The 63,598-nt window shown below is 49.5% G+C and overlaps 1 protein-coding gene across 1 annotated transcript; it reads left to right on the top strand.

Annotated features, from left to right (window-relative positions):
* The first annotated feature begins 14,405 nt into the window (after nt 1–14,405).
* On the top strand, nt 14,406–55,690 carry EFHD1 (EF-hand domain family member D1). The gene is made up of 4 exons (XM_032857511.1): nt 14,406–14,707; nt 37,544–37,691; nt 44,424–44,558; nt 54,380–55,690. Exons 1-4 carry the CDS (start codon nt 14,406–14,408, stop codon nt 54,512–54,514), a joined length of 720 nt encoding a protein of 239 aa, XP_032713402.1. The 3' UTR covers nt 54,515–55,690.
* Nucleotides 55,691–63,598: the final 7,908 nt, after the last annotated feature.

A 63,598-nucleotide genomic window follows, 5' to 3' on the forward strand; every position in this document is an offset into this window, starting at 1 on the left:
AACATCTGCCTTTGGCTCAGGTCATGATCCCAGGGTCCTGGGATCAAGCTCCGCATCAGGCTCCTTGTTCAGCGGGGAGTCTGCTTCTCCCTTTGCCTCTGCTTCTCTCCCCTGCTCATTCTCTTGTTCACTCTCTCAAATAAATTAAAAAAAAAAGAAAGAAAGAAAGAAACTCTCAGTGCAAGGATGTGGAGCAATTGGAAACCCCTTATGTTGCTGGGAGGACGGTCGAAGATGGTGCCACTACAAAAGATACTCGGGCTGCTTCTCAAAATGTTATGCAGAATTATCATATGGTCCAGCAATTCCAGTCCTAAGGTGCATGGTACCTGCGTGCTCCCAGCAGCATTAGCCCTGATAACTAGGGAAAGGGAACAACTCAAATGGATGGAGACAGAGACACAAACAGGGGTTCCTCCACACAGAGGGATATTATTCAGCCATAAAAAGGAATAAAGTGCTGACACCTGCTGCAATTTGAATGAGCCTGGGGAAAGTGATGGAAAGTGAAAGAAGCCAGACACAAAGAGGCCTAATAGTGTATGCTTGTTTTTATGTGAAATACTCAGAACAGGCAAATCCATGGAGACAGAAAGCAGATGGTATTACCAGGGGCTGGGAGGAGGGGGCTATAGGGAGTGATGACTTAATGGGCACAAGGTGTTCCTAAATGTTGCCTTAATCTTTAAAAACCACATAGTTCAGAAGTATCCACCAATATGATAACAAAAGGGTCTCTGTCCCGATGTGGCTAATACAAGTCTTTTCTGTTACTTGTATCTTGATCAATAACCAAAGATTGACTTAGGGACAACCTGTATCTGGAGTGTGACGTTAATTCAATACCCACTAAGGGCTTTATGTGCAATCAGTCTTCACAACATCCTCGTGTGTCTGGTGGGTAGTAATACCTCTGCTGTACATGTGAGAAAACAGAATCTCAGAAAGGTTAAGTAACTTACCCATAGCCACACAGCCTCTTAGTGACAGAGCCAGGGCTTATACCACTGCCTTCCCCCTCCCACTTCTGTCCTGGTGAGTGTCGGCTCCTGGTTCTGTGTCTAAAGGGAAGAGCCAGAAATAGTTTAGTCCGTCTTACTCTGTAAAGACTGAGAACTTGGGGGGATTAAGGAAGTATAATGTCCTCAAACTTCTTACGTTTTGTTTATTTATTTGGGGAGGGGAAGAGGCAGAAGGAGAAGCTCTCTCATCTTTTCTTCAAGATTTATTTATTTGTTTTTGGAGAGAAAGAGCCAGCATGTGAGGGGTGGGGCAGAAGGAGAGGGAGAGAGCCCCAACAGACTCCCCGCTGATCTTGGAGCCTGACTTGGGGCTTGAGCCCATGACCCTGAGATCATGACCTGAGCTGAAACTAAGAGTCAGGTGCCCAATGAACTGAGCCTCCCAGGCGCCCCAATATCCTTAAACTTCTTAAGAAATGGTCCCATCAGCAGGTTCTGGCAACGAGGCAAACCTCTGAATCTCAGGAGTGTCCCCCCTTCCTGGGGGAGCGGCTACACCCACAACCACGAGCTTCCTGCAGCCGCTGCTAGGCTTCCAGACTGAAGCCAGTAAAGACACCCGGGAACTGGGGCCGGTGGCACACGTTGGTCTTTATTTTTGGATCTCATCCCAGAAAAGGTCTAGGATCCATGGGGCACTGGGTCAGATTTGGGTAGATCCGGGTACCTTGTGTTTTGAGGAACAGTCAAATGGCAGGGGTTCAGACCAGAGGGCTAGAGGCCAGAGACGAGGCCAGACAGGAATGTCCCAGCAGCAGAACTTCTCCCCGAGTCAAGGGTCAGAGCCTGGGAGCAGACTGTTCCGACCTCTCAGTCCCGAGTTATCCCAGACAGTAGCTGGCAACCACAGCTGCTACTGAGCGCTGGAAACGTGGCAGGAGGGACTGAGAGGAGCTAGAAGCATAAGACGAATTCTGAAGCCGTGCGTGTTACAAAATAAAATAATGTAAAATATCTCATTACTGTCTTTTATATTGACTACATGGGTTTTGTTTTGTTTTGATTTTATTTGTTTGAGAGAGAGAGAGACAGAGCGAGAGAAGGAACACAAGCAGGGGAGTGGGAGAGGGAGAAGCAGCTTCTTGCTGAGCAGGGAGCCCGATGCGGGGCTCGATCCCAAGACCTGGGACCATGACCTGAGCCGAAGGCAGATACCTAACGACTGAGCCACCCAGGAGCCCCTACATAGACTACATGCTAAGAAGATAATATTTGGCAGGTATAGGGTTAAATAAAACATTGTGAAAGTTAATTGCACGTTTTCTTAGATTTCTTAGAATGCAGCTACTAGAAAATTTAAAATACAAACTATGCATTCTTTTTTTTTTCTTTTTTTAAGGTTTTACTTATTTATTTGTCAGAGAGAGAGCGCACACAAGCAGGGGGAGTGGGGATTGAGGTAGGGTAGAGGGAGAAGCAGGGAGCCCGATGTGAGACTCTATCCCCCTTGGATCATGACCTGAGCCCAAGGCAGACGCTTAACTGACTGAGCCACCCAGACGTCCCCAAAATACATACTCTAAAATAAAAAGTATGCACCGTTTCTCTTGGACAGCACTGATTTGGACCAATCCCTCTGGCCTGGGCAAGGCCCCATAAGGGAAGGCCTTGCCACACATTCCCCTTCCTGGCAAGCCCTGGGTTGGTCTGAGGCGGGGGGAGGGGAGAGAATCGGGAAGTCTCAGGGAATGGGACCAACAGTGGACTGACTGGGGGGGGTTTGGGAGGAAAAGGCTCCCTGTGGTGGCACCAACCCTGAAGGGCTTGGATGGGGAGAAGATGGGGTGGGGGGTGGCACGGGGATTATCTTCTGACAGCCCCTGCCAGGAATCCCTAGGCCAGTGGGGGAGGGCCCAACCTTGTAGGATTCATTTTCACCCACTCTTAGTTCTTTGTTGCTTCTATCAGGTGAGAAATAGGGAAGTGAACATTTTCTCTGTTAGCAGCTTTCACCATCTGGAGTCTCTTTGTCCTCTGAACAGAATGCTGGGGCTACCCAGGGAACCTGAGTCTGAGCTCATTGCCCCCTGAGGGGCTTCCTGATGAATCCCCAAGGCCACAGCCTTGGATGCCTGGAGCCTAAGGGGCCTAGGGACCAGGCATCATGTGGGGTTGGGGCCTCTGGGTCTGGCCTGGGCTTGGAGTCAGATTTTAAAAGCTCTCCAGATTTAAAAGCTCCCTAGTTCTCTGCTAGGAATTCCTTTTGCCACCGTGCCAGTCAGTGGTCTTCCAGGGCCTGGCCAGGGGGTGCTATGGAGGTGAGGTGTGGTTAGGGATTCTAAGAGAAAGGGGAGAAAACCCATTTAGGTAGTGCCTGTGGGCTTTCCACAGGGGACAATGCAGCCAGCCTAGGGACGGAGTCACTTTCAGCATTTCCCAAACAAAAACAAAGATCTGAAACTTGCTCTTGGCTTGATGTCCCTGGAGAAAAGGCAGAAGTAATTGAGAGTCTTTGGGAAACCTCTGTAAGGTAAGAGTTAGAAGAAAGAAGTTGGGATGCTGACATCCAGGGAGAACTTCCTCTAGCCCGAGTTGTTTATGTTCTTTTTTTTTTTAATGTTACGTTAGTCACCATACAGTGCATCATTAGTTTTTGATGTAGTGTTCCATGACTCATTGTTTGCGTAACACCCAGTCCATGCAATCTGTGCCCTCCTTAATACCCATCACCAGGCTAACCCATTCCCCCACTCCCTCCCCTCTAAAACCCTCAGTTTGTTTCTCCAAGTCTGTAGTCTCTCATGATTCATCTCCCCCTCGATTTCCACCACTTCATTTTGCCTTCCTTCTCCTAATGTCCTCCATGCTATTCCTTATGCTCCACAAGTAAATGAAACCATATGATAATTGACTTTCTCTTCTTGACTTATTTCACTCAGCATAATCTCCTCCAGTTCCATCCATGTCAATGCAAAAGTTGGGTATTCATCCTTTTTGATGGCTGAGTAATATTCCACTGTGTGTATGGACCACATCTTTATCCATTTGTCTGTCAAAGGGCATCTCGGCTCTTTCCACAGTTTTGCTATTGTGGACATTGCTGCTATGAACATTGGGGTACAGGTGCCCCTTCTTTTTACTACATCTGTATCTTTGGAGTAAATACCCAGTACTATAATTTCAGGGTCGTAGGGTATCTCTATTTTTACTTTTTGAGGAATCTCCACACTGTTTTCCAAAGTGGCTGCACCAGATTGAATTCCCACCAACAGTGTAATAGGGTTCCCCCTTCTCCACATCCTCACCAACATTTGCTGTTTCTTGCCTTGTCAATTTTGGCCATTCTAACTGGTGTAAGGTAGATCTCAACGTAGTTTTGATTTGAATCTTCCTGATGGCTAATGATGATGAACACTGTTTCATGTGTCTGTTAGCTATTTATATGTCTTCTGTGGAGAAGTGTCTGTTCATGTCTACTGCCCATTTTTTGATGTGATTATGTTTTTTGAGTGTTGAGTTTGAGAAGTTCTTTATAGATCTTGGATATCAGCCCTTTGTCTGTAGAGTCATTTGTGAATATCTTCTCCCATTCTGTGGGTTGCCTCTTTGTTTTGTTGATTGCTTCTTTTGCTGTGCAGAAGCTTTTGATCTTGATGAAGTCCTAAAAATTCATTTTTGCTTTTGTTTCTCTTGCCTTTGGAGCCGTGTCTGGAAAGAATTTACTGTGTCCAAGGTCGAAGAGGTTACTGCCTTTGTTCTCCTCTAGGATTTTGATGGATTCCTGCCTCACATTGAGGTCTTTCGTCCATTTTGAGTTTATCTTCACCTTCCCGTGCACCTGTGTGGCTCAGTGGGTTAAAGCCTCTGCCTTCGGTTCAGGTCGTGATCCCAGGGTCCTGTGATCGAGCCCCAAGTCGGGTGCTCTGCTCACCAGGGAGCCTGCTTCCTCCTCTCTCTCTGCCTGTCTCTCTGCCTATTGGTGATCTCTGTCTGTCAAATAAATAAATAAATCTTTATCTTCACCCCCCCTATCATTTGTTTGTTTGTTTGTTTACATTCTGAGCACTCTACACACTTTCTGCAGGCCCATATTTCCCATATTTCCATGTAGCTCCTAGAAGAGACTCCTCCTGGCCATTTTGTAGCGGGGGAACAGGAGGGCAAGAGCACCTGACTCCAGGGGTCCTAAAACACCAGGTTCAGCCACTCGCCGCTGAGAAAATCCAAAGGCAGAGGGACAGGCATTGGAGAAGCAAGAAAGGAATTATTTCAGTGAGGCCAACACCAGCAAGACATCAGTCTAGCGGCTCAAAGACGGTCTCTGAAGTAGCGAAAATAATTCCAGGTTTATATGAGGAAAATGTGGGCCAGAGGTCAGAGGGTACGTGCAGGTGGGCAGAGAAGGGCAAATCCATCATCGTCTTGGGGTCAGTCCTGCAGGGTCTTCCTGGGCCAGGGAAGTCCTTATTGCCTGTGGGGGTAGCTTTGGTGCCCATCAGGGGACCCTTTGCCTGCAGAGTCTTTTGCCTGAGTTAAGAGAGAAGCTGGAAAGAAGGATTCTCAATTAGAAAGTTTGAAATCGGGATAGCTGGATGGATGGGTTAAGCCTCTGCTTTCGGCTCAGGTCATATCTCAGGGTCCTGGGATCAAGTCCCGTATCAGGTATCTCTGCTCAGCAGGGAAACTGCTTCCCCCCTCTCTCTCTGCCTGTCTCTCTGCCTACTTGTGATCTCTGTCTGTCAAATAAATAAATAAATAAATAAACAAATAAATAAATAAATAAATATTTTTTAAAAAGAAGGAAGGAAAGAAAGTTTGAGATCAAAATTTCTTTCAATTTTACCTAAAGTTGCAACCTATTTCCCACCTATATCTTACACTTGGCTCTGTTTTATTTCTGCCTCTGTTCTTATCATCATCTAATACACCATTTGCTTTCATTTATTTTGTTGACTGTTCCCCCCACCCCCATGTAGGCCCTGAGGGCAGGGACCTTGCTATCTTTTGGGTGTTGAAGGATTTCTTTTCCTTCCTTCCTGGTCACGCCTCTTGGAAGAATGATGAGGTCGACCAGATAGATGAAGAGTGGTGTAGCAAAGCAAGGCTTATGGAGAGTTTAGTAAGGCTTATTGAGCAGTCGTACCAAGCTCCTGAACAGGGAGGGACCTGAGAGGCGCTGCGGGGCAGCCACTGGAGTTTCTAAGTCTAGGGGCTTGGGGTTTTTATGGGCTTGTTGCCGGACTGTTTTAATCTGATTAACCCTCCATATGCCGGTCATCCAATAAGGTTTTTGTCATCAACCTATCGTGTGGGGAAGGGTGGAGGGCACCTTCCAGGGCAGAGGCAGGCAGGGCTTATCCCTGCCGGCCTTTCTCCCAGATGTGCTTCGTCATGGGGAATAGCCCCAAACACCTCCTTTGGGACCTGGCCCTGAGTTCAGATTAGTTGAATGAATGAGGTTTTTTCATTTTAACCCAGATGCTGCAAAGGAGGTGAATCCACACCCCGCTCACTGCGTTAGTGTGTGGACAGCGGAGGGCAGAATCACCCCCCCATGCCCATCAACAGGGGGCGAGTTGAATGCTTTCTGCTTACACACACAGAGTAGAATACTTGGCCGCCATTAAAAGAAATAAGGTAGATTAATACTTCTCAAAATGCTGTCCACAGACCTCTGAGAGCTATTTTGGGATACTAAGACCTCATTTGCCTTTTCCAGTATGTTGACATTTGCACCAATGGCACAAAAGCAGAGGTGGGTAAAACTGATGTCACCTTAGCTTACATCAAAGCGGTGGCCCCAAACCCTGCTAAGATTCTCCTATCCTTCACCTTCAGGCCCTCCTGTTTCTTATTTTGTTTTCCTTTCTTTTGTTTTGTTAATGTAGTTTTGAAAAAGGACTTGAACTACCTTCATTTTGACCTCAAGCATTCTTTCTATTTTTAAGATTTTGCTTTTTTATTTGACAGAGAGAGAGAGAGACTGTGACAGAGGGAACACGTGCAGAGGGAGTGGGATCCCAGGATCATGACCCCAGCCGACCAACTAGAACCAAAGGCAGACGCTTAATGATGAAGGAGAATTTTTAATATTTAATTTTATTAGATTCTGATCCTTCAGTATATTTCTCTTTTTTGGGGGGGGACAATAATTAACATGCAGTGTTCATTAGTTTCAGATGTACAATATGATTCAACATTTCTATACATTTCTCAGTACTCATCAAGGTAAGTATAACCTTGGGGTTCCTGGCTGGCTTAGTGGGGGAAGCATGAGACTTTTGATCTCAGGGTCATGAATTTGAGCCCCACATTGGATATAGGAATTAATTTTTTTTTACATATTTTATTTATTTGAGAGAGAGGGGCCAAGGGCATGTAAGAGCATGCATAGCAGTGGGGATGGGCAGAGGGACAGGGAGAAGCAGACTCCCCCCTAGCAGGGATTTGGGGTTTGATCCCATGACCCCGGGATCATGACCTGAGCCGATGGCAGCCGCTTAATCGACTAAGCCACCCAGGTGCCCCAATTAATTAATTCTTAAAAATGGCTGTAAGATAAGTATACTTTTTTTTTTTTTTAAAGACATTATTTATTTGAGAGAGCAAGCACAAGGAGAGATCATGAGCAGGAGGGAGGGGCAGAGGGAGAAGTAGACTCCTTGCTAAGCAGGAAGCCCCACATGGGACTCGATCCCTAGACACTGCAATGACAACCTGAGCCCACGGCAGATGCTGACTGACTGAGCCACCTCGGTGTCCTGGTAAGCATTTTCTTAATACCCTTTATCTGTTTCAACCCCCCCCCCCCACTTCCTCTCGGGCAACCACCAGTTTGTCCTCTTAGTTAAGAGCCTAATTTTTTTAAATAAAATCTTTAAAAAAAAAAAAAAAAAAAAAGGAGGGGCATGCCTGGGTGGCTCAGTAGGTTAAAGCTTCTGCCTTCGGCTCAGGTCATGATCCCAGAGTCCTGGGATTGAGTCCTGCATCGGGCTCTCTGCTCAGCGGGGAGCCTGCTTCCTTCTCTCTCTCTCTGCCTGCCTCTCTGCCTACTTGTGATCTGTCTCTCTGTTAAATAAATACAATCTTAAAAAAAAAAAAAAGAAAGAAGAAGAGCCTGATTTTTTGGTCTCTTTTTTCCCTTGTTTGCCCTTTGTTTCTTAAATTCCACATGAGTGAAATCACTTTCTTCTGGCTACTTTATTTCACTTAGTGTTGTAACTTCTAGATCCACGTTGTTGCAAATGGCAAGTTTTCATTCCTTTCTTTGGCTGAATAATATTCCATTGTATATACACACCACATCTTCTTTATCCATTTGTCTTTTGATGGACACTTGGGTTGCTTCCATATTTTGGCTATTGTATACGATGCTGCAATAAACATAGGGTGCAGGGGCACCTGGCTGGCTCAGTGGAGCATGCAACTCTTGGTCTTGGCATTATAAATTCGAGCCCCACGTGGAGTATAGAGATTATTTAAAAATAAAGTCTTTTTTTGAAAGATTTTATTTATTTATTTATTTGATAGAGACACAGCAAGAGAGGGAACACAAGCAGGGGGAGTGGGAGAGGGAGAAGCAGGCTTCCCGCCAAGCAGGGATCCCAATGTGGAGCTCAATCACAGGACCCCGGGATCATGACCTGAGCGGAAGGCAGATGCTTAACGACTGAGCCACAAAAACAAAAACAAAATCAACCAAACAAAAAACATAGGGCTACTTATATCTTTTTGAATCAGACTTTTCATTTTCTTTGGGTAAATACTCAGTAGTAGAATTACTGAATCATATGGTATTTCTGTTTTTAATTATTTTTTTAGGATTTTTGTTTTTTAGTAATCTTTACCCCCAACGTGGGGCTTGAACCTATAGCCCTGAGATCAAGAGTCACATACTGTAACAACTAAGCCAGGCCAGGTGCCCCCGTTTTTATTTTATTTTTTTAAAGATTTTATTTATTTATTTATTTATTTATTTGAGATCGAGAGAGAGCAAACATGCGGAGCAGCAGGCAGAGGGAAAAGCAGGCTCCCTGTGTGGGGCTCGATCCCAGGACGCTGGGATCATGACCTGAGCCGAAGACAGACGCTTAACCCACTGAGTCACTCAGGCGCCCTGAGTTGTATAAATTCTTTATGTACTTTGGATACTAACCCCTTTTCAGATAGATAATTTCCAAATGTCTTTTCCCGTTCAGTAGGTTGCCTTTTTGTTTTGCTGATGGTTTCCTTCACTGTAGAAGCCTTTTATTTTGGTATAGTCTCAATAGTTTAATTTTGCTTTTGTTTCCCTTGCCTAAGGAGACACATCTAGAAAAATGTTTCTTTTCTTTGTAAGAAGAGTCTATTTATCTATTTGAGAGAGAGAGTGCATGCACGTGAATTGGGGAGGAGCAAAGAGAGAGGGAGAGAAAGAAGAGGGAGTGTTTCAGCACTCTGCTGAGCCTGGAGCGGAAGGGGCGGGGTAGGGGGGTGGTGGTCTCGATTCCAGGACCCTGAGGTTATGACCTGAGCCAGAACCAAGAGTCAGGTGCGTAACCGACCCTGCCACCCAGGCACCCCTAGAAAAAGGTTTCTATGACTGATGTCAAAGAAATTACTGCCTATATGTTATTTTAGGGATTTTGTGGTTTCAGGTCCCACGTTTAGGTCTTTAATCCATTTTGAGTTTATTTTTACGTATGGTGTGAGAAAGTGGTCCAGTTTCATTATTTCACGTGTAGCTGTCCAGGTTTCCCAACACCATCTGATGGAGACTGTCTTTTTTCCATTGTCAGTGAACCCTTTCACTCAACGATAGACCCCAACAGTTACTTCTCATCCCACTTTCCTGAGGTTTTGTCAGTGACAGAACATTCTAAGGGCCTGGCCAAAAAGCCCTGATAGCAATGGAACGCCGGGAGGACCACACCCCACAGTCCCCTTCCCCGCCCAAGATCAAGGGCTGAACATTTACCCGCCTTCACCCGTGACACGCACTCTTCCTGCCCTCTTGTACCCCCCTGAACCTCTCCTACAAAACGGTCGGTGTCCCTCTTGCTGTCAGAGAGGCTGCTTGTTAAAGCCTGAGTCGGCTTCCTCCCCTGGCTTCCAGCACCTGAAACGAAGCTCTCCTTTGCTCTTTTCCAAAACCTCCTCTCTTGAGTTACTTGTGTCTGTCGCAATGAGTTTCGATGAGTTTATCTGAGCTTGCTCAGCAACAGTGTTGCAAACCCAGTCATCTACCCTTTCCATTTGTCCAGTTCCCTCTGGATTCCCAGCCACCAAGCCTCTGGCCTTGGCAGCTCCAGGGTTCACCCACCGGCTTCCCGAGTTAGTGGTGCTGACAGGTCCTTTCCTAACATCACTGTATGTTCTTGCCTCCTTTGTCATAGATTAATTGACCATAGGAGTGTGGCTTTATTTGGGGGCTTTCTTTTCTGTTCATTGATCTCAGTCCATGTCTTTTTTTTTTTTTAAGATTTATTTTATTTGAGAGACGGAGAGTGAGCGAGAGAGAGAGAGAGAGAGAGAGAGAAAGAGACAGGGCATGCACCAGCAGGAAAGGGAGAGGGAGAGGGAGAAGGAGGCTTCCCGCTGAGCAGGGAGCCCATTGTGGGACTCGATCCCAGGACCCAAGCCAAAGGCAGACGCTTAATGGACTGAGCCACCCAGGCGTCCCAGTACATGTCTTTTAAATTAATATTTGGCGTGATGAAATGGGATGTACACATAAAACTCTTCTGCTAAAGACCAAAGTGTGGTGGTCGTCTGTAGAAGAGCATTTACACTATTGATTGAGCTATGAGCTGAACTAGCCGCCTTTCCCAGGGAACATTACTTCTTACCAGAAAGAAGTGATGAACTATGAGGCACCCAGGCATCCCAAAAATGACTTAATACTTAAAAGGTATATATATATATATATATACATATGGACATTGGGGAGGGTATGTGCTATGGTGAGTGCTGTGAAGTGTGTAAACCTGGCGATTTACAGACCTGTACCCCTGGAGATAAAAATACATTATATGTTTATAAAAAATTTTTAAAAATTTAATAAAAAAAGAAAAAGCTGGAAAAAAAATATATTTTTTAAGTAGGCTCTGCCCCACATGGAGCCCAATTCAGGGCTTGATCTCTTGACCCTGAGATCAAGCCCTGAGCGGAGATCAAGAGTCAGATGCCTAACTGATTAAGCCACTTAGGTACTCCCAAACATATTCCTCTAAAACAAATCAAAGCCCTGAGATTTTGACCTGTTAAGGAAGTTGATAATGCAAGCACAAGCAGGAGGCAGAATGCCTCCAGGGATGGAAGTGTCCCCAGTTTTCTGCTCTCTTGGAAAGGTTTTTCCCTTCCAGGAAGTTAGTTCATTCCCTCTTCTTCTTCTTCTTTTTTTTTTTTTTTAAGATTTTATTTATTTATTTGACAGAGAGAGATCACAAGTAGACAGAGAGGCAGGCAGAGAGAGAGAGAATCAGGCTCCCTGCTGAGCAGAGAGCCCGATGTGGGACTCGATCCCAGGACCCTGAGATCATGACCTGAGCCGAAGGCAGCGGCTTAACCCACTGAGCCACCCAGGCGCCCCATTCCCTCTTCTTTGTAACTTGCAGGTCAGCCCTTCCCAGAGGGCCTGGAGACCCCTGCCAACCCATCCGCCTGAAAGACATATCTGTTCTTGTCCACATGCCACAGAACTGGGATAGGACTTAGTCCTGCAGGGATCTGCAGAGCGAGAACTGGCAAATTCTATTTCCCAAAGATGGCCACAATGGTATGTATCCCATCTCACTTGCTATTCTTAGATGTGATGTTGTCACTCCTCCACTGAGAGGTGGAGACTTATATTCCCTCTCTTGTGACTGCCTTGACCAATAGAGTTCAGTTTTGTGATTCCTGAGCCTACCTGCATCATAAAAGGCAACTCCCTTGGGGTGCCTTGGTGGCTCAGCTGGTTAAGCATCTGATTGTTGATATCAGCTTTGGTCATGATCTCAGGGTCCTGGGATCAAGCCCCGCATTGGGCTCTCTGCTCAGTGGGGAGCCTCCTTCTCTCTCTCCTTCTGCCTCAGCTCCCCCTGCTTGTGCTCCCTCTGTGTCTAATAAATATATACATACATAAATACATACATACAGAGAGATCACAAGTAGGGAGAGAGGCAGGCAGAGAGAGGGGGAAGCAGGCTCCCTGCCAAGCAGAGAGTCCGATGTGGGGCTTGATCCCAGGACCCTGAGATCATGACCAGAGCTGAAGAAAGAGGCTCAACCCACTGAGTCACCCAGGCACCCCTAAATACATAAAATTTAAAAAAAAAATTTATCTTACAAAACGTGGGTCCTATTTGCATGGTAAATGTTGATTTACCATGATTCAGCAATCATGTTTTGTTTTTGTCAGGCACCCAGCTAGACTCTGAAGGGGAGCAGGGCTTCTCCAAGCCACGGCAGCGATCATGACTCACCTCGGGTCACTAGTGAGACACTGAGACTTCACTCTTCAGCACAGCTACGTGTTGGCCAGGGATCATCACAGGTATCGGCCGCTTTGCTGCCACAGGTGGGCACAGCCTAGGAAGTGTTCCATCCTTTTCTACTACCTCAGTGGCAAGGAAGCTTGGGGGTGCCTCGTGGGCATAGCCCCAAACTGTCCCTTGCAGGTGATATGCCTTTTTTGAAAAAATATTTTATTTATTTATTTGAGAGAGAGAGAGAGAGAGAGACAGATCACAAGCAGAGGGAGGGGTAAGGAGAAGCAGACTGCCCGCTGAGCAGGGAGCCTGATGCGGGACTCAATTCCAGGACCCTGGAATCATGGCCTGAGCCAAGAGCAGACTCTTAATTGACTGAGCCACCCAGTGCCCGATTATAATGCCTTTTAAGTGGCACCCAGATGATACTATCCAGAAGTACTTCCTTAGAGATCCACTGTCTAACAGAGCAGGTAGTAACAGATGGATTTTAAAATCTCAGAGGGTAAATCCCACATTCAATGTTCTTACCAAAAAACAAAACCAAAACCAAACAAAACAAAAACCAGAGGGATACAAGGACACTTTTGGAGGTGATGGATATGTTTATGACCTCAATCGCAGTGACAGTATTCCAGGTGTTTGCCCACGTCCAAACATTAAATAAAGCTGTAAGAAAGAGTGCTTCCTCCTTTAGCAACATTTAGACGACAAAGTTGAATTGCATTCAAAATCCACTCTAAGTAACGTGAGAATTTTCAATAGTATGTTCTATTCATAAGTGAAAGAAAAGGCAAAGCTATTAGGTTTTTTGTTTGTTTGTTTTTTAGATTTTATTTTACTTTTGAGTCCTCTACACCCAGCATGTGGTTGGAGTTCACAACTCCATGATGATGATGGGGAGGCTCTTCCCACTGAAACAGCCAGGCGCCCCTAAATAACTTTTTTTTTTCATGCATCCTCTATAGATGACCCGCCCCCCCCCACCCCCACACCTCAGCTGGGGCCACAGACTCGCCCAGGCCAACCAGGTGGCCAGAGCAGACATAGCCCAGGCTGGGGCCGACCGGTGTTTGCAGGCTTGGCTGATGTCATAGCCCCCTGTATTAGCATTCCTTAGGGAGAACGACGACTGTGCTTGTTTTACCCGCTTGTCAAAAATGCTGCTTTGTTTATTTATTTTTGAGCTTCCGTTTCTCTCTTGTGTGTTTCACAGAGAAAGCTGGAGCCCCTGAAGCCACGCGGGTATCTTGCCTCTTGGGGAGCCAGAGTTTTGTCACCCTTGCTCGCTCTCTTTTCTGTTTGCTTATTCGTTTTTAGTATTTTTTAGTATGTTTTAGCAACATTTATTTTCAATGAATGTCAGAAACTCAGCCCCCTCCCCCAAAAGAAAGAAACTAAGCTCCCCACTCCCTGAGGGCACCTCGCACTCCCGGACCTCGCGACCCGTGGGTGCCACCTCCAGCCATGGGAGCGCGCGGGTGTCACTCGGGGGCACTCGGTTTTTCCCACCTCCAGCCTGTCCTGGGCCGCGAGCACCTCCAGTCGGGGTACATCTGTGGAACGAGAGAGGAACCGCCGGAACGGTCGTGAAACTTTCCTGCGGCCGTTTCTCCAAGGAACTCAGGGTCCCCCGGATCCCGCCGAGCGGGCGCAGGCCGCAAGGTCGGAGCTGATCAGTGGGTCAACTTCTCGTTCCGAGGCGCGGTCAGCCTCCAGTCCGGAGTCCGGGGGAGCAGGCAACCTGGTGGGCGTCCGGTGAACGCGAGGACACCCGCGGCCTCTGGCCGGGAGGGCGGGTCCAGGAGCCGCCGCGCCTCCTTAAAGCCACGGCTCCGCCCGGCCCGCCCCCCTCTCGCGCCCGCGGTTCCACCCAACCGCCGGATTCCGGCCGCCTGGGCAGAACGTCGCAGAGCCGCGAGCCCGCTCGGAGCGCGCGGTCCGAAAGTCCCCACGTCTGGTTCTGCGTCCCCGGCTCCCCAGATCCGTCGCCATGGCCAGCCAGGAGCTGGCGCGCAAGCTGCAGCGGCGACTACAGTGGGAGGAGGCGGAGGAGGGCCGCCCCCAGCCCGCGTCCTGTGCTTTCGCCGCGCGGGAGCCGGAACCCGAGTGCGAGCCCCCAGCCTGGGCGCCCACCGCCAGCGCGGACGCCGAGCTGAGTGCGCAGCTGACCCGACGGCTGGACATCAACGAGGGCACCGCGCGGCCTCGCCGCTGCAAGGTCTTCAACCCCTACACCGAGTTCCCAGAGTTCAGCCGCCGCCTCATCAAGGACCTGGAGAGCAAGTTCAAACTGTGAGCGCCCGCGACGCCCTGCGCAGTGCGCCCGGGAGGACCCTGCGCCCTGGGACCCGAGAGGGAGGATCGGGGAGGTGGCGATGGGCGGGTCTTTCTGGCCCCTGCTATGATGGGACAGGGTCGATAATTTAGGAGACCCGGGGTGCCCTTAGCATTTAACCCACGCCTCAGATCCTGCGCGCCGGGAGCCCGTGCGGGTGCGGCGGTGGTGGGGTTGGGAGGGGAACCTGGCCTAGCCAGGACCCCGACAGCAGTGGCCGCAGCTCTCCCCGACTGAGCTCTTAAGTTCCCCTGAGCCCCAGGCTCCCGGGTCCCGACGGCCGGTACCGCTCCCTCCGCCCCTAGCGGCCAGAGGTGCCCGCCGCGCAACTTCTAGGAAACCGAGTCGCTCGGCGCCTCACCTGGCAGCATTAACTTTACCGCCCAAGGGAGAAATTAGCCCCATTGTTTATCTTTTCAAACAAAGGAGGAAAGTTAACCTTGGCTGCCTCGCAGGGTCTGATGTACCCACAGAGGCTGAGAACTGAGAGTTGGTCAAACTAGTTGCAAAAGATCAGGACGTTCCTGAAGCGCCTGTGTCCCGGGAGCCTCCTGGCGGCGTCGCGGTATCTATTTTACCCCTTGCGTTTTGGGTAGGAGGCGCCCGTCGGAACCCCGACGTAGCCCCTGGCAGCCGGTCGGACCGGGTCTCTCGTGTCCCGCGGTGAAAGCCCCGCCGAGCCCGGGAGCTGCTGGGCGTTGGAGGTAGCGTAGAGAGCTTCCAGTATTCGGCCTTGCATTCTGGGAGGTCCCTGGACCTCAGTTTCCAAATCTGTAGAGTGAGGGCGGTAATCGTCCCTGCCTTTTAAGGCCATACGGTATTTTGTACACCCTAAGCTCCTAACGGAGCTATTAATATTATTTCCAGAATTGGGCCAAGACCGGAAAAATGCCTGGGGGAGCAGAGGCCTCCGGCCAGGTCATGCTTGGGGTGTTTTTTAAAAGCTCTTGGAATGTGTTTGTCCTCCCGCGTGGAGGTTCTATTTAAAGGCTCTGTGGCCGGCACTGTGTGGCCAGAACCTTGGCCCCTTCTTGAGGCTGGGCTCCAGTCCAGCCCCGGCCTCTGTGGAGGTCAGCGGAGGCTGGCTCCCAGAGCCTCCCTGCCTCCTCGACACCCTGATTTCCCTGGCTTCCAGGCACTGTTCTGTGGTGTTCACACCTGGTGGGTCTAGTTTGGGTAATTAAGGAAGGCTGAGTTTTGGCAAATGAAAAAAAATAAAAATTGGTCTGGGGTGGAGATGGAAAAGCAGTGGGTGAATGGTTTGTGGGTCCCCTTTGATTTCTTTCTCGGCTGGGCTCCTCTGGCTCCTTTGCTCCCATGTCCCAGCAGTTCCTCACAGTCCAGCTGGACTGGGGGGAGGGGGATTCGTCTTGGGGACCTCTGTCCTCAGGTTGCTTTGAGGTGACTTGGGCTGCTTTATTTACGCTATTGCTTTTTTTTCCGCAGAACATCTTGGAAAGGGTAAGTTTATTTGCGCACTGCCTAAGGGTAACACAGGGAGTCCACACAGGGTCTTTAGGCAAGGTGGCATCCGTGAGGAAACAGGGTCAAGCTAAAGGGACAGCAGTGTGTGGTCCAGGGTCCCAGCCTGTGTGTGGCACTACATGTTAGCTCTCTGGACCTGTGGTATAAGGCAGAATTTGAGGTTGCGTTTTTGTTTTTGTTTTTTTAAAGATTTTATTTATTTGACAAAGAGAGACACAGGGCGAGAGATGGAACACACGCAGTGGGAGAGGGAGAAGCAGGCTTCTGGACCAGCAGGGACCCTGATGTGGAGCTCGATCCCAGAACCCCGGGATCATGACCCGAGCCGAAGGCAGATGCTTAACCGACTGAGCCACCCAGGCACCCCTCGAAATTGCGGGTTTTTTGTCACCTTTAACCAAAATCAGAGTAAACAAAAAAGGAGGTTAATTGGCTCGCAGTTGGTGTCAGGTATGGTTGGACCTAGGTGCTCAGATGATGCTATCAGTGCTGTTTCTCATTTTTTTTTTCTTTTCTTTTCTTTTTTTTTTTTTAAGATTTCATTTATTTATTTGTCAGAGAGAGAGAGAGTATGCACAAGCAGGCAGAGGCAGAGAGAGAAGCAGGCTCCCTGCTGAGCAAGGAGCCCAATGTGGGACTCGATCCCAGGACGCTGGGATCATGTCCTGAGCCAAAGCAGCGGCTTAACCGACTGAGCCACCCAGGTGTCCCTGGTTCTCATTTTCTTAAGCCAGCTTCATCTCTGTGTTGTCCCCATTCTCAGGTGGCTTATTATCCCAGGTGGTGGCAGGCTGGCCACAGCAGCTCCAGTAAGTCCAGAGGGCAAGAGTGACCACAGCAAAGGGTTTATTGTGTGTGTGTCTCTCTTTTTAGCTTTACTATTGTTTCTTATTGGCTCTGAACCAATTGCTGTGGCCCGGGGAATTTGTGGCTGCCATTGGCCAGGCCTGAGCCACGTGCCCCACCCTTAGCCACAGGGGCTTGGAGGTGGGGAAGACTGGCTTTCACAGGCTCCCTCGGGGCTCTTGCTGAGGGAGGATGGTCAAGTGCTGGTTTGCTGTGAATGACCTTCATAGGTCATCTTGAACCCAGAGTGTGGGCAGGTTCAGGCCTGCTGCTTTGTTCCCCTCCGGCCATGACTGTGCTGTGCCCAGATGGGCAGCTCCTGTCATCAGGGAGTGAGGTCTGAGGCCCAAGCTGGTGCCCAGAAGCCTTCCTAGGAATCACCCCCCTGTGTCCGGAAAGCTGGAGAGGCAGAGCAGCCCCTCTGGTTAGAGTCGGCTGAGCCATAGACAGAGACACCAGCGAGGCAGGGGAAATAGTGTCACATTTGGATTCTGACAGACATAGGGCTGCCGGGGCCTAGGCTCTGTGACCCTGGGCGAGCCTCATAACCCCTCTAAGTCTTGGTTCTGCTACTGGTAAGATGGGCACAATGGCCTCCCGTGAGGGGCAGGTAGCTGCTGTGTGGGGCCCCTGGAAAGTGGTGCCATTCTTTCCCCACTGTGTTTGGAAAAGGCCCCCTGAACCTGGTGTCAAGACCCAGTTATGCGTCATGAGTGCAGGCAGGGTGGGGACATAGACCCCATATTCCAGGGTCCTTAGCTGTGACTGTTGGCCGTGGGGAAGTTGTTTAACCACTTGTATCCTGTCATCAGAATGGGGGCAGTTGTTCCTTTCGGTGGGTTTTGGGGAGATGAATGGGTGACCTTCTGAGATGGCATGTGATCTAGAAGGGGAGAGCCCTTTGCTGCAGACCGGGCCTTCACATTGGTTCCAGCCCTGTGTCCCTGTGCCTGGCCCCTGCTTCAGGCCCCCCATGCTCCCCAGAGACATGGATTGCATGGCCCCAAACCCCCTGAGCTTCCACAAACTCAGCAGCCACTCTCTGAGCTCCTTGGTTTTCCCTCTGCGAGTGTCTGCCTGTTTCTCCCACCACGGAGGCAGCCGGGACACGGCCGTCCCTACCCAGCCAGAGTCAGCGGGCCGTAGGTTGGGAGATTTGTTACCTGGCTCCTTCCAACCTGGCTCAGCATGTGGCAGTGACTCTAGGCTATGGACCAACCTCATGGCCCAGCCCTGATACCCTGCTGGCCCTCTTTCAAGGGTGCTTCTCCCTGCTGTCCTGAATGACTTAAAAAAACAAAACAAAAAACGAAAAACCCCCCAGCAACTTTTCAGCTATGCATAGGGAGGTCCTCTGACCCCAAGCCCACTCCTGCATGGACCCCTAGCTGCAGCTGCCTTGGCCCCTCCCTGAGGGCAGGGTCAGGAAACCCCTTACTGGGGTCTCCCAGGCTCCTATGCTGCCGGGAGGAGCCCTGCCCATCTGACCCGTCCCTGACTCTCCTCCCTGCCCTGTGAGGGTGTCAGCTCTGCATCCATCCTGCTGGTGCTGGTCATTTCCGTGCTTTGCCCCCAGTCAAAGCATGGCCTCTTCATCCCTTTCCCCTTTTTGCTTCGCTTTTCTTTGCATAAATAAATAAAAGCATAAGTGTGTTAAAAATCCCAGCGTGCTTTCCAAACTTCACCCACTGTAGGAGCAGTACCGAGGCTGGGAAGAGCAGGGACACAGAGCCAGACTTCCTGGGTTTAGACCCGGACTCTTACCACTTGCCACCAGGAAGGTGACTTAAAAGCTCTATGCCTCAGTTTCCCCTCCTGTCAAGTGAGGGTGAAATAGTACGGGCCTCGTGGGGTTACTGTGGGGATTAAATAAGCTAATGCATGTGAAGCAGTTAGCTTGATTCCAGGCCCATGGTGAGGGCCCCGGAGGTTTATGTCACTCAGTTTATGAGGGTCACACCCCTGTCATTCTGGTAGATGTGCAAATTTTGTGTTGTCCTCTTTTGCTTAATAATTCAAAACCAGGGGCGCCTGGGTGGCTCAGTCTGTTAAGCATCTGCCTTTGGCTCAGGTTGTGATCTCAGGGTCCTGGGATTGAGCCCCCCGTTGGGCTCCTTGCTCAGCGGGGAGTCTGTTTCTCCCTCTCCCTCTGGACAACCCCCCCACTTGTGCTCTCTCTCAGACACATAAATATATACAATCTTTTTTTTTTTTTTCTGAATATTTTATTTATTTATTTGAGACGGAGAACACAGGTGTTGGGGGGGGCGGTGGCGGGGCAGACGGAGAAGGAGAAGCAGGCTCTCCGCTGAGCGGGGAGCCCTATGTGGGACTCCATCCCAGGACGCTGGGATCATGACCTGAGGTGAAGGCAGAGGCCTAACCAACTGAGCCACCCAGGCACCCCTAAATATATAAAATCTTAAAAAAAAAATTCAAAACCACTTTGCAATGTCTGAATTATCGTCTGAAGTTGATTTCCCCTGCAGTTGGAGCTGGAGTGCAGCAGCCTGGCCGCCTGCCAAGTGAGTGGTCCTGTGGGGGGCTGTGCCCTCCCTTACTGCCTTTCCAGGCTCTGTGGGTGGGGGTTACTCACCCACTGCTGTGGGAGTGGAGGAGTGTCCTAGGGCTGCTGGGACCAGATCACCGTAACTCAGTGGCTTTAAATAGTGCGAACATATTCTCCCACCTCCTGGAAGTTGGAACCTGAGCGCAGAGTATCAGCAGGGCTCGGCTAGCTATGGAGCTTTGGAGAAGAATCCTTCTGTGCCTCTTGTAGCTTGTGGTGGTCACCGCAGGCCTTGGCAGCCCTTGGCTTTACAGGCGCCTGGACAACTCCACCTTGCTAGTGTCTGCTCAAGTGTTCTTGATCTTGATGATGTCAGGACACTAGCCAGTGGATTTAGGGCCCACCCTGATCTAGGATGACTTCATCTGCATTTAATTTATTACATCTGTGATGATCCTATTTCCAGATAAGATCACAGTCTGAGGGGCTGGTTGGCGGTAAATTGGTGGTGGTGGTGGGGTTCAACCTGTTACTACAATTGAGCAGAGTTCCCCAGTCCATGTGGCCCCAAGAGTGGCTCGTCCTGGCCTCCTGAGTGGAGGGAGTAGGGGGCAGGAGGGAGAGGCCCCCACATTTGGGCATGTCAGAGCATTAAAGCCAGCATGATTCCCAACCCCCAGCAGAAGGAGGGTCTGTGTTCCCAAAGCCCCATCCCGGTGACATGGAGTGGCCATCCAACTACAAACACAAAACTAGTGGAAAAACCCCGACCGCCGAATTCCTGTTTAATCTGAGTTTCTAGATCCAGGCTCTGATGTTGCCTTAGTTCACTCAGAACCTGACTTGATGGGCAGAAAGTATGCCCATTCTTTTTGTTCAGGGTGAGAGAGAGAGAGAAAGAGAGTGGGATTCACGTAGATACTGCAGAATGGGCTTTGATCTTCTACATTTGATTTTCCTATTTGAACATGTTTCGCTAAAATAAAAAAGAGAAGGAAAGGAAAGGAAGAAAGGTAAGAAAGAAAGGAAAGAAAAAGGAAGGGAGGGATGAAGGGAAAAGAAAGAAAGGCAAAAGAAAAGAAGAGAAGAGAAAGTGTTGCTTAGGGATTCTTACATTGTCAAGGCTTGGGGAAAAAACTGGATCCTCCAAGGCTGTGAGCATGTTGGGGTCTTGGGCTGGGGGGTCACTTGTCTTCGTATCCTTAGGGCCTCCTGCGCACCTGAGCCTGGCTCCCAAATGGTGTGTTGTAGGAGGAAGAGAATTTTCGAGTGGGTGTGGGAAGCCAGAGCCATCATCCACCTGGCCAGAGAAAGTTCCCTCTTCATATCCAAGTGTGTTACTGGATAGCCTGAGCCAAGAGAACAATGGCCTGATTTTAAATGAACAGCGAGAAGGCCCAGAAGAAACTGACTCTGTGTGTGTGTCTAGGGCTGTAAGGCGAGCTGGTGGAGGTTAAGGCTAGATAGGAAACTTTAATTACCCACCAGGCTTCTCCAGGGGCCTCTCGCAGAGGGAGGTACGGGCATGGGGGGAGCAGCCACTTAAGGGCAGGACCCAAATGCAGCAATCTGGAAATGTGCCTGTGCTGTCTTTGTAGCTATTCTCTAATCTCCAGTTCCCCAAAGAGAGGGTAGAAGAAGAGCATTTGGCTCTGAGAGAGTTGCTCTTTTATGGAGAATCCGAGCTGGTGATGTCATAGCTGCCCTCCAACACCACATCACCGCTGAGCCCATCACCGCTGAGCCCATCACGGCTGAGCCCATCATGGCTGAGCCTGGGAAAGGGCAAGGATGTTATGGAACTAGGGAGGGAGAAAGGGGTGTAGACTTGAAGGGGAGGCATTTGCTGTAGAGATGAAGTTGAGGAGGTTTACTGGAGAAGAGGAAGAGGGGGAAGAGGAAGGGGAGGAAGGGGAGAGACCGCGGACCCACCCTCAGGTGCATCTTTTGAGTGAATTGACTTCGAAGATGGGGAAGGTGCACGAAAATAAAGGAATCTCGGTGCTTTTCTCCCCTTTTAGAGAAAGGCAAGAGCTTTCATCTCCTGATTGCTGCTTCGGTCCATGGTGACCCGCCTTCGATTTGACATTCCCTCACCTCCACTGGGTTTTGCAGCCTTACACTCTGGCTGCCTGAGGGTGAGGCGCAAGAACCCTGGGCTCTTCGGAATTCCTGGGGAGCATGCAGCCAGAACTCTGGCTGGTTTCTGCTTTGAGGCCTCGGCTTCCGGCACAAAAGGCACCTTGACTGGGAACTAGAAGTGTTTCTCAGATCCCTTCAAGTACGGTTGTTTCCCTGGGCTTGCCTTGGATGGGGGGCTGGAAGGGCGTGCCCAGTTCTGGCTATGAGACATCTGTGGGGAGTTTCTTCCTCCTTCCCTGCTCCCCATGTCTCTCTCTGGGAAGGCTCCTTCACCATCCTTTTTTGTTTGTTTTTGTTTTTTTTTGTTGTTGTTTAAAGATTTTATTTATTTACTTGACAGAGATCACAAGTAGGCAGGGGCAGGCAGAGAGAGAGAGGGAAGCAGGCTCTCCACTGAGCAGAGAGCCCAATGCGGGGCTCGATCCCAGACCCTGAGATCATGACCTGGGCCGAAGGCAGAGGCTTAACTCACTGAGCCACCCAGGTGCCCCTCCTTCACCGTCCTTAAGGAGCCTTGCCATGCAATGAGAATTTGAATAAGAGGAATTTGAAACAGGAGCGATCGAAGTTGAAATTCAGTGAGTTATTAAAATCTTGCATTATGCAAAAAACATCCTTTCCCCTTTCTGCCTCGCACGCTCAGGTTACAGGTGCCTCCTTTCAAAGCTGTGAGGTCTAGGGGACTCCAACTTCATGTATATTCTAGCCCTGTTGGGCCCCGAGTCCAGCAGGTAAATAGAAATCCCTTTTTCGGGGCGCCTGGGTGGCTCAGTGGTTTAGGCCACTGCCTTTGGCTAGGGTCATGGTCTCAGGGTCCTGGGATCGAGCCCCACATCGGGCTCTCTGCTCAGCGTGGAACCTGCTTCCCTTCCTCTCTCTCTGCCTGACTCTCTGCCTACTTGTGATCTCTCTCTGTCAAAGAAATAAATAAAATCTTTTAAAAATTAAAAAAAAAAAAAAGAAATCCCTTTTTCTGTGGGGTTGAAGGAGGGTCCGATTTCCCCTGGGCTACGCTGCCTCTGCTTCAGGATGTTCCCGAGCCAGTGGGTCCCTAAACGTGCGCTGAGCTGCTGGGGTCTTGGGAGCTGTGGCAGCTGGACCAGTCAGCGACCTGAGGGGTAGATGCTCTGTGGAGGAGCCCAGCGCCTGCTCTAGGTTTGGCACACGTCTGCCTTCAGTTTCCTGCTTCGTGAAGATCTATGCCTCGTGTGCACCCTTGCACGTGCGTTTGCACGTGCGGACACGCATGCTCACGTTCACGCTCCCCCTCGCACGCTCAGTGCTCGTGTCCCCTGCGTGATGTAGTCCGGCCTCTTTCGGTTCCTGTGTCCCTCAATGTTGGTGATCAAAGAGCGCTGTTGGTCCCAAGTCCCAGGTGCTCCTTGGAAGGCCCATGGGCAGGGGCCTCTGAGCCATTGAGGCAAAGACTACACCGTCCTGAAGGATGGAACCTGACTTGTGGTTAGCGACCTGCCAAGAAAACGGACCCCAGGCATGAATTCATTTGTTCCGAGGCTGTGTGACCTTTTGTGATGCCTTCCCCTGTGTTCCCAGCTCTGGTCTCCCATGGTCTATACATTCATTCACTGTAATCCATGGTGGTATTGGGACGATGGTGACAATAGTGATGGTGAGCCTCCTTCTTATCTACTGTGGCTGAGCTCGTCACCATTCATTCAGAGAAGCACCTGCCGGGGACAGGTTATACAGATCGATCCCGAAGAGTCACTGCCCTTGAGAAGCTCAAATAAACTTAACAGGGAGCCTGATTTCAGTGATGCCACTTGACAGGGAGGAATGCAGGTCCTGGAGAAGTCATCCACCACGCCTGTGCAAGATACTTCGCGGGGCCTAGCAGCCGCCCGTGAAGATGCTGGGGGGCGCTGGGCTGCTGTGTTCAGGGTAGGAGGTCTTTGTCTTTCTGGACACATAGCCAGGGAAGTGCAGCCAGCCAGGTCTGGGAGGGGATCCAGGTCCTTGACAGAGAAGCACTGAAGGCCCAGGCATTGAGGGTCCTCGAGAAGGAGGGTGGCGGCCGACAGCTTGGAGCGCGGTGGGGACCCACTCGACCATGGCGGGCACGGGGAGAAGAGACTCCAGCTTCGGTTCATTGTAGAGAAAAAAGTTTTCTCATGGTTGGAGTTGCTGAGAAATGGAAAGAATTGTCTGGAAGGTGTTCAGCCCTTTTCTCTGGGGCTTCAGTGGGATGCAGGTGGTCTGACTTCTTGGGCCGGGACTTTGGGAGGCTGGGGGATGGACTGTATGACCTTCTAGTTTCCTTCAAGGCCCCTGGTGGGCAGACTCCTTCAGGAAGGGGTCAGACAGTAAATGTGTTTGGCCTGTGGGTCCTCGGGTCCCTGCTGCCACTGTGAGGCAGAAGCAGCCGTTCACAATACCCACCAGCAAGCCCTGCTCCAGTCAGACTTGGGCAACGGGATCGCCCGTTGCAGGCTGTAGTTCACCAGGCCCTGTTCTAGGCGTTTAAGTCCCTCCGGAGTCCTCTGAATCCCAAGCCCTGGGAATCTGGACTGGTCTCTCTCATCCCCTTCCTGGGTTTCGCTTCCTGAAGCAGGCCTCAGGGCCTGAGGGAAAAAGAGGCAGAAGCCGAAGGGGATGGAGGAGAGAGCCCAGAGCCCTCCCTGGCCACAAATGGCCACCCTGTTCTTTGCCAGCAGAGGGGTCCGGCAGCTGGCACCCCCGCAGCTGGGGTCCCCGGTGCGACACTGTGTCCGGGGAAGGGCTGCCTGGGTGTTAATTCCCCTGAGAGGTGGTCCAAGGTGTTTGGGCTAGGCTGTGGACAAGCCCTGGAAAGACTTAAAAACTCCAGATGAAAAGGAAAAGCCAAAGCTAACTGGGTAGCAGAGACTTTGGCCTTGGGCGTCTGCCCTTCCTGAGCCCCGTGGCTGGAGCAGGAGGAGCTCTTCACCTCAGATCTTCGGGCCCCCTGAGATCATGTCTCCTGGTGCAGGTACCGCTTTGCTGAGGGGATCCGGCTTCTCCATGGGGTTTAAGGCCCATTTCCCCAAAGCTGAGACCCACTGGTCTCGAGGGAACAGACCAGAATCTCACAAGTACAGGGAAAAACTTTTGTTGTAGACGTAGGATGTCCCTGTTCAGAATCTCTTGTAATATATTGAAAATACTGTAACTTGGAGAGTGGAAGCCTGATGCTGTTCTCTTCTAAGGGGTCCCCCCCATCAGATTAGGTACCAAATCCTGAACGCACGTGCTGAGACTATCTGTGCCCTTCTCCTCATGTGAGTCGGGAGGCCTTTTGCTCAAGTGATGGAAAACCCTGCCCCGAGCTCATCGGTGAAGAATCATCTCGTATAACGGGGAGTCCAGAAGACAAGGGTGGCCCTTGGGCGTGCTTGGCTTCTACTGTCCGAGCCATAGGTCCAGCCTGCTGCACCCCTCCAGTCCCGGTGTTGCCTTCATCAGGGGGCCGGTGGCAAGATGAGAGCTCCCCAGGTCCCACATAGCTGTGACAAAATCAGGGGCAGGAAAGACCTATGGGTCTTCCAAACAACGAGGAGGTCTTTCCCAGACGGATCCTGTAAGCCAGCCCCTGGCATCCCCTTGGCTGGCACTGGGTCATGGGCCCACCCAGGCCAGTCAGTGACTGCCCTTCCTTGAGGGGCAGGCACCTGGCTAAAGTGGGGGTTCTGGAAGGGAGGAGTGGGGCCCAACAGTGCTCCTTTTGGGCCTTTCCCTGACCATGGCTCTCTTGTGTCTGTCTTTGTTTTTGTATGTGCGGGAGGGGCTTTCAGAAGCAGGCTTGGGTTCTAGAGACCAGACAGGAAGCAATCCATTACTAGGGGCTCTGGGCGTGAATGTAGAGGTCTTTGCTCTGGGACATTTGCTGTTGCCATTTTAATCAAGAGCCCCTTTGATCTGTCTCTTTGCCTGTGGTTGTAGATCTCTGGCAGTTAAGAATATTATGTATTTGGGGTTGGGGAGGGGGATGTGTCTGTGTCAGCTGTCCTCTAGGCCAGCTTTCAGTAAAGCTCCTACTTTTGCTCCAGGTCACCCTTCCAACTGACAAAGAGCTTGGCTGAGCATGGCCACCTTGCCTCTGGGTTTGGAGGGCCCAGCTGGCTTCCTTGGGCAGAATCGCCCATTACATTCTTAGTCTGCTTTTTGTCTTTGAGAACTGTTTGCTGACACCTCCCTTATCCCAAGCCCCCTCCCCAGGCTCCCTGTATTCTTTTTATCATCATGACTGTTATATCTCTGATTTCTTCTCCTTTTAGAAGGGTCTCCAGGTGGAGAGACAGTGAATGCATGGGGCCAGCCGCCATCTTGGTTGGGAGTCATAGGTATTGACATGTCTCCTTTCTTTAAGCGGCTCCTAGTATTATGTTGCTAAGGGCCCCGCTCTTGTGCGAGAGGTGGATGAGTATGTAGAAGGGGATCCAGGCCTTGTTATATGGTCTTTCAGTGTTATCCTGGCTGTCCCCCTGTGTTGCAGGATGGAGGTAAATTCTTTGGTTTTGGAGGTAAAGGCTGGGTTGCCAGTGCCAGCGGCAGCCTCCTTGCGCCAGTTCCTGGTTCCAGGCCAGGCAGAGCCTTGGGAGCGGGGTGGGGGAACAGGGCCAGGAGTGGTGGACTCCTTCCGGTCGCACTGGGGTCTGATTCTGAAATGAAGAGTGGTGTCATTGCTATCTGATTCTAAAATGAAGAGTGGTCTGTCCCTCTGCATGGCTGCCTCTGGGTGGGCAGTCCATGCTTTGCCTTCTGCCAGCTTGGATCATATTTGCAGGAAGTAGGAGTACATTGTCCAGGACCTACAATCTGTGTCCCTGGGGCTGGCCCCTCTGCTCCTTCCCAGTTGGAAGGATGGGCCGAGGCTGAAGCTGATGCCAGCTCTGGGGTTAGACATCTCAGAGGTGGGCCCTAGGCACCCGATACTGCTCAGGGAACACTGCTGGGCCTGGGACAACAGGCCTGGCATCAACCCTCTACTGACAAGATGCGGCTGCTGACCGTCCCAGCTCTATGCCCAGGGGAACCTGGTGAGCTCTGCTTGGCCTTGGAGAAACACTGGACCCCAATCCTCCCCAGCCCTGCCCTTCTTGGCCTCCATGACAGGGTCTCTGTCCCCTCCCTAAAGGTCTCATGCTTCCTCCACCCCACCCTATAATGGTCAGCTTTATTGATCACCAGCCTCCCCCAAAACACTGAATGGCCCCCACTTGTCGAGTACCTATGGTGTGCATGCAGGCACTTCTCTTAGCATTTACATAACATAACACTGTGAAGTCGGTACACTTATCATCCCCCATTTCACAGATGGGGACACTGAGGCAGAGAGAAACTAGGTCACTTGCCCGGCATCACACATCATGTAAGTGGTGGAACTGGGCTTCGAACCCAGAAGGGCTATACTCTTGTTCCCTGTGCCACTAGCCTCTCAGTGTCATTACCACTTCCCTCTCCCACCCCCAGCCATCATCTCAGGCTCCAAACCTCAGCCATCCTTGACGCCCTCCCTTGCATAACCAGGCCGGGCTGGGGGTGGCACAGCCTTTGTTGGCTTCCTGACCACCTGGCCTGGGGCAGCTGGCCTACCCCGTCCCTCTTCCATGTTGTAACCTTTTGCCAGAGCCCAAATCTCATTACCTTGCTTCCCTCTGTGCGTGGGGGACAACATACAACATTCAGTAGCTCCCAGTTGCTCAAGGGATAAGGTTCAGGCTCCTCATGATACTGCAAGGCTGGCCCCAGCTGGCTCCACTCTTACTGGTCTGTTGCCTGTCCCTTCCCCGTGACTCTCCCATACCCCCCAATTTCTAGCCGATTGTACTTAATCATGGTTGATTCTCGTGACGTTCCCCTTCCTTTCATGGTGTTTGCCCTGGGAAAGCAGAGACCAGTCCTTGAATGTGGCTAACTACTTCTAATCCCGGTGCCCACCGCAGGGCCAGCCCAGGGCCAGAGCCAGGGTAGGGTTGCCTTGACCTCTGAAGAGGGGTCTGAGCTCTGCCTTGAGCTGCTGCGCTGTGGCCCTAAGTGCTGCCTCTGGGGTGCTTCGCAGCCCTCAGCCGTGGTGGTGGTGGGGCATTCCTTCTAACAGTGCCACTGACCACGAGCCACACAGACGCAGGCGTCTGTAAGTGAGATATGGAAACAGGTAAGTGACCACATTCTCAGGTTGCCCCCAAGATCGTGTGACCACTCAGCATGCAGGCAGAGCCTGAATTAGGTCCCGCTGGTACCAGCCCCATGTTTTTTCCACTGAGGGCCTGTAGGTCCCTTGGACCCTAGAAGGGCTGCTGGATTTAAGGTGGTTCCAGCCCAGCAGAGGGACACAGGGAAAGGACTGGCTGGCAAGGAAGTAGTGCAGTGGAGATGGGAGACCCTGGGGTCCAGAGGCTACCAGCCCTGGTGTTTTTCCTTCCTGTTTGGAGGGACAACTGAGTCCCCCATCGTCCACTTGGGTTGGGCCTGGGGCCTCGGGCCTCCACTTCCCTCAGGGCCTCCCCCTGCCATCTGTCTGTCTGACTCCTGGGTTTGAGGGTGGAGGAGGGGTGGGGCACTGCCGGGGCTGCCCCAGGCCTGACTGAGTTGGTGTGAAAACCTCGGGTCATTTGGGGGAAACGTCCCCCAAGATCCACAACGCTCTTGGGAATTCCCAGGAGAATTAGGTTTCCAGGGGCATGTCTGGCCTTGTTCCCAGCCGCTCAGAATTTTTATAGGAAGTGTTGGGAACTGAGGGGAGGCACCCCATGACGGTACCCTTGCAGCAAAGAACTAACCCTTGGTCATTTTGACATTCCTGCTCAAAAGAACCGTTTTGGCCTCCCTGCTGCTCTACTGGGGATTGCTCAGGGCAGGCTTCCCACGGGACGCCAAATGCCACTTGGGACGTCCTGTGGGACGCCAGAGCCCTGCCCTCACCACACTGCTCCTCTTCCCTCTCCTTTCTGGATGGATTGCCCGGAACTTTAAATTCCCAGATCCACTCACTCCACTCCCTGTTCCCAAACTGAGTCCCCAGCCACCTGCCCTTAACCCAAGCCCAGCAAGGGTGCCCCCGTTTTTGAAGAACCAAGAGGAGACCCCCAGGATTAGGGTCTTTTACTTAACGAGATAATATCAGCCAAAAACAAGTGAGCCCAGAGAGTTAGAGTAACTCACCCAGAGACACACAGCACACAGTGTCACCAGGGCTTTGCACCAGGGGACCGTGACCTGGGGAACATGCTCCTGGCCACTGCTGTCCTTCGCTGTCCTTGGGAGGAGCCCCCGAGCTCTAATGTGCCTGTTACATTGGTGTTGCTGAGTCAGACTTTCCGAGGCCAAGCCCTCACCAGCTCAGAGGGTTCTTGGCATCGGTGCCTTCAGTGTGGCCAGAGGACTTTGCACTGCTGACCTATTGTCTCTCTGTCACTGGCATGTTCCCTTGAGGATGGTCATGGGATTCCGGTTGCTTTGTTTCCACGCTGGGCTTCTGGCATCAGCGGAAGAATTTGCATGTAGCTGAAACCTCCCTGTGTGCCCCTCACTGGGTGGGGAGGACCTAGGTAGAGTGAGCAGCCCTCCTCTGAGGTCATTACCTGCCCTCTCTTCCTGAATCCACAGGGCGGTCCCTGGCAGGGGCCGTGTACTCCCCTGCCATCCATCTGGGACAAACTAGATGTCCTGGGTCCTCTTGAAGGCACTGACTCCCCTCTGCTGTCTTATGAGGTGCTGAGCACACAGTGGGTGGCCCAATGCCTCTCTGTCCTGCCTCCCCACCTTCCTTTATGAACTGCCGGACACTGTCCAAACCGAGGCTGCAGGGTGCTATCGCTGATGGGTGGGAGGGACCCAGCCTCCACTGGCCTCCTACTGCCCACAGAGAGGTTGGCCTCTACCAGAAAAGGAAGGATATTTGCTAAAAGTGAGCCCCTATGACACAGCTTGCACTCACCGCCCCCCTCCCACCACACTGCCACCATTCCTGCATCCCTCCATAGCTAGGACCAGCGTGTGCTCCCCAGCTGGGAAAAGTCCATCCCACACCCTGAGCTGAGAGGTCTTTTTTTCCCCTGGGAAAAGTCCATCCCACACCCTGAGCTGAGAGGTCTTTCTGAAGAAGCAGCCTTCTGATGTCGCTTCTCTGGTTCCAATTCTTTGGAGGTTGCTCCCATCCCCCCCACCCCCACTGCCCTTAGGAAGACACAGAACTCCCAGAATGCCCCCTGGGAGTTGGTTCCACGCCCCCCACCCCCCTTCTGGGACATCCTAGCACCTCTGGACTGGTGACAGTGGCTCCCTCTCTTGGCTCTGCACTCGGTTTCCTGTTAGTTCCTGCTCCTCTGTGCGGACGGCCTCCCTCCACTCCAGCTCTGCCCAAATTCCAGCCAGATCAGTGCTCAACAGCCTCTTTGTACATCTGCCTGCCCGCTGGGACTGGTCTTTGTGCTCTTATGCTCTGGAGAGGCCCCACGTAGACGGGAGCCAGGTGGTGAGGGAGGGCAGATGAATGGAATGGGGAGCCGGGAACTGATTGGAAATCAAAGACTCTGGGCTCAAGCTTTTATGCAGACTTAACCCTCAGAGTCCCCATGTCGTCGTTGTACCTGCTCCCCCAGCCTTCCTGGGGCCTGCTTACTCTTACTTTGCATATACTTGTAACACTTGGAGATGTGGTTTCTGGGCCTGCTCCCAGCCTATAGCAAATTGGAGGGAAGGAAGGAAGGAGGGTAGGAAAGAAGGAAGGAAGGAAGGGAGGAGCCCATGACTTGACAGCCAGAGAGGATCCTCCAAGGATAGGAAACCAGAACCTCAGAGAACAGAGCAATGAGGGAGATTTGGAAAAGAAATGACAGTCCTGTGACGTTGGGGCATCCTGAGACTCCTCTAGAAAGGCACAGTTCGAGACACCCAACCCGGAGAACCAGAGCACCCCGGAAAGGCCCCTGGCTTTGGGAATAGTCTGACACTGTGTCTTTCTCTGCCTTGAAAGTGCCTGGGCACCACAGGGTCATGTGAAAATGTATGTTTTTAATTCAGCCTGGCTGGGGCGGGCCGGGATTCTACATTTCTAACAATCCTGGGTGACCTTGAGGCCCTGGTCTGGGGACCACACCCAGAGTCGCCGGTGCCTGCCTGCTGGAAAAGGCAGTGTTCAATTTCCATTCAAGGCCTTTCTATGTAAAAGAAAAGCAGGGGAGTTCCAGTATACTGGAACAGAGGCGAGCCTCTCAGCACTGAGACATTTTCTGGGGCACTGCCATCCTCCTGCGAACCAACCCCCCCCCCCCCCCCACACACACACTGCTCCCGGCTGGGATCCCTGGGGAGTTTCTGATGGCTGAGCCTCTAGCAGACAAAGGTGGCTGGCTTCTTTTTTCCTTATTGACAGGATTATTCTGGTGAGGGGAAAACCAAGAAAACCCAGGGGCTCTGCCCAGTGGAAGCTGAGAGAGCAAGTGATTCATGGAACCCGGAGGGGCCAAGTGCCCGGTGGACACGGGACACCGGCCCCTGTCCCCTTGTCCCCTTTACTAATGGACCTTTGCTGGGGCCAGTCCAGGCACCTTCCCACGGCCTGGGTAACCACAGAGGTGGGCATGCTGTGAGGGGTCTCAGCCCATTCCCCTCCACCCACTCCCCCATCAAGGGACGGCAGTTAGTACAGAGCCGTTCGGAGTAAGCCCTGGCAAGAGACCGGGCCTCACACAGCCTGGGCTGGGCTGGCACTGTGCACGGGCTTCCTGGAGATGCTGCATAAGGGCCTCGGCAGGCTGTGCATTTGGGTTTCGCCCAGAATGCTGAAGACGTTGACAGCTGTGGGAGGCCCACTCGAGAGAGGGCCGCTGTTCAGAGCTGGGGCCCTGCAAGCCGTCTCCCTCTTCATGGCTGCAGACAGGTAGTCCTTTTTAAAAATAGCTCCCTCTCCTTGGCTGCCCATGGGGAGCCCGGGGGGCGGGGGGAGTGTGGGTGTGTTATCTCCCTGCCAAGTATCTCCCCAAGCAGGTGGCAGGCCTGGGTGTCAATGCCCGCCATGTCTGCAGGGCTATCCCCAGGGCTGATGGGACTAGAGTCCCTCCCTAGCAGATGCTGGAGAGTATAAAGATGACAGGGACTGAAGATCTGTTAAGGCAAAAAACATGGGAGAAGTTTACCAATTCAGAGGACGGCTAGAAGGAAACCCCAGGAGGCAAACAAGGGTGCAGGGGCTCGAGTTTTTGGATGGTTATTCTTTACTATCCTGGCTTGTCTTCAATAAGAAAAATCTGGGTTAAAATTTAAATTATTGCAAAAAACTGGTATTAAGAGCTAAGATGTTGGTAGGGGAGGAGCCAAGGGCTTAAGGGGACTCCAGCAGCCTGCAGGCATTTGAAAGACCGAAACTGTGGGGAGGGAAAGGGAATATTTTGATGGTTTGAAAGAGAGGGAAGGGAATGCAGTTTAGGCCAGGCTTGTAGGGAGAAAGCAAGCCCCAGATGGGCCTGCAGTTTCCCCTGAAGCCTGGTCCCACACCCCATTGTGTCAAAGGCTTTCTGTCCCCAGTAGCAGGGGGTTGGGGACCTGGGGGAGGTGTCTTGGTGGGTGGGTCTGGCCTGGGCAGGCTGTTCTGGGTGCCATTCCCTTTCCATGGGGCTGGGTTCCAAATCAAAAGGAAGGTGATTTTCTTGAGGGCAGGGGAGGAGGCAAAGGAGGTTTCCAGAATGCAGGACACGAATCCAAATGCATTCACCTTTCCCACCGGCATGAAAGTGGGATAAGTTAGGCAGTTTGCACATGGCCTTGTCTAATGGGACTTCCATGCTGGACTGCTTGTGGCAAGGGCTCTGAGCTGGCTTCAGATGGCTGTTTTGCTCCCTGGCCTCACCTCCAGCTTCCTGCAGCCACCCCCACCCTGAGATGTGATAATGAAGTCCTATAGGCTTCAGAAAGCCCTTTGTCTTTTTAATACCATACTTTCCCAGGAATCTTCTCTCTGCTTTCGCTTTGAGGGGCAACCTTGCCATTCTGTTAGGACTGCCTGAATATCAAGTCTTCTCTCCCCCCTCCCTTGCCCCAAAGTAATTCTCGTGACTGGGTTGCTTGGCCCAGGGCACGGGCTGTGGGCTCAGGCATCAGGCGAGGGGTCCTAGTGAATTGGGCTGGTTGATCTTGATGGGCCCCAGGGTCTTCTCAAGCTGGACAGTCCTTCATCCCTCAGAGCAGTGCTGGAAGGTTAAATCAGAGGAAACTTATGTGAAGGGCTTGCCTGGTGGGACTGTTTCTGCAGATGTTTGTAAGATGGCAACCTTGGTATTCTTTTGGTCCGAAATGAATGTCTGTCCATGCGGGAGGGGTCGCCTGCACCATGCTTTGAGACCAAAATCCATGCACGTTCAGGACTCAGCAACGTGGCTCCTATCATTTCTGCCAGAGTCTTGAGGTATAAATTATAAAAGGTGTAAATCGGACAGTCCCACGAGTGGTCTGTTTGTTGGGGACACTGCATGTGCGCTCTGCCCAGGGCCCCCACCCCACCCCACCCCCGCCGAGTTGTGGGGCAGGTAGTGGAGACTCAGTCCGTGACCAGTCCTGCAAAGCAGGGCGCCTGCTGGGAAGTCCCAGGTTCGTTCTCACCCGCAAGAAGTGGCTTTCATGGCACACTTCTGCTTTTTACCATCTATCCAGGGGGGTGAGTAATGACCACTTCACAGAGCTATCGGATTAAACGAGGTGATTTGCACACGGCCTAATGCTGAGTAAGAGCTTGATAAACCAGAAACACAGGCGGCTACTGTTAATTCTTCATAGGGCTGGTGTAAAGATGAAAGGATGGGCATGTGAGACAACGCTGTGAACCGCAGAGCTGACCAGTCGGAGCTGTTAGCTTGAGCTTGACCTTGAGCCCCGCGGTGCTGTGAGAGGAACAGAAACAACAGAAAAGATGACGAAAGGGCCCTGGGAGGCTTTTCCTGCCTGTCTTGCAAAGCCAGGCCCTGAAGGAAATGACCATGGACCACCCCTTGTAAAGAGGGTCTCTGTGAAGAGGGAAGGATGCCCTTCTCGGTTATAAATCCCAGCTCCACAGGGAGGGGTGAGGACGCCACTCATATGTCACTTCATGATCCCACCAGGACTTATCCCTGTTGGGCCAGGGAGTGAACCCCGCTCTTCCCGGCCCTGCTCAGCTTTGGAGATGACCTTTCCACATCTACACGCCGGCTTTCTTCCTGTGCCAGGCGGATGGCCCACTGTACCAGCCAGATAGGCCTGCCTGGCGGTAGCTGGAGCCCTTCCCTCTCCCGGGGACTTGCCCGCTGGGGTCCTGGGCTTCTGCTTCCAGGTCCTGACTCAACCACAGTTGTCACACTGAAAGATTTCTGCCCATTGAAAGATTTCTTTAGACTCCCTTAACCTGTTTCCAGACTTTGCTGAGGCCCTCTCTGAAGTACTTGTCCTTTTTCGTAGGCCTGGAGAATGTTTCGGGCTTGTGGGCCTAAAAGAAAGTTTTTCCAAAACTTATTTTTTATTTTTTAATCTTTTTAAAAGATTTTATTTATTTATTTGAGAGAGAGTGTATGTGAGAGAGAGCACAGGGGGAGGGATAGTTGTGGGGGAGGAGAAGCAGACTCCCCACATCTGAGTAAGGAGCCAAGATAGGAGACTCCTCCATGTGGGGCTTGATCCCAAGACCCTGGGACCATGACCGGAGCGGAAGGCAGAAGCTTAACCGACTGAGCTACCCAGGCATCCCTTTTCCAAATCTTGACTCATGTGGGTCAGAACCCCAGAAGAGAAGGAGAAGGCTGACTTCTCAGCCTGCGCATGACCCCACAGTGACAGCCCCACTGTGCTGGGGGAGGCCTTACTTGCTGGAGGTTATGTGAGCAGCAAACCCCGCTCCGTTCTTCCCCTGCTAGGTGAGGACCAATTCCTATGTGTTACCTGACCTGTTCTTCTCTCCTCCTTTCCAGCTTCTCTCTGGTTCTGGGACCCTCCCCGCCCTCACATACCTAGGTTTTTCGCTGCTCCCCTTTCTCTTCCTGTTGAGACCTTACCCCTTTTTGCTTTTGCCCCCAGCGAGTCCCATCTTAGATGCATGCCCTTCTGCACGCTGGTGCTCCTCCTCTCTGCAAACTTGACTGAGACACGCACTGGGGAGAGGACATTTATTCAGAATCCCAGCATAGTTGGTACCATCGTGGTAGTTTAACTGACTGTCCTTCTAACCTTGAATTGTTTCGAGAGGCATTTCCCAAAGCATTTTCCTTGGAACACCAGGTTGCCAAGATGTGCCTTCTTCTAGCGGAAAGTTCCCGAACACAGAGGATTGTGTGATCAGATGAGTCTGTGTTCTCTGTTTCCCTGCGGTAGGTTTCAGATGACCATATGAAGGCTCTGGAAAGTTCCACACTAAAGAAGCCTGTTTATTTTGACTAGAACTCCTTGTAGCAGAGGCTGTCCCTCCAGCCTGTTCGTAAGGGCTCTTCTTACCTCAGGTCTTACTCTAGTTGGCTCTTTTTCGCAGAAAGCTCTTCCCTGTGTTGGTTCATATCCTTCTCTGTCATGTCCACACACACAGCCCAGCTCTTTCTGCTCTTTGGACACGTTTCTGGGAAGTTGAAATGCATCATGGGAGGACAGTGGCCTGTTTCCCAGGGCCAGATACTGCTGGTTCCTTTCACTCCCATCCTTGCATGAGGTCTTAAGTCCATTAACCTTCTTGGGTGCCCCCCACTGACGGGGCCCATATCCCGCAATGTGTGGGGCCGGCCTGGAGTGGAGAAGACTGTCACAGGGTGGGGAGGACTGTGGCTCCCTTCCTTCAGGATTTGGGATCTTGGGAACACAGCTGCTACATTAGGAAATACCCAGCAGGGGGAGGCGGCATCTACTGAGTGCTAGATGACTGACAATGGGGCTATTGGCTCTCAGAGAAGGAAGGGGGCAGCTCCCTGAGCTTGGGGTACAGAAAGGCCACTGAGGACCGCCGGGTGGTGGGATGTCCATTCAGGGTGGGAGGAATGGCATGAGTAGGCTGCTGAGGCTGGAACAGAGCACGCTGGGGAGTTCTGGGCCTCATCCTCGGCATGACCATGTGGGCCTCAAAATTCCACCAGCCCTCCAGCTTCGATTTCTGATTGCCCACAGGCTGCATTCCTTGGTGGGTGGTGGTGTGGCTGCCAACAATGGTGGGCTTTTGTTGTTGGGAGGGTGGGGTGGGGGATATAGATAGTGAAGGAGCTGGATTGGTTTCTCTCTTTTTACTGTGGGGAAAATACATGTAAAATTTGCTGCCTTGACTGTGTAGGTGGGCCGTTTGGTATACATTCACCCCCTTGTTTGACCATCACTGCATCTTTCTCTGAACCTTTTTCTCATCCCACACTGAAATTCTAACCCACGAAACAGTCACTCCCCCAGGTCCGGATAGCCACGGTTTTCTACCTTTTGTCTCTGCTTTGACTTTCTGCTTTGACTAACCCTCACGGTTACAGAGTATTTATCCTTTTCTGTCTGGCTTATCTCAGGCCTGCCTTATTGTTGCCAGGGTTCCTCCCCGAGGTAGTGTGTGTCAGATTTTCCCTCCTTTTTATCATGAATAATATCCTCTTGTAAAAATATACCACATTATGGATATACTGCATTTTGTTTATCCGTTCATCAAAAATGGACGCCTGGGTTGTTTCCCCCTTTTGGCTACTATGAACTGATTTTGCTTTTTAATGCAAGGTGTTCTTACCTGGAGAGCAAGGGATCCCTGAGGAGCAGAAAATGGGAAGGACTTGAAGGGAGAAGGGGAAGGAGGTTCTGTGAGAAAACCTTGTCACAGCCCAGGTGTGTGGAGAAGTAGGGGGTGGACAGTTTGGCAGAAAGCAGAGAAGAGAAGGCTGAAGAAGGTTCCCCTCAGCTCAGGCACCAAGGGGTAGAGGGCAGGGCCAGGATTCCCCCACTGTGGGGAGACTGGGTTTGTTTCCGGGCGGGGGGCACTAGAGGGACACGCAACAGAGATGCTGGCTTTGTGGTAAAATCCAGGCAACAGGGCAGAGCCTGGTCCCCTCTTGGAAGTCACTTGCACAGATGTGACCGTTTGGACCTGGAGGCTAGATGAGCGTGATGGGGTCAAGCATAAAACCGGAGAGCTGGAGCCAGGATAGCCACGTGCAAGGGTGGGGACCAGCTTCCACAGGCAGGAGACTAGAAGGATGAACGGAGAAGGGCGTCTGTGTGGCTCAGTTGGGTGGGTGTCTTACTCCATTTCGGTTCAGGTCATGATCTAGGGGTCCTGGGATCGAGCCCCGGGGGGGGGGGTCCCTGCTCAACATGGAGTCCGCTTCTCTGACTCCTTGTGCTCCTCCCCCTGCTCCCTCCTGTGCTTGCTCTCTTTCTCGCTCTCAAATAAATAAATAAATAAATGGGACCCAACAGGCAGCTTTTGGAATTGCCCTCTGGGAGAATGTCGGGGATACCCAGGCTCGCTCTGCGACTTGTTGCCCAGCCTCGGGAGGTTTGGTCAGTGTTTGCTGACCAAAACTGGGGGTAATAAAGGTAAGTGGGCATGTTTTTCATCCTCAAGAAACTTACAGCCTCATTGAGGGGATAAAGGACATAACGACAACCGTGTGGAACAAGATCCCCTTTGAATCATGTTGTGCAGTGCCCAAAGGCGTTTCAAGAAGGGGGTCCCTTCTGATCCTGTGACCTGGGTGGGCACGGCCAAGCAGCAGGTGACTGCATTATTTTCCAGTAATTGAGGCCAAAAGAATTAGGTGTCCTATGACCAAGTGTCCTGTCATCCTGTGTCCTATGATCAAGTGTCCCATGATCCTAGCCATGGTGGTCCCTTGTTAGCATCCTTCCTTTGCCCCTGCAGGTATGATGCTGGACGGGATGGCTTCATTGACCTGATGGAGCTGAAGCTGATGATGGAGAAGCTGGGTGCCCCCCAGACCCACCTGGGCCTGAAAAACATGATCAAGGAGGTGGACGAGGACTTCGATGGCCAGCTCAGCTTCCGCGAGGTACCCTTTGGCCCTGAGCCCCTGTGCGGAGGGCCCCTGAGAGGAGCCCCACAGTTAGGGGCCACTGGAGCACAAGTAGCTTTAGCCTCTCCAGAGTACTGATTGGACAGTCAACCTAGCGTACTTTTAAAGATCTCTTTAAGAAGATCGTGAAGCGTGATTCGTGGGGAGAATGGTTGGTGAGCAAATAGAAAGTCACTGTGCGTAGGACAACCTCCTTTGGGCGAATGTTTGGGTGTTGAGAAATTCTAGAAGGATGTTTACCAAATAGTGGATATGTGTGCAAAGTTTTGGTAGATTTATAATTTCATACTTTCTTAGATATTAAAACTTTAAATATTTACAATAAGCTACTTAAAGATGATCAAAAAGCAATTAAACGAAGGCTCTTACTCCATGCTCCTGGAGCTCCCTGTGTCCCCATAACAATCCAAGAATGGGCTTTTTGGCCTTAGAATCCTGAAATTGCAGGCAAAATTTCCACGTACAGATCTCTCTGGAAGAGTACAAGTAGATTCAAAGTCTGATCTCTAAATGTGTGAGAACTTTGGTGATAAGGCTGTTTCTGGCTGCGGGGAGAGTCTCAAGGACACTGGGTTTCTTCCAAGGCAGGGATGCAGCCCCTCAAGGAAGGGTTCCATGTCTTATGTGCTTGAGTCTTACTGTGAAGCCTCCAGTCGTGTCTGTGTGCGCTGGTGTCAGAACAGGTTTGGGGACAACATCCGGGCTCGAAGCTCCGAGCATTAGCAGTCCCATTCTGTCCTATCTCAGCAGGGCCCTCCGGGTCTGGGACTAGAGAGCGCTGTCCTTGCTTCCCGGTGTGTGACCTTGGTTACTCCAGAAACACTGGAGTTCCAGCATCCTGGTTCCTGATGGTGAGAGCTTTGCCCAAGTACAGGTCTTCTCTCCAGGCTCACTAGGGCCCATGGACGTTCTTCCTAAGGTCCCCGGGGCTGAACCAGGAGCAGTGAGTCCCCTCCCCAGCTATGGTGAAACCAGCCTGGCCTTTCTCTGCCCACAGATCAGCTCCAGATCCGCCCCTTCTCTTCCTTTCCTGAACTGGCAGATGCAGAAATAGAAGATCCCAGAAAACCTGTGTTGGGCATAACCCTCAGGATATTCTAGGCCAGGCTTCTCGTTCCATAGCTAAGGAGCTAGAGGGCCAACACAGTCAGGACTTAGCATGAAATCACGTTCCAGCTCAAGGCTGGACCTGGGCGGCAGGCTCGGTGCCCACGGCCTCCCCTCGTCAGCTGCCGTTCTCGCCTCCACAGCTGTCCCTCTGGCTCCCCCGCCTCTCATTCGTGCTGGGCACTGGCTCCTTCAGCCCAGCTGTCCCCGGGGTAGAGAAGGTAAAAGCTATCCCGTGGGTGAAGCTTTGGAGGCAACACCAGGGAAAGAGCGTCTGTGGCACATTGTGACCTGGGGGGAACAGAAATCGAGAAGGTATTGAGAGGGCTGTGCAGGTCACCGGCCAAGCAAAGACACAGTCCCAGGAGCCACCCAGACATGCTCCCTGCCAAATCCAAGATGCTTGGTTTGCTTTTCTTAGCTGCATGTTTGGCCATTTCCCACAGAAATGCCCACAGGTGGACATCAGAGGTTTGGAAATCTCCGAAATATTCCTGTTACCCGCATTTCAAAGCCTCAGTGACATTCCTGTCAGTCCTTTGTTGCTCTGAGTCCCCTTGTGGTCCCATCTCTAGCAGTTGTGCCCGGAGGGGCAGGATTTGGAGGTGGGGATATGTTTGCTGTAAATACTCACAGCCCAACCTCCTGGTTTTTTGGTGTTTTTTTTTCTTTTCTTTTCTTTTTTTTTTTTTTTTTTCAGATTTTATTTTTAAGTAATTTCTACACCCAACGTTGGGCCTGAACTTACAACTCCAAGATCAAGAGTTGTACACTCTTACCAGTGGAGCCAACCAGGCGGCCCATTCTGCTGATTCCCACCAGTACTGGGAGCCACTGGCGTGCTGGTACTTTGGTTATGTAATGACAAGAGGCTTCTAGTCAGAGCTCGATCTCCACACAGAGCTACATACCTTGAGCAAGTTATTTTACTTCTGGGCCTCCATTTTTCTGCTTTTAAAATAGGGGTGTTGGGATACATGGGTGGCTCCGTCTTAAGCGTCTGCCTTAAGCTCAGATCTTGATCCCAGGGTCCTGGGATTGAGCCCCGTGTCAGGCTTCCTGCTCAGCAGGGAGTCTGCTCCATCTGTCTGCTGCTCCCCTTGCTTGTGTGCTCTCGCGCACTCTCTCGCTCTCTCTTTCTCTGACAAATAAATAAAATCTTAAAAAAAAAATGCGAGTGTTAAAGGGCATCTGGATGGTTCAGTCGATTAAGCTTCCAACTCTTGATTTCAGCCCAGGTCATGATCTCAGGGTCATGGGATGGAGCCCCATGTCTGGCTCTGTACTCAGTGGGCAGTCTGCTTGAGATTCTCTCTCTCCCTCTCCCTCTGCCCCTCCCTCTGCTCCCACTGTCTGTCCGTCTCTCTCTAAATAAATAAACTCTAAAAAAATATAGCCATGTTAATAGCTTTCCCTCAGGACTGTTGTGAGAACAGAGTTCTCTCTCCATGCTGGAATCAGTTGGAACTCCTGATGACCAGTGACAGAGAATGCCAGCTCATTTACACAGGAAAAGAACAAACAAAAACTCTCAGCTCCCGTAGACGGGAAATGAAGTGGAGGTGCGTTGGGCACAGTAGTGCAGCATATTTCTCTGGTCAGAGCTCAACCATGCTTTCTTCTGTGTCCACCTCACCTTGTCTTTCCACATCGCATGTTCTCCCTAATGCCTGCCAAGATGGCTGCCAGCAGCTCCAGGTTCCATTGTCCCAGGTTAGCAGCCGTGGGGGCCTGAACCGGCCTCAGCGGGCCTCTGAATGCTGCTACTGGGGACGTGTCCCCACCTCCTGGACCAGTCATTGCAATCAGGGGACTGTGATTGGCTGGGTCCCTGTCATGCCCCACAGGGCATCATAGCCAACGGTCCCACCATCAACATCATGTGGGGGTCAGGTTGCCAGATAGACAAAATTGCTTACTTCTATAGTTCTTTCCTCACAACCTGGCATTTAGTAGGTCCTTAATGAATGCTTCTGTTCTCTTTATTTCTCTTTGGATTAACTTGACCAAAGCAAGTCACATCCACATCCCCGCTAAGCAGGGAGCCCGATTTGAGGCTTGATGCCAGGACCCTGGGATCATGACCCGAGCTGAAGGCAGATGCTTAACTGACTGAGCTACACAGGTGTCCCTCCATTATATCTCTCTTAAAGAAAAATTGCTCCAGGGCATCTGGGTGGCCTAGTAGGTTAAGCAAGCCTCTGCCTTCGACTCAGGTCACAGTATCAGGGTTCTGGGATTGAGCCCCACATGGGGCTCTCTGCTCAGCAGGGAGCCTGCTTTCCCCCTCTCTCTCTGCCTGCCTCTCTGCCTACTTGTGATCTCTCTGTCAAATAAATAAATAAAATCTTAAAAAAAAAAAGAAAGAAAGAAAAATTGCTCCAAGGCCAGATGTGTGGTAGTTTTGTACAAAGGTTGGGTGATGGGTTTACTGGATACCTGTCTGTACTGGGAATTATGGGTTCCAGTCTCTCCTTCTACCCTACCTTCCTTTGGGTGGGGCCCTGGCTGGTGTTAGGTTGCTCATCAGTGTCATTGTTGATTGGACCATGGATGGACCCCTGGCGGGACTAGGTCCACTAGATTCCCTGTCCTGGGAATTTGAAATTGGGGTGAAGTACTGCAAATTGGTTCTGCAGCTGGCTGTTCCTGCAAGAATAAGTCAACATTTTTATATAACAAAATCCTCCTCTTTGCTTACGCCAACAAGTTTGTTTCTGTCACTTGTGATCTTAGAGTGCTGATTCAGGGCAAATGTTTGCATTACCGGTCAGGGCCATGAAATTACGTTTTTCTTTTTTTTTAATTTAGGGGTGCCTGCATGCGACTCTTGATCTTGGGGTCATGAATTTGAACCCCATGTTAAGAATAGCACTTACTTAAAAAAGAAATTAAATTTAGACATTCTTTAAATTTATCAGATGTGTTTGTTAGCTTGTGCCTGAAATTACTGTTTTAGCCTTGTTAGTTCTCTCTCTCTGTTTCTTTGTTTTCTGCTTCTTCTCTCCCCCCTCCCTGCTTTGCTCATAGTCACAACTAGGACACTTTCCAATCCCCCACAACATACCAGTCTTTGTAGACTATAAATAGGAAGACAAACAAGGCTGGGCAGTCAGAGAAATTGTCATTCAGGAGTTGGTGATTACAATAAAATCAAATGGGAATGCTTGGCATGCTTTTCTGGAAGGCTGAACATGTACAGGTTGAGCTGGATTTTTCTTTTTTTTACTTTCTTTAACTGGCTGGCGTCAGGACCCCTAAATTAAGACAGGGCTGCTTTGGTCCTCCGTGAGCTGGCAGAGTGAAAGTGAGCACACGTGGAGAAAAAGATCCATGAGGAATACTTAAGCTGCCTGTAAATACCACATACACTGTAGATGTGAGAAAAATGAATCTCAGGGATAAGGACACACTGCCCCGCCCCCCACCAAGGTCACTTGGATTTTTGCTAAGCTGGGGCCATTCTCCCATCTTTTTTTTTTAAAAAGATTTCATTTATTTGATAGAGGGAGAGACAGCAAGAGCGGGAACACAAGCAGGGGGAGAAGCAGGCTTCCCACAGAGCAGGGAGCCTGAGGCGGGGCTTGGTCCGAGGATCCTGGGATCATGACCTGAATCAAAGGCAGATACTTAATGACTGAGTAATGACTGAGCCACCTAGGGACCCCCATTCTCCATCTTTCTAGAGCTGCCTTCCCAGTGTGGAGGGGCTGCCTGTTTTGTATTTGCCTTATGGAGCAAGGGAGGGATGGGGGAGATGTTTCTGTAAACTGTAAATATTTTAAGGGTGGGCAGGGTCCCAAGGGACAGGTTTTCACTCCTTCCCTCTGCAGATGGCTCACATTTCCATTGCTGACATTTTGGCTACTGCCTTCTCTTCATGAGAGCCCGACTACAACCGTCCCCCTGTAGCCCTCTTGCCCTCCATCCTGTTCTTGGGAGTCTCCCCTCTGAAGGGCTTGTTTCCCAACACTTAAGAGCCCATATTCTGGCTCCCGATAGTCTGCAGCAAACTGATTCTTTGCCGGCCTCTAGTGAGGAAGTTTGAAGCTGCAGGTGGACAAACCCGTGGCATTTCTGTGGAGCCAAGTGGCCCACAGCAGCCTTCGCAAAGCTACATATTGGAGAATCCTGCTTCATCCCTTGCTTCGCAAGAATTACAAAGACAGGCTTATCTGCATGACATTTCAGGGTTAGTGGTGGTAGAGGCTGAGACTTCCATTTAATGAAACACACTTCCCTCTAGGGACTAAGAGTCTTGGCAGGAAAACACACCGAAGCTGGAATTTGGAAAGCCCGTTGGAGTTGTTTGCCCCCTCAGTCTACTTTAGGTAATGTCCTTTTCCCTTAGGGAAACCAGTTTTTAGAGGGGATGGTCATGGAGGGGAAAAAAAAAAACAAAAACTCCTGAAACCTCAAAACTCCCCTGGAGACCCATGTGTTTTACATAGCACCGAAAACCTGGAAAGGCCTCTTTCAGTGCTGACTTGGAAAAAAACAATTATAGAAGTTTGGACAATGGTTATTTGACAAATAAATTCACCAAAATTCTTTAGAGAAGTAAAAGTCTAAAATCATCTTGGGGAAGGGCTGGAAGATGGGAGACTTGCCTTTTCAGCCTCGCTTATTTATTTAAAAATGTGTCCTGTGGCAGGGGTAGGGGGATATATCCTGGGTAGGCTTTTTAGAACAAATTGGCTTTAAAGATGAATGCATTCAGGTCACAATTTGGAATCTGGAGGAAGAGGATGGATTATTCCATAAATGGTGTGGAGATCGCTAACTAACCATTTGGAAGAAAATAGGGTTAATGATCAACCTTCCAGGATAGATCAGAATAAATTTCAAAGATTAAATATTTACATGTTTAACAAAAAAAGGAGTCATAACAGCAAGAGACAAAAACATAGGTGATTGTTTCTGTAACCTTGGTGGCAAGAAAGGTTGTTCTCAGCATAACACTGGTATGCCTGTGAGAGAGAAAAAAAAGACTGATAAATTATATAAAATTTTTAGAAGTCAAAAATGATCATAAACACAATGAAAAGGTAAGCGGTAGCTCAAGTATTTGAAACATACCAGTTTCTGTAAAGATCTCTTAGAAAACACTTGGGAGGGGCGCCTGGCTGCCTTAGTCGGTGGAGCATATGACTCTTGATCTCAGGGTGGTGAGTTCGAACCCCACACTGGATGTAGACATTACTTACAAAATAAAATCTTGAAAAGAAAAAAAAAAAAATAGGGACACCTGGGTGGCTCCGTGGGTTAAAGCCTCTGCCTTCGGCTCAGGTCATGACCTCAGGGTCCTGGGATTGAGCCCCACATCAGGCTCTCTGCTCTTGGGGGAGCCTGCTTCCTCCTCTCTCTCTGCCTGCCTCTCTGCCTACTTGTGATCTATGTCTGTCAAGTAAATAAATAAAATCTTTTAAAAAGAGAAAAAAAGAAATAGAGAACACTAGCAAAAGCAAACAATCTAATTGGTCCCACGCACGTATTGACACCCTTTCTCGTAGGCTTGGCAATCATGCCTTTCCCCTGGGCTGGAGGGGATCACTGTAAGTCTTCGTGAGGTTGACCTGGCTGATCAACCCTTTCCTGCAGTTCCTGCTCGTATTCCACAAGGCTGCGGCGGGGGAGCTGGAGGAGGACAGCGGGCTGATGGCACTGGCCAAGCTCTCCGAGATCGATGTGGCCCAGGAGGGCGTCAAAGGTGCCAAGCACTTCTTTGAAGCCAAGGTGGGTGTTTCCTTCTTGTGCAGGATGGTCCTCCGTCCCTTCACCCTGCCCAACCCGAGCTCCCAGTCAGTGATTGCTTCATTCACTCGCCCAGGACAAGCAGAACAGCAGTAGCTTAAGTGTGTATCGTGTGTGATTGAAGGGGAACGAGTGTGTCTGCGTGCAGTCTGAAAATGAAAAGCAAAATGGAAAAACAATCAGATGGCACATGTGTTCCATTCTGGTTTCTGATTCAAATGGGTTTGCTGATACGAGGTTCCCGATCGAGTCTGGATCCAGACCTCCCAGAAGAACTCCTGTCTGCCCCAAGCTGCAGTTGAATTACTGGAGCAATTTCCTGAACCTTTACGTGTTAAGTGCGTGTGTGTGAACGAGCAAACAGTGGGGCCAGAGGAGGGAGCCCCGGTGGCCTGCCCCCTGCCCCTGTTTGAACCAGTATTTGCTCCACTGACAGTGATATAGGGGGCTGGGAAGCAGTCTCCAGTGCATGGCTCCAGAGCCTTTTTGGCTGCTTCCATTCATTCACACGTTCATCCTGTCATCAGACACTTACAGAGAGCCTACCCCTGGCTGGGCGCTGTCATTTTCATTTCCCCAGAGCACACCTGCAGAAAGAGAAATCAGAGAGCCTTCCAAATCTCCGGTCAGCCAGAATGGTGCAGTGGGGAGGGCTGCCTGGGGTCAGGTCCTGCCTCCTCCACTGACCCTTTTACCACTCTGTGTCTCAGTTTTCTCATCTGTACAGTGGAGGCGATAACAGCATGACCACGAGGATTAAATGAGCTCACATTTAGAAAGTGTTTAGGGGCACCTGGGTGGCTCAGTCGGTTAGGCATCTGCCTTTGTCTGGGATCGAGCCCCAGGTCAGGCTCTCTGCTCAGTGGGAAGTCTGCTTCTCCCTCTCCTTTTTTAACTCTCCGTGTTCACGCTCACATTCTCCCTCAAATAAATCAAATCTTTAAAAAAAAAAAAAAAGTGTTTAGCGAGTGCCTGGCTCACTGAGAGCACTGGGTACGTGATAGGAGCTGTTGGGACTCCCTCCCATCCCAGATGGAAGCCAGCCTCTTGGGGAGTAATGGCTTATTTCAGGAGCTTGCCCAGAAACGCAGTGTGCCTGGCAACCATCCTGGCCGTGCTCAACCCTGAGTAGGACTGGCTCCTTGCATCCCGTGATGCTGCTTGGAGACAGGGTCAGTCATCATTCTGCCAGTATGCAGACTGTGAGTCATGGTGAACCCCTGACACCCGAGTTCCTCCTGCTATCATCTGAGGACTTGGGATAGGCCAGCCACTCATGGCATCTTCAATGCCAGCATTCTGTGTCCAATCCTGAAACTGGTTTGGCCCTTCCTTCATAACTTAGCATTGATTCAACACAGCCCTGGGGATGCCAGGCACAGTAAACTCTGGAAATACAGCTCCTTCACAAGGAGCTAGTAGACAGAACTTTTTGCCTTCCCCAAGACGGCGCACATAGTCTCATGAGGAAAACAAACTCTCAGCCTTGAAAGAGAGGGAATAGAGAGGAGGGATAGATGGGTTCTGGAAGGATGGGTCCTCTCTAGTCATCGCCCGATAAGCCAACACTTAGAGATCTTTGGGTGATGGCCATGGGCAGGGGCCTGACATTGAGACCCAAGTTTAGCATGACACTTTTTGGGCCACTGCTGCAGCTCAGCAAACTGTGCTCTTGTTAAAAGTCTGCACAAAGTCTCTGGAAACCATGAAGGATCTTATGACCCGACTCTGATCCTTGTTCTGGCCTTCCTCGCCGCCCAAGCACATTTCTTCAGTGCTACCATGCCTTTTCACCCCTGGGGCCTAGTACCTGCTGCTTCCTTTCCCTGAAATACCCAACCCAAAGGCCCATTTCTAGAAAACTCTATTCCTTTTCATGTTAAAGTGTGGAAGGAGCAGAGTTTGGCTGCTTTTCTTGAGAAAGTCCACCCTCTTCTGTGTGTCTCTACTACGAATAGAAGTGGTACTACAATTTATCTGTTCAAGGGGTGCCTGGGTGGCTCAGGCGTTTAAGCGTCTGACTCTTGAGTTCGCCTCAGGTCCTGATAGGCATGGAGCCTGCTTGAGATCCTCTCTCTCCCCTTCCCTCTGCTCCTCCCCTATTCTCAGACATTTTTGGTGAGAGTGTAGAAATGGTCCCAGCTTTACGGACAGCAGTTTGGGGCTGGCTGTAAATGCTTTGTATCATTTATTTCTGGGATTCTGCCCCTAGGATTCTATCCCTTAGAGGCACTCATGCAAATAAACGTAGATGTGTCACAGGGATTTTATACAGCATCAATAGAGAAAAGTTGGAATCAACCAAAGCTTCCATTATCAGGGAATCGAGTCCCTGGTGGCACGCCCGCCCGTTTGCACACTCTGAGTGTGGACAGATGTACGAAACAAAGGAAGCAGAACATTATGTTTACAACCCAATTTTGTTAAATACTAAATCCAACCTGGCTAATTACATATCTGAGTATTAGTAATAGCTATGACTGACCAAGGGACTGCTTTTTTATATTTTTGGAATGTTTTATAAGGTGCGTGCACAATTTTATAAAGAAGAGAAAAGATGAAAAGAATAGCAATGAAATGTTTTGAACTTGTCTGTCTGCCTCTGCAACCCAGACTCAAAGGCAGAATGGGTGTGTTATCTTTGTAATTACAGACCTGGCACGTAATGGCCCTCAATAAATGTTTGCATGAATGACGAGTCGAGGGAATCATCACTCAGATTTGGGAGAGGGCCATGAGGAGCTGACATTGGTGACAGATGTTCAGAGATGAATGGGGATTCACCTTGTAATCAAGGAGGGGAAGGCGTTCCTGCCGTGGGAACACAAGCACAAAGGCTCCAAGGCATGGAGGGTAACAAATGTTGGGAGGCTGGCCCCCAGTCCATACGGGATCCAGATGCACGGAGAGCTCTGGTCTCCCCTGAAGGTTAGGCCTCTCCAGCCTGCTGACCACCAGACCAGAAAAATCTGCAGACCAGCTTCTCGGGTCTCCTCTCCTCCCACCCCGCAAGACCTACTTGGGATTTCCCAGGGTAGGGCCCAGAAAACGTGGAGCATGATGGGCTCTGTGCAGCCTTGCCGGGGAACCATGGCGGCAGGTGTGGGGGGCCCTCCAGGGGCCTCTGCCTAACCAGTGCTGGGCACTGGGGAGAGGCTGGAGTCAGGGAGGCTTCCACAGATGTCCGGAGAAATGTAGGTCCGTTGAGGGTAGCGAGTGGGGCTGGGGAAGATTCCAAAGGAACTAACTAGCAGTCTCAGTATGAATGAGTGCGTGCTGGGAGGTGAATAGTAAGATGTTCCACCAGGGGGCGCCTGGGTGGCTCAGTGGGTTAAAGCCTCTGCCTTTGGCTCAGGTCATGATCTCGGGGTCCTGGAATCGATCCCCGCATTGGGCTCCTTGTTCAACGGGAAGCCTCCTTCCCCCTCTCTCCACCTACGTCTTTGCCTTCTTGTGATCTCTCTCTTTCTCTCTGTCAAATAAATAAAATATTTTAAAAAATATTTCTCCAGAATGAGGCTTGTGGAGCTGTGTAGAGAGGGGTTGATGATATTTTAAAAATAGAGACAGGGACACACCCCTCCTGTGGGAGTGGTTTGAGGAAGGGGATGGCAGGCACTTTGATTTGAAGGACACCATGGGGGCGCCTTCCTGGCTCAGTAAGAAGATCATGTGACTTTTGATTTCAGGGTCATCAGTTGGAGCTCCATGTTGGTGTAGAGATCGCTTAAATAAATTTAAAAAAGAAGAAAATGGAGGGCACAGTGTTTGTTGTAGAGTCTCATTCGTGTCCTGTGGGACGGAACTTGGTCACACCTGCATAGGAGAGTCCAAAATGCCTTTCTTCCTAGGGACCCACGTGTCTGATTATAATTCTGCTGCTAGGAAGAATAGGGATGCTAGATATTGAGGGTCGTGGAGTGATCTTTTCACTCATGTCCCTTGCCAAACCGAGCACTGACAAGAGCTGGGATACCATTACCCTGACTGGGCTTTCTTCTGGAGTCAGGGTGGGTCCGTCTCCACAGACCCTTAGGTCGTGCTCCAGGGGAATGTCTTGGAGGAGGAGAGAAGGGGGAAATGAACGCTTCACGGATGCCCGACCACACAGACAAGAGGGGCTGCCTTCACAAAATCCAAGTACCACCTCGAGAATTAGAGGAGACTGTGGGGGAAGGAAGTGAGCAGAGATAACAAGGAAACCCAGGAAAAAAATGCCATTTTGGAGGACAGGAGCACTTTCAGGAAGAGGTGAAGTCAGATGAGGCGGGGGGGGGGGGGTGTTGGCTCTGGCAAGTGGGTCATTGGAGACTTTTGAGAGAGCAGGTTCCTTGGTGGAGGGCAGATGGCAGTAGGATAAAAGGTGAGTGGGAACTGGGGAGAAACAGCTTGACTTTTCTGTGTAGACGGCTGGCAGCGGAGGTCTAGACAAAGTGGGAATGGTAGCTTGGAATCAGAGAAGAACTTTTGTTTTTATTTTTGTTTTTAACCTAGAGTAGACAGATGCTTTTAGAACCCAGGGAAGTGGTCCCCAGAGAAGGAAACATGATGAAGACACAGAGTGGGGTGATTGGCGAGACAGCACTCACAGACCATAGAATCAAGGAGACTTTTTAAAAAAAATATTTTATTTATTTATTTGCCAAAGAGAGAGCACAAGCAGAGGGAGAGCAGCAGGCAGAGGGAGAAGCAGGCTCCCTGCTGAGCAGGGAGGCTGATGCGGGGCTTGAATCCAGGACTCTGAGATCATGACCTGAGCTAAAGGCAGATGCTTAACAACTGAGCCACCCAGGCATCCCAACTTTTTTTTTTTTTTAAAGATTGTATTTATTTGAGAGGGAAAGTGAGAGAGCACAAGCAAGGGGAGGGGCAGAGGGAGAGGGAGAAGCAAACTCCCCGTGCTAATAAGCAGGGCTCGAATCTAGGACCCTGAGATCATGACCTGAGCTGAAGGCAGATGCTTAACTGACTGAGCCACCCAGGCACCCCAAGAGGTAGCTTTTATAGTGGAGAACAAGGACCCCAAGTGAGGGAGTTGCAAAGGCCCCTCCCCCTCTGACCTAGCCAGCAGTAGTGGGCAGGTGGACCTTAGGTTCATATCTTATCTAACACATGGGAGGGGGAGAGGTGGTGGCATCCCACTCTGCAGATGAGAACACTGAGGCTTAGACAGTGACAGTGGTTTGTTGGTGAATGTTTAGCAACTGGCTCTCTGAACAGAGTATGCATATACATATATCCATATGTTTTTATAAATTTTAATGATATAAAGGATAGATAGCACACAATTTGCAAATAATAAAGTGTACACTACTTTTATTATAAATTCCACATGGTCTTGATTATCAAAGAATGGTTCCTTAATTTTTTCTGGGCTCTGTATCTGTTGCCAGCCTACGGTTGCAACTGACAGAAGAATCTAGGTCCAACATGAGTGTTGGTTGATACTTTGTTTAACTTAATTCATAAGAAAAAGTGAATGAAACTCAATTTCATTCATTCCTCAATGATGTGAGCAACTTTTTTGCCGAATTTTTTAAAATATTTTATTTACTTATTTGAGAGAGAGAAGAGAGAGCGCATGGGTTGGGGGAGCAGAGGGAGAGGGAGAAGCAGGCTCCCCACTGAGCAGGGAGCCTGATGTGGGGCTCGATCCCAGGACCCTGGGATCATGACCTGAGCCAAAGGCAGATGCTTACCACCTAAGCCACCCAGGTGCCCCCCTTGCCAAATTTGGTAATAGTTTTCAAGTACTAGAAAAATATTCCGTAAAATTCTCTGGAGCTGTTCATAGTATAAAGGCTACAGATACTACACATTTTTTTAGCTTAATCTACATTTTTAACATTCCCAATACTTTCTTAAGAAAAGATTGTGAATGAAACAATAAATCAAACCCTGCTTTGTAGCACTTTGTTGGGTTCCAAGGTGTAAATACCCCTGGGGGGGGGGGTTGCTTTCAAGCTTCCAACAAGATGTTGCCAAAGGTGGATTTGTAATTAGCATCATCCAGTAAGTTTCCCACCTTAGAGCTGGAACAGAAACAGACAACCTCCAAAACAGAAAGCGTAAAATGTAGCACGATGGTTAGGAAGCAATGACTTTGTAATATGTATTTCTCTTTTTTCTAATCTAATTATAGATTTATATAATTTAACTTCTAGTTTTTTTTTTTTTAACTTTTAATACTTAACAGCCAGCTCGTAAAATTCCTGAAAACCAAACAAGGAAAAAATAAATAAATAAAGGTGAAGGAGGGAGAGGTGTCAGAGCTAGACAAAGGGACCTGAGGTCCAAGTTTTAAGCCTGAATCCAGGGACAGTGGTTAACGAGAGTCAGCGTGAGCCGAGCTCTACTGTAGGCAATTAAATCTGTCTTCTAGTGACTCCAGTGTAGGGAGCTGGAAGAGACAGAGCAGGGCCTCAAGTGCTTACGAAATACCTGGGAAATTTGGAAAACATAATTTCCTAGTCCCTACCCCTATGCGGTTGATACTTTCAGAGGTATCCTGTGTTCAGACACAGACCCCTGTGCAGTGCAGGGAGAATGTAGGAAGGGATGTTACTATTTTTCATTGAGATGTGAGACTCTGCATTGTGTCACCAAGGAGGTAATGGATTGAAAACCAGAGAGGAGGGATGCCTGGGTGGCTCAGTTGGTTAAGCAGCTGCCTTCGGCTCAGGTCATGATCCCAGCGTCCTGGGATCGAGTCCCACATCGGGCTCCTTGCTCGGCAGGGAGCCTGCTTCTCCCTCTGTCTCTGCCTGCCATTCTGTCTGCCTGTGCTCGCTCTCTCTCCCTCTCTCTCTCTGGCAAATAAATAAATAAAATCTTTAAAAAAAAAAAAAAAAAAAAAGAAAACCAGAGAGGATAGGATAAAGAGCATTGTTGGAAATAGGTAAATCTCAGCTGCATTGGCAGAGAAGTAGAGCATACAAGAAGATACCCGAACGTCAAAGCTCATGATGGAGAAAAGATGGTGGACCCAGGAACATGCTAGTTAAAAATAGTGAGAGATCTGGGTGCCCTGCTGGCTCAGTCCGTAGAATATGGAACTGTAGGTTACAGGGATCAAGCCCGTGTTGGCCTTGGAGCCTACCTAAAATTTAAAAAAAAAAAAAAAAAAAAAAAAGGGGGGGGGTAGGACAAAATTATTTTAAAATCATAAAAAATCAATGAAGAGGAAAAATTTTTTTTTTTTTATTAATTTGAGATAATGTGTGGACAATGTGATGAATTGTAAAAACATTTAGTAGGTTGACTCCCCTGACCCCCCCCCCCAAGAAAACCCCAGTTAAATGCTGGGGAATTTAGGGATTAATTCTTCAATGTTACACATTCTTTTCAATGTCACAAACTAGTTAAAACATACTGAGAAAGATTGTATCACATTCATTCTCTAAAGCCATCATGATTCTGATAACATCAGATAAAAACACATCAGAAAGAATATTAATTTAATGAATATAGCTGTGGGGACCTTAATACATTTGAAGTTTATGTTAAGACTGCAGGGATAAGTTTTAAAAATGTCATCGGTATCAAATATGAAAAATGTGATCATTTTCAGTGAAACATTTCAAAACATTTGGTAAGCTTAATATTCATTGGGTGCCTGGGTGGCTCAGTGGGTTAAGCCTCTGCCTTCGTTCGGCTCAAGTCATGATCTCAGGGTCCTGGGATTGAGCCCCGCATGGGGGGGGGGGTCTCTGCTCAGCAGGGAGCCTGCTTCCCAACCCCCTACCCCGCCCCCAACCCCTGTGACTCTGCCTACTTGTGATCTCTCTCTTTGTCTCTGTCAAATAAATAAACAAAATCTTATAAAAAAAAAATACTCATTCATAATAAGACATTTAAAAATACGAAAAGAGGGGCACCTGGATGGAGACAGTTAAGCATCTGACTCTTGATCTCAGCTCAGGTCTTGATCTCAGGGTCATGAGTTCAGGCTCCATGTTGGGCTCCATCCATGCTGGGCATGGACCTACTTAAAAAAAATAAATAGAGGTGCCTGGGTGGCTCAGTTGGTTGAGCATCCTACACTTGATTTCAGCTGAGGTCGTGACCTCCAGGCTGTGGATAGGCCTGCATTGAGCTCTGTGCTGGGGGCGGATAGGGAGTTGGGGAGTCTTGCTTCCCCTCTCCCTCTGCCCCTCCTCCCCACTCACGTGCATGGTTACATTCTCTCTCTCTCAAATAAATACATCTCTTAAAAGATACATTAATCTTTTAAAAAAATAAAAATATGAAAAGAATGTGCTTAGTCAACGTAATGGGATATTTTCCTCAATATCAAGGCATTCTGTAAACAGTAATATTAAATAATGTAGTGCAGGTGCAGGAATGAAATCAGTGGAACAGGATAGAAAACAGTAAAAACAGACCTTCTTCATGTGGGAATTTAGTACATAAAAAGATAATTTTCAAATCAGTGGGAAAATGATGGACTATTCGGTAAAAGGACATTGAGAAAATTGGCTCTCCACTTAGGAAAATGAGATAAAATCCTTCTAATTGATAATATTCCTTCACTAACATACAGCATAGGTGACTTTAAGAGCTGAATGGGAAAATAAAACCAGAAAAATAGGAGAGGAAAATGGGTTTAGAGCCCTGGAATATAGAAGACCTTAAACATGACTTAAAGAGAAAAGCCTTAGGGAGCCTGGCTGGCTCCGTTAGTAGAACATGAGACTCTTGTTCTTGGGGTCGTGAGTTCAAGCCCCACCTTGGGTGTGGAGCCTGCTTAGAGGGAGAGATAGACAAAAGCCAAAATGGAAGTGGTTGAAGATTTTGATGATATCAAAATTTTAAATATTCCCATGGCCTCAGATAACCTTGAAGTTAGACAAGCAAAAGACTAAGTAACTGAAAAATATGTAACAAGGGACTAAGTCTAAATTTGTAAAGAATGGAGAAGTGGGAAACCCCAGGGATAGGGGTAATTCAGCAAAAAGGAAATAAAAGAAGGTGCCAGGTTTGTGGGTTTTTTTCCCTATCAGATTGGCAAACAGGAAAAAGGTTACTGATAAACGTTGGCGAGGCTGTGGGGAAATGAGTACTCAACATTCCATGATGGTGGGGGTGTAAATTGGAACAGTTACTTTGGAGAGCAATTTGGCAATCTTTACCAAAATAACGTGCACACCCAGCGTGTTTGGGAATTTTACCAAATTGATGAGACACTAGTGGGGGGCGGGGAGGAATCAGTTCCAGAATACAGGGTTTTAAGATGCATGTATCTGATAATGATATTATTACAGATAAAAGGTTTAAAGAATTGGCACCAAATCCCATTCACAACATCCCCCAAAGCACATAATACTCGGAAGTCAATTCAGAATGATTGATCTATTGTAAAGGTATCCATTTGCCACTGGCAGAATGAGGCAGTTGGAATCAGAATCCCAGCAGGGAGTTCATTAGTTTTGGTTTTTGTTTTCTCCCCGTAGAACAAAACAGTATTATTGTGAAATGTAAGGTTGACATAGGAGTGGGTAATAGGCAGGATATGAAACAGTGTCCTGGAAAAGAAGTGAAGTAGAAAGACCAGCCCTGGCAGGTAGAACCATGTGTATAACACAGGGGCAGATGAAGGATGGCATCGTCAGTAGTGGATTGGGCGAACTTGTGAAGACAAGTCTTTGCTCTGGGGGATGACGGGGTCCTGCCCTTCAGCAAGACTGGGTTCCCGTGTCGCACGGCTTTAGCCAACTTGAGTTCTGTTAGATGAGCTGCTCCATCTCCCAAGTTTCTCCTCCTCTCCCTCAGTCTGTTGGTTTGTTTTTGCCATTTCTCTGCAGGTCCAAGCTTTGTCCTGTGCCAGTAAGTTTGAGGCTGAGCTAAAAGCTGAGCAAGATGAGCGGAAGCGGGAGGAGGAGAAGAGGAGGCTCCGCCAAGCTGCCTTCCGGGAGCTCAAGGCTGCTTTCAGCACATAGTCAAGTAACCTTCACCTCCATCTACACAGTGCCTCACAGATGCCCCTGAGAGAGCTGGCTGGGCACCCTCACCCCTGCCGCTCCCACCCCTACCCAGCCTCCACACCCACCACCCAGTGTAAACTCCGCAGCCTCATGGGGGGGCAGGGGAGGCTCTCCTCCCTGTGTGAGAGGGGCTCCCACAGGGTCCCAGGGTCCTGGGATGAGCCAACTGGCCCCCTTGCTTCTCTTTCCTGCCCTCCTTCCTATGTAGCCAGAATGTGCCTCTACTTGGCAGTTTGTACTTTTTCCTTGTCCCTTTGCCGCTCTGCATCAGAGAGTGTTAATTTGTGCAGATATTTCTTTCTTTGATGGTCCTCAGAGGAGATAGTCCCTGGAGGGCTCTGATGTTAATGTTGCCCCCATTTTCTTGGGTGATTCTCTGCCCCTCTCCTCTCTGGGTCCCCCTGACCCTCGCTTTGTTTCTTATCAACTTCTCTGTTTCCATTCTGAGCCTGATTCTGCCAGTTGCTTTTGCATCTTCTGTCTTTTGATGATGGTGAGGTTGAAGGCAAGCCAGGCTGGACCACTGCTTGTCCCCTCTTCAACAGGGGGAGTGGCATGCTGCTGAGCTGACAAAACAGTAGAAAAATAGAATATTCTGTTCCTTCCTATCACCTTTCTCCTGTCTCTTAGCATTCCCCACGCACCCACCCTCTTCAGTCCCCCTCCCTTCATGTCTTCTCATTTCAGCCTTTCCTTGTACTCTTAAATACTGTGCAACTTACCTGTAAGAATAAGAAAATAATCAGAAGTGATATTAATGCGTAGAAGAATCCCTGTTAAGTCTGACTATGCAAATTCTAATCCAGCAGACCCCTACATTCCCAAGTGACAAATCCAGAGCTTTTCAAAATCCCCAAGGTCATGACCGTCCTCATCTGGCCAGTTTCCAACTTTTGCTCCCAAGATGTTGAGGTGATGCTGTTCTTACCCCCAGTGCAAATTTTCATGTTAGGTGTTTTTGGGATGGCTCACAAATACCAGGGTTTTGCTGTATTTTTACAAATACTTCCTAGCGTCATATTTATTACTTCTCCTTTTTAACTGCTGTCTTTACCACGGGAAAACATCTGCATTTCTACTTTACAGCTGTCTCTTTTTAAATAAACTGTGCAAGTGGACTTTACCATCACAGCTATGTGCTTCTAGTCTTCTTCGACTTGGAGGGAGAGAGGAGGGCACTTTTTGCAGGGGCCACATCCAGCCCAGGCTCCTGTTTGACACCAACTCCTGGAAGTAGAGTTATAGAGGGATGCCTGGGTGGCTCAGGGGGTTAAGCATCTGCCTCCTGCTCAGGTCATGATCCCAGGGTCCTGGGATTCTTCGGGCTCCTTGCTCAGTGGGGAGCCTACTTCTCCCTCTGCCTGCCACTTCCCCCGCTTGTGCTCTCTGTTCAATCACTCGCTCGCTCCCTCTGACAAATAAATAATAAAATCTTTTTTAAAAAGGAGAAAAGGAGTGGTAACTAGAGGGTCAGCTTTCCTCAGGGGCATTCTACGTTCTGAGGTTATGAGCCTGCCGCTCTTCAGCCGACTCTCTCAGCCACAGGTAAAATCTGAAGCTTAATTTCTCTTGCTTCCTAGACCCCTTGAAACTCTGATGAGGGCCAGTGAGCCCTCCCACCTTCCTATGTAGATTCTGGGGCATTTAGGGACCTGAGTAAGAACCTCTCTCCGAAGACAGCACCCATGGCTCCCCAGGGAGGATCACTGCATTTTTTTTAAAAGATTTTATTTATTTATTTGATGGACAGAGATCACAAGTAGGCAGAGAGGCAGGCAGAGAGAGAGGAAGGGAAGGAGGCTCCCTGCTGAGCAGAGAGCCTGATGTGGGGCTCAATCCCAGGACCCTGGGATCATGACCTGAGCCAAAGGCAGAGGCTTTAACCCACTGAGCCACCCACGCGCCCCATCATTGCGGTTTTTGCCCAAAACCAAGACCTATGATTCTTTGGCATCATTTTTGCAGGTAGGGTCACCCTCCAGCCTCCCTACCCGAGGAAGTGGACACGAAAAAGAGATGGAGACACTCTGACCATAACAATCCAGGAAGCGTGCTTCTTGGCATTTTCTCAAACAAGCTGAGAACCTTTCTCTGTCTACACAAAAGCCTGCGCATGAATGTTTCTAGCAGCTATTTCTTAAAACTTGGGAGCAGCCAAAATGCTTTCCAGTAGGTGAATGGATAATCTGGTCCATCAGTACAACGAGATATTAATTCAGACGTGAAAAGAAATACTAGCAATGAAAAAAACTGAGCTGTCAAGTCACAGAACGATGGAGGAAACTTAAAATGCATAGTGCTAAGTGAAAGAAGCCAGTCTGGGAAGTTTACACATGGTATGATTCCAACTATGACATCTGGAAAAGGAAACTACGAAAACTGAAGTTAAAAAGTCTGTTTGAGGGACGCCTGGGTGGTCCAGTGGGTTAAAGCCTCTGCCTTTGGCTCAGGTCATGATCCCGGGGTCCTGGGATCAAGCCCCACGTTGGGCTCTCCACTCGGCGGGGACCCTGCTTCCCTTCCTCTCTCTGACTGCCTCTCTGCCTTCTTGTCATCTCTGTCAAATAAATAAATAAAATCTTAAAAAAAAAAGTCTGCTTGAGAGGGAAAGGGGGCAGGATGAATAGATAGAACACGGGGGATTTTAGTGGTCCTGTAGTGATCCTGTAGAGGTTGTTACACATTTGTCAAAACACAATGCACAACACTAAAAAGCATGCCCTAATATAAACTATGGGTTTCACTTGATGATAAGATATTATTACAGTCACACCAGCTGTAACAAACATAGCACACTAATGCCAGGTGTTAGTTATGGGAAGGGGGAGGTGCAGGGAGAGAGATATATGGGAAGTTTACTTTCTCCCAAGTTCTGCAAATCTGAAACTGCGCCTGGGTGGCTCAGTGGGTTGAGTGATTGCCTTCAGCTCAGGTATGATCTCAGGGTACTGGTGATCGAGTCCCGGTTCAGTATAATTACTTCAAACATCCATTGGCTTTCTGGACAGCTAGGCCCATGCAAGAGCTAAACACTTGTGACTGCAAATGATAGAAAATGTAACAGAGAAGAACTGAAGACAAAAAGAACAAATAAGGGGCGCTTGGTGGCTCAGTCGTTGGGCGTCTGCCTTCGGCTCAGGTCATGTTCCCAGGGTCCTGGGATTGAGCCCCACATCTGGCTCCCTGATCCTCGGGAGGTGGGCTTCTCCCTCTCCCACTCCCCCTGCTTGTGTTCCTGCTCTCGCTCTCTCACTCTCTCTCTCTGTCAAATAAATAAATAAAATCTTAAAAAAAAAAAGGACATATAATTGGACCAGGTAGCTGGAGACCAGGGGTAGGACTTATTTGCCCCACCTTGATCACAGAGTTCTCTAGATGTTGTTCTCTTCATGCCTCTCGCCCACAGCTCCCACTCTTCCCCTCTGTGGCCATGACCATGGCCTTCATTGGTTTTTGTTCTGGGTCTCTGCCATGGCCTCCTGGCTGCTTGCCCTGCCCCCATTTGCCCAGACGGGCCACTCTGCAGTTAGGATAACATTGGTTTCTAACATCTTTGCTTCAATTTTTGCTTCCCCCACTTTTGGGATCTAGTCCCTACTCACCTGTCCTGTCCCATCGCTACCCCTCCTCCCTCCCATCCCTCCTTCCAAACCGCTCTCCACGTACACAGGATACCTAGTGGTTCCTAGAAAGTGGGGTTCCTGAGCTATGCACGACTATTTCCTCCACCTGGCACTCCCTCCCTCCCTTCCCCTGGCAAAGGACTCATTGTTGATGACTCAGCTCAGGGATTATCTTCAGGAAGCTTTCCTGATGGCCCAGGCTAGGTGAGATGCCCCCTGGGGTTTGTTTCATTTTTCCCTAGTGTACTCTTTATGACATTATGCAATACCCTTCTCTTCACTTCTCTTTCTCTTTGGACAATGAACTTGAAGGACAGGAACTCTGCCTTACCCACCGAGGTAGACCTAGCATGCTGCCCGGCCTGTGACAGGCTCCTCTGCCCATTTGTTTCACAAGGACAAAGCGGGTTTGTCGCAGCAGAGATGGGTAAGGAGGACCTCTATCACCGATTCAGGGACCTTCTACACACCCTGACCTGGGAGCCTGGCCTGAGGGAAGAGCTCTGAAAGTGAGGATAGTGGAGATGGTGGGGACATCCTTCTCAATGGAAAAGTGATGAGTCTACTCCCCAAAGGCCCTCCTTTGACTGAGCAATAGGGAAACCAACAAATCAACAAACCAGTTCTGCCTCTGCCCTGGGGGCTGTGTGACATAATGGGATTTGGAGTCAGATGGAAGCTAGTAGTTTAGCTTCTCTGATCCTCAGTCCTCCCCCTGTAAAACCCAGATGATGATCATTGACCTGGCCGATTCCAAGCCTTGTACTTATCAGTGCCCAGGACGTGATTGGCTCCCTCTCTATCTTCCACCTCATACAACTGCAATCCTGTTTCCTCCTGAGTCTTGGGCAAAGGATCCCAGGCCAGGGTGCCCAGTTCTGGTTGCTGCCTTGGCCCCAAGTGCAAGTGCCCTCTTTCTCGATTCTCTGTTCTTTTGAGGCTCCTGATCCCACCAGCCCAGGGAGATTCCTGCTCACCTGCCACGCCCCCTGCAGCTGCCACTTGCTGAGCCCTCCAGGCTGGATTGTTGGATCACATGACCCGACATCTGTGGCCTTGCCCCTGCTCAGATTTCTGCCTGCTGACCTTGCCTGCCCACCAGACCAGATTCTGGCCACATCTCTGCCTGCTGGGCTGAATTATAGCAACAGTGGTTCCATAGACATCCCCAGGGTCCTGTGCTGGTGAGGGGTCCTGGGGGGCAACTTAGGGTTCTACAACTTAGGGAAGTGCTAAGGATAGACCTTTTCAGGGGTCAGTTTCCCCTCCCCTGCATCCTTCCTGAAACCAGTCATTTTCCATACTCTGTCTCATGGGATTGGTAGAGGTGCACAGCTGCTCGCCTTCTTGAAAGGCAATTTGGTAGACTGTTAACACTGAAAATTTTAGGAGCACCTGGGTGGCTCAGTCAGTGAACTGTCTGCCCTCAGCTCAGGTCATGATCCCAGCGTCCTGGAATCAGGCCGCATGTTATCTGCTTCTCTCTCTCTCTCTCTCTGCCTGCTGCTCTGCATACTTGTGCGCTCTCTCTCTCTCTCTCTCTCTCTGTCAAATAAATAAATAAATAAATCTTTAAAAAAACCTTAAAATTGTATTTATCTTTGCTTTAATGAATCATTCCATAACTTAGTAGCTTAACACAGTAATTAACATTTACGATCTCATGCAGTCTCTGAGGGTCAGGAATTCAGAGGCAGTTTACCAGGTGGTTCGAGCTCAGCGTCTCTCTTGAGGCTGCAAAACATCAGTGGGAGGGGCAGTCATCCGAAGTCTCACGAGGGGCTGGAGGATCCCCTTTCGAGGGGGCTCCATCATACGGTTCCCAAGATGCTGCTACCTGTTGGCCAGAGGACTGAGTCACTTGCTACATGAACCTCTCCACCGGGCTGTTTGAGTGTCCTCACAACATGGCAGCTGGCCTTCCTCAAACAGGTGATACAAGAGACCAGAGATAAGCCACATTGTCTTGGCTCAGGTCATGATCCCAGGGTCATGGGATCGAGTCCCACATTGGGCTCCCTGCTCAGCCAGAAGCCTTCTTCTCCCTCTCCCTCTCCCATGGTTTGTGTTTCCTCTCTTGCTGTCTATATGTCAAATAAATAAAGCCTTTTAAAAAAAACAAAACACAAAAAACCTCTAGCTTCAGGGGCGCCTGGGGGCTCATTTGGTTGAGCATCTGCCTTCAGCTCGGGTTATGACCCCAAGGTCCTGGGATCGAGCCCCACATCGGGTTCCCTGCTCCACAGAGAGCCTGTTTCTCCCTCTGCCCGCAGCTCCCCTTGCTTGTGCCCTCTCTATCTGTCAAATAAATAAGTAAATAAAATTAATCTTAAAAAAAACCCCAAAAACCTAGTTTCAGAAGTCACACTCTGGGGGTGCCTAGGTGGCTCAGTCGGTAGGGTATACAACTTTTTAAAAAAATATATTTTATTTATTTTTTTACTTGACACAGAGAGAGAAAGAGAGAGAGCACAAGCAGGGGGAGAGGGAGAAGCGGGCTCCTAACCGAGCAGGGAGTACTATGTGTGGCTCACTCCCAAGACCCTGGGATCGTGACCTGAGCGGAAGGTAGATTCCTAACCAATGGAACCACCCAGGTGCCCAAGCAAGGGTGTATTTAGAGCGATACTCATTACTGCCTTGCTTGTCATAGCAAAACTGCTGGAAACAATCAGGATGTCTATAAGCAAGGGATCGATTAAGTGTATTATGGTACAGACATGTAAATGAACACAGCTAGGGAGTCATTTAAAACATGTGGAGGACACCAGGGGGTACTGTTCTTGGAAAAAGTTTAGGGTCAGAGCAGCACGCATAGAGCTTTTGTTTTGTTTGTTTCACAGGAGAGATACAAAATCATGACTCTGCCCATGCAGACTAAGGTACATGAGGTCAGAGATCAAGTGGATTTGGGGCAACCATCATATTCTCAGCACTTGGTGGTGCTGAGAATGGAGAAAGACATCATATTTGTCTATGCATCCAATGCTTTGGGGGAAGCCATATCAGAAACTGTCAACAGTGGGTGACCTCAGTAGGGGAGAACCTGAGGGTCTTGAGTAGGTCTTGGGGGGATTTAAATTTTTTTCTTTATATGTGTTTGCATTCTAAAAATGTAAAAACCGTAAGCATGTATTGCTTTACTGCTATTTATAACAGTTAGTGAAAAAGAGAGGAGACTGGCCACCATGAAACTGAGAAGGGCAGTTTGTACATCCGTGTGGGAACCCTCTGGGACAGCTGCAGTATGAAATCCTAAATATGCAAAAGACTCAGGAGAAAATGAAAAAAAAAAAAACCATTTTGGGACATGTTATGGGACATTTATGTGAAAGGATACATTTATTACATTCCAAGACAGTTTTTTATGATTTAATTTTCTTGGTATACATCTGAAGGTTAGAAATGAGAGTAGAATTTAAAATATGCAAGTACTTTTATAATAAAAATGTTTTCAAACATAAAAATGGATCTGTTTCCATAGTTATCTGAGCAGCATTTCCCTGATGTTTGCTCAGCTCTCTGGCTCTGTATCTTCCCCCACTCTCTTACGTGTGTTTTCTCTTTGGTTTTCAGTTATGAACGTAACAATTTTAGTTAGGGTCCCAATCTGAGTGGCCATTGCCCTCTTCACCAACAAATCCATCCTCCCTTTTCATCCACTTCCAAACTTCTGCATCCTCCCTTCCCTATCTCCTACTCTTTCCTTATATTCTATTCTCCTGCTCCATATTCAATTCTACTCACCAAATTCAATGGCTGTTTCCCCACCCCAGACTCCTTGACCATCTTGTAGATTGGCACTGCCAGTCAATTTCTTCCTGCCTCTGTTCTGAGACTGGCTCCTGCTCCTAACCTGGTCCTACCTGTAACTTTTCTCTGCCACCAGCTGCGTGTTTTCCTCCCAAGAGTCTGTCTTATCTCCATATGTTTCCTTTCTGCAATTTGCTAATTGTAGGTGATAACCCACGATTTCAAAGATCTCCTCTCCATGGATGACTCTCAGATCTGTAGCTCAGACCCCTGAAACTTCAGGTGAGGCTGTTGTGGGAGACAGCTACATGGACCACTCCTCGTAGTCTAGGCTTCTTCACAGAACGGGGACCTCAGACCATTTGGATCTATTATCTGGGAGCTCTTTGCTTCAAAAGAGACTGTTTTAGCAAGTACGGTAGAAGCTTTATCACCTTTGTGATCTAGCATTGGAAGTCACCTCCTTTCACTTTTGCCATATTCTTTCGGTTATATATAATAGCCCCAGGGGAAGGGAATTAGATTCTACCTCTAGAGAGGGTAGTGGCAAGGTTCTAGAGAGGTATGTTGGATGGACAATATTGGTGTTGCCATTTTTAGAAAAATACAAACTATGGCAGTGGATCCACCAGTATTTGTTACATACTAAACTTGCTTCTTGTTAAACTCCGTACTCCTTTCCCCCTCCCCTGTCCCCCAGTGATCTATTATTATTAACCTTCTCTGTTTCTATCAATGATACAACATGGGTGAAACTTTGTTATTTTCCTAACTAGAGTGGGTATCAGTCTACTGTTGTAACTTTAAAACCACTATTTAATGAAACATTGGAAAAACAGAATGAATACCAGGAGGGGAAGGCACCCTTCCTCAGAGTAGATGATCAAGAATTGATTTGATTCTGTAGGTATTTACTGAGTGTCTACCGTATGCTAGGACAATGTCAGCTGCTGAGGGCGTAAAGTCAACTACTCCTTCCCCCTCCTCCTCCCTCTCTTCTCTTCCTTTAGATTTGGTTCCTGCTCTCTAGAAGCTTTTACTCTGGGGTTAAAAACGTGGCTAAGACGCTCTGAGAAACAGTTGCACAGTTTCTGATAAAGTTAAAAACACCACATAACCACTAATCCCATCCTGAGGTATTTATCCAAGTGAATTAAAAACCTATGTTCGCACAAATACCTGCTTCTGAATATTTATAATGGCTTTATTAATAATCTCCCCAAACTGGAAACAACCCAAATGTCCCTCAGCAGGGGAATGGATAAGCAGATACATGGAATAAAATGCTACTCATGAAGAGAAGGAGAAGGAGAAGAAGGAGGAGGAGACGGACAGAAAACATAATAGTGGTTTAGGGGCCAAGAGTGGGTGTTAGTGCTGACTACAAAGGGTTATTGAGGGAACTCTAGTGGATGGTGGGACTATTTTGCACTTTAATTTTAGTGGTATTACACACACCTGTATGCATTTGTCAAAAGTTGCAGAATGACCACTACAAATGCTAATTTTACTATATATAAATTATACGTTAATTATACATATATTTAAATTATATCTGACATATATAAATTATATATATATAAAATAAAAAAATATATATACAATTACAGACACTGGAGGCACAGCATCAGAGAGGTGGAGGTGGCATGACAAGCTGGTTGGG

The sequence above is a fragment of the Lontra canadensis genome, unplaced genomic scaffold (assembly GCF_010015895.1).
Source record: "Lontra canadensis isolate GAN:19392208 unplaced genomic scaffold, GSC_riverotter_1.0 scaffold13, whole genome shotgun sequence".
NCBI lineage: Eukaryota > Metazoa > Chordata > Mammalia > Carnivora > Mustelidae > Lontra > Lontra canadensis.

Bases quoted from the DNA above. Each gene is read 5' to 3' on its own strand.
- EFHD1 (XM_032857511.1), top strand. From the start codon at position 14,406: ATGGCCAGCCAGGAGCTGGCGCGCAAGCTGCAGCGGCGACTACAGTGG. The intron at 14,708-37,543 runs GTGAGCGCCCGC...TTGCCCCTGCAG, and splicing joins CTGGAGAGCAAGTTCAAACT to GTATGATGCTGGACGGGATG. The intron at 37,692-44,423 runs GTACCCTTTGGC...CCTTTCCTGCAG, and splicing joins GCCAGCTCAGCTTCCGCGAG to TTCCTGCTCGTATTCCACAA.